Below are 72089 nucleotides of genomic sequence, written 5' to 3'. Positions count from 1 at the left end.
ATCTTCTCTTCATTATTCTCTCTGTGATGCTGGATTTCACCCCCTTCGCCAACACAACTCCTGATCTTAAGGGGCGCGTGATTTGGGGGCCGATCACCCATTTTTACTGATTTCATTGAATTCCCAGGCAGCAGCCAGCCGGCGTGCAAGAACCTGAGCGAGGATGGCTCCATACGAGCTTCGTTGGCACCACGAGACGTCCGAGCATCGCTCCCTCCCCAATATTTCTCCTCCCTGACTGCGCATGTCCAGGAGACCCCTATGTGTTGTCGCCTTTCGTGTGCTCTCCTGGCCACGTCACTCTGCGGGCTCTGGAGGCTCCCTCCTCGGCTTGGCAGCTGCTGCGGCGGGATCCCTTCCCTCCGTGGCAGGGCGAAAGAAAGACAGACACCCCCCTCCCCGTTATATTAGTCATTCAGCAGCGTCGTCTGAACATATACCGCTGCAAGATCCTGGTCCGGGGATGATCCAAGGGAGTCCTTGCTTACGAAAGGAGCCCGCCTGAATAGACCATTCACGCTTGTTAGTCTCATTATCTACACGTGTGAACAGGCCGCGGATGACCCCGCGGTTATATATATAGAAAAGGTGGGACCTGCAACAAAAGAGTCAAGATAAAGCAAAAATTAAACCTGCTTTAATTTTGCATGCTTCATTCTTTCTTCCCACCCCAGCGCACGACACTCAATATACCTTAGCTACTGAGCATGCTCAGTCCTCATGAAGCTGTTTATGGGTTTGTTTGCTTTTAAAGTTGTCCTCCTGCCGAATTCCGGATTTTCCCACATAACCTCCCACTTCTTTCTCAGTGGTCCCATTTTGGCCGCATAGTCGTTGTCACTCAGAGCATGAGATTGCTGTTAGAGGGAGCCATGTGTGTACACCACCCCCAACCTCTATTTACCATTTTTTATTGTATGAGATTTTGGGGCAGTGTACATCAAGAAACATGAACAAAAATAAGGAAACAGATAAAACTTTAAAAATATGCTATAGGGAGTGCCCCCGTGGCAACCTTCAAGTGCCCCATAATGCTCCACCAAAGGTCCTTGTTGAGGGGGCTGAGATGTGGCAGAGGGGGCTAAGGGGGAAGGGTGCCTCCCCTCAAATGGGGCAGAGGAAACTTATGTGAATGGGGGTTCTGCTCATAGAAGGAGCTTCCACTCAGCTTTTTTGTGTGTGTGACCCGTCCCCTCAGGCCTCCTATCTGCTCAACAGCTGACCCCATTCAGCGGGGCTCCCCAACCCTTGGTGGAACAATGCTAGGTGCTAGGAAGGCTGTTGTGGGAACCAGAGGGTGAGGAAGTCAGCTTGCACCAGCTCTGTTAGGCGTGCTGAATTCTGAATCCAACCCACTGCATTTTAAATTCATTTTTTCTGTTATATCAGAAAAGCTATATCATATCACTCTGTCTGATGATTTATTCATCATTTTTCCATTGTTTGATACTACAGGAAACCTATATTCTTTTACTGAATTTTTAAGTGTTTTATTAATTTAATGGCCCATAAACCACAAAGCAAAGGCAAAAACAAATGCAGTTGAAATAAAGATGTCAAATGCTGTGATACCATCCATCCAGAAGAGGGCACTCTTCTCTGTGATTGGGGGACAGGGAAATGCTGTGCAGCAGGACAGCTAAAACTGATTGCACTTGCTGTAAATTAGAGCACACAAACAGCTAATATTTTATGTTTGTTCTAGACTTCATAGTCAAAGGTCAAACGGGGGCGAAGAATGACCATACTGCTGCAACCACTGGGCCAATCACGTGGCTGATTTACATTTCGTTACCTAAAGCAGGTGAGCAACCCATGAAATTAATCCATGAAACCAGACAGTGCAGACGACGGTCTAAAAGCACCAGCTGCAATTCCACTGTTGAAAACCGAACAGGTCTAGCTTTGTAAGCTGCTGGGATGGGAGAGTGCCCTGGCAACCAGATGCAAGTTGATCTGAGTTGGAGCTGGATACAAGGGAAATAAATCAATAAGCTCACAAGCTGCTAAAATCGACAGGGAATTTTGCTGCCGACATCACTGAGATGTGGAAGTTGCCACATGTGTGTAACACACAGAACATGCAAAGACAGGCTTGAACATGCATACCGTTTTCCAGAAGTAGCTCAAAGGAAATTAAGGGAGGGAAGGGTTCTCAGGGCCTCAAACCTGCTTTTGTGTCATTGAGACAGGAGACTTGGAAAGCAGGAGAACTGCAGATTACACATTAGCTCTTGGGTGAAATTGACAGTCAAGGCAAGGGCGCTGGGAATGCAGCTTCCTGTAGTGTGGCAGGGAGGGGAGTAGGCTGTTATTCTGCCTTTGGTTGTAAAGATGTCTAAGTAGGCTGTAGGTTGCACTTCCATCTACATCTCCCGGTAGGGGGAATTGAAAGAAATCCTCATTGGCCAACATTGTTACATTTGTCAGAGGTAGATTCAGGAGGCTCCCCTCTCTCCCATTCCAAGTAATCCCTGTTTCCTGCCCTGTGCTGAAAACAAAACGGATAAAACTAGGCCAGGGTTGTTTTTTTGCCTAATTCAGGTCACATTCTAATAAGTTTAATAAATAATCATAATAATTCCCAAAGGTATGAGGAAGAAAAAAAACCCAATTAAGGCAGTTTGTAATGCCATACTTAAGAGCAGACCAGAACCTTTTATCCGTTTCCTCTGTTGATTTCTAACGCATTTGCTAATCATCTAATTTGTTGATAATGTTAATTAGCAAGCATAGGACTGAGCTCTTCCTACAAATAGCATTTCTCCGGTACAGTTTTTGATGTGTTTCAGGTTTAATGTCCCTTCCTCATTGAATCCTTTCCTGAGAACTGCTGCATAATGACTAATGCCTGATCCTGTGCATGTCTACTCAGAAGCAAGTTCTACATTGCTCAATGGAAACTGAATCAAGTCAATGCAGAGATACTTTTGTTCAGCGGAACAGCTAATTCAGAGCTGAGTGCATGACCTAACTTGTATGGGACTGTATGAGAGGTGCTTGGGAATACTGCTGGATTCAGTATTACTCAGGTGATGGGGAGAAACCCCATTCGGATGGTGTGCTAGTTCAGGGATGTCCAACTCCCAAGGGACTGCAATCTACTCCCACTATAAAAACACTGGCAGTGATCTGCCCATTGGATTAACCAAAGTTGTTCAGCTTTTATTAGGGAGTCAGACCCAAAGTTGATCAGTAGATCGCGATCGACCGTTTGGACATCCCTGTGCTAGTTGAACTAGAGAAGGGAATCTGACCATTGTTATGCATGCTTTGGTTATATTCGGGGAGAGATTTTATACGGGTGGTGAGGTGCTGGGACTTTACATCGACAGGAGGAAACCCTGTGATAAGCAGAGTGGCCTGATCTCCTACTCTGGAGTAACATACTCACCATGCTGCCTCTCAAATAAAGGGGTAGGTGTAGGCCTCTGATGATTTCAAGTCTTGTGGGGACTGCCTGCTCCCCAGGCTATCTGACAGTTTTGAATAAAGGAAAAAATCATTAGCACTCACTCCCATATTTGTGTCCATCATATTGCAGTTTAAGAGCTCAGTTCAAAGCTCATTTCAGCATCTGACCCATGAGGTGGTTTTAGGCAGCCTACTGTCTCTCAGTTTCGGTTCTTCATTTCCTAATATAGGAATAGCAACACTGCCTCTTTTTATCTTGCTTATTTAAGGCATGTGACGCCAGCTCACAAGGGTTCCCAGGAGAACAACAGTTTTCACCTAACACACACAAAAAAAGAAAAAGAAACAGACTCAGCCCCAGGCAAACCTCTCAGGGGAGCAAATGTTAGAGATGGGACACCACAACCAAAAAGGTCCTGTCTCAGGTAACCACCTGCCTCATCTCTGGTAGTGGATGGAGCCAGAGAAGGGCCTCTGGAGGTGAGCATAATACCTAGGCAGATTCAAGTGGGAAACTTTGGCCCTTAAGATACCCTAATCACAGGCTTTAAAGGACATCAAATGTTAAAACCAATCAATAAGGATTTGTGCTCAAAACCAGACTGGGAGCCAAAGTGGTTGTTTCAAAACTGATGATATATGATCCATACTCCCAGTCCCAGTCAGAAATGCAGCCACAACGTTTTGAACCACCTAAGGTTTCCAGGCAGTCTTCAAAGGCAGCTGTGTGTACAGAACATTGCAATAGTCCCAGCAGGACCAGAGCATGGATAACTGTGACCAAGCTATTTCTATCTAGTCAGAAGTAGCCGCAGCTGGTGCACCAGCCTAAACTGTTGAGAGATGCTTCATAGCCTGAGAACCACTTGGGCCTCCCAATACAAGGTTGGATCTAATAATAATACCCCCAGACTGTGAACTTGATCCTTCAGAGGGAGTCGTAATCCCATCCAGAACAGGTTGAATGCCACCATCCACCTTCCAGGTCAGGTGATCTACCATTGACAGTAGTTCTGTCTTGTCTGGATTGAACTTCTGTTTATTGGCCCTTATCCAATCTATTACTGATTCCAGGCACTGGTCCAGTACTTACAGAGTTTCACCTGAATTTGATGAAAGGGAGACGGGTTGGGTGTTATCAGCATACTGATAACACGGCACTGCATATCCTCAGATGACCTCACTCAACAGAGTCGTGTAGATTGAGGGACACATTTCCTCCTAGGCAGCAGCCTTCCAGGGGTCCATGCAAGTGGTCGGTGGGCCCAGAAGGAAAAGCAGGCAGGGCAACAAAGGTTCATTTTACCTTCGTACCACAGACTTGTTTCTACACACCCACTTGCACACCCTTCTCTATTCTCCAGTTAAAGGACACACAAGACGATAAGAAGAGTGCCGGATCAGGCCAGAGGTCCATCTAGTCACAGTGGCCAATCACATGTCTGTGGGAGGCCTAGAAGCAGGACATGAGAGCATCAACACTCTGCCCATCTGTGTTTCTAAGCAACCGGTATTCAGAGACATACTGCCTCCAACACTGGAGAGAGAACATCGCCAGGCAGAAACACTCATGGGGGTTGAAGAAGGGGTGTGGCTGTGGAGGGGATATGGCCTGAGGAGAGTCCGGAGGGTCAGATAAAGAGGCCTGGAGGGCCACATTTGATTCCCTTTCCAGGATGACATTCTGGCACACCACAGCAAAAATGCCATGGGCCAAGGCAATAGTCCCCCAGCACCACCTTCTGGAAATGGCTATCCCAATGGGAATGGACCACTGAACACTATGGCCTCAAACTCCATCTCAGACAGGTGGTCCGTAAGGAGATGATGGCTGATGAGAATGGAAGCTGCTGAGTGATCCAGAAGAATTAACAGCTTCTTTGTTTCCTGCATTGAAAGAAAGACCCTTTTTCCTGCTGAAATTCAGCCGGGGAGCAGAGCAACCATCTTCATAACTATGTAGTGATTAGTGCCAGCCAGTATGGGTTTGTCAAGAATAAATCTTGCCAGATTAATCTTCTCTACCTGATCTTTGAAGATCCTCATTAGAGGCCCTGCTCTGAGAGTGCTTCCACCAAATGGAGCAAGGCAGAGGAGGCCTTTTTGGTGGTGTCACACCAGTTATGGAACAGCCTTCCTGGAGAGACTGGTCTGGTGCTATCTTACAGTCTTTTTAGCATCGGGTGAAAACCCTGTAATTCACCCCAGGCCTTTTAAACAGCTAGCTCATAAGTTAAATATCATGGGGGCAAATAGTTAGGTGCTTTGCTGAGATCATGATAAAATGATAAATTACTGATCCATAACTTGAAGAAAGGTCATTTCCCCCTGCGGTGTTTCATCAGAGAAGGGTGAAGGGATCTTCACTGCCCCCTACATGACCTTTTTTGGTTTCCCTGTTCCTGCAACATCCTCCCAACTCCTATTCATTAAGCTGTTAATCTGCATATGTGTGCTCATCTGTGAATGCACAATGGCTGTTAGGGTATGTTCACATTACCGCTTACTTTGCATCCAGTTTTCTAGCCGGATTGACACTGGTTTGATTTAAAAAGTATCAAACAGCAGTATCTATCGAGAATTGTAGCTAACACGTGAATTGTAGCTAACACGTGAATATAACCTTGTACTGTAGTTAAATATTTGAGGTGACTGAAAGAGTCAAAATGGCTTTAGAACTTTTTCTGTGGGTTTTGGACATGTGGTTTATATATTTATATATGTGTTTGCTGCATTTCCACAGTCCACTAAGAGAGCAATCTGTTTTTTGAAAATATTATTTATCGATCTACTGTACATGTATGCCTGCCCAAAAACTTAAACAATTCGGGTGACATACAAAAATTAAAAGAATAAAAAACAATATGGAAAAATATCACACAAAACAATAAAAGCAGCATAACCATTGTTATTTCTGGCAAGTATACAATAAAACATGAATCACAGAACTGAGAAGTGTGTATTATAAACTACATAAACACTTCTCTTGTGCTTCTTCAGTTTGACACACTACTTTTCTATCTACTCCTATTCTCTTTCTGTGTCTGGTTTCTGACTGTGGTTTTGTTGATTTCCTTTGCCTTATGAGTCTGCATCTCAGGAAGCTGCAGTCAATTGTGAATTCCTTGCAGTATGTTTAAGGCATGTACCGGTATTTTGACACACAAAAGGACTGTTATTGGCTTCGTGTAGCACTGGCGCATAACACCACAAGGCATTAGCAGCCAGTAAACATATCCACCCAGCATCATTTGAAAGCTCTTTCTCACCTTGCTGGTCTTAGCATGAGAAGAGGCCGGTTTTTTGGCTGGGTGGATGCTAACTCAGCAGGCAAGACATGTTAGCTGCATGCACAACTGACCAATCGCCTTCTGTGAAAAGTGTATGACCTCTGATACCACAGGGGGCTTCAGACAGCCAGAGTTTTGCAGGAGGGATTCAAGTGCATGCTGGAACTTTAGGTTTGTGCAGTCAAAGTGGATAAAAGCACTTTGTTGCCCTAGCACAGCAAATCCACTTTAAAACAACCACCGACACCCTGATGTTTTTTGTTTGCAATTTGGAAAGTGACAAGGAAATGCAGTGAAAAGAGTGGGATGAACCAATGATTAATGTGAAGGAGTAAAAACACCCCTGTAAGCAAACCAGGATGAATGCTCATTGTCGTTTAACTGCCTTGAAAACGAGTCAGAATGAGTGCTCAATAAATACCGGACATAGTGTGATCATTGCATAAGTTTTGTGGAAGCAAATCAGGATGAGTGCTGAATAAATAAGTTGTCTAGAGGAGTCTGACCCTGTACGTTGTCTTAGCCTTAATGCTGCACTGCAGGATTGGCCTCTGAAGAGCTGGGTACAGTCCAATGTCTCCCCACCCTTTCAAAATTAGATTTGTAAGTGGCCGTTTGTGGCACCTGTTCCTTTATCTCAAATGTGGCATTGGAACTTACTATTAATATGGCAAAGGAAAGAAATGAGGCTGAATGCCTTGTCTGTACAAGGGACAACACGCCCTGTTCCGCTGGGCTGTAAATGTTTCCACTCGAGATTATCGTAAATAGTTCAGTCTTTAAAAAGAAGAGGAAGAGTGATGCTTCTGCAGTACATTTGTTTCCAGACTGCTGCATCACCACCAGAAATAAGCATTGTGGTTTCTTGCTGCATCTCAGTCACCCTGACACAGGAAATGCTGCTCTCTGCTTCTGTCACATTTTCCACAAGTCTGAGGGGGGGGGAAATCAAGATTCAATGTGATCAGCTCAAGGAGAAAGAAAACAAAAGGAAAACATCACTCACAGGACACAGACTGACATACCAAAAGGAAAGGGGGGGAAGGAGAGTCCTTCCTATTGGTCTGCTCCCTAAATCACTGCTGGTCAGCGACCTGCCTTTTGTATCTTCTTGGGTCTGATTACTCAATCAGATCACATTTTCTCATTGGCCATGTAGACTTCTCTCCACCCTTGGGGGAGGTCATGGCACATACACTGTTGTCATCAGGAACTGGTGGTAATAGTTGTTTTTCAGTGGCATCCCTGAATGCCAGTCACATTTTGATGTACTCAGGAGCAGATGGTCTGAAGCACTACAGTGCAGACTGGCCGAGCTGCCAAGATCTCTGCTGCTTTTCTGCAAATTACGTAACGAGCCAATTGCAATCAAACTGGGACAAGACGTAAGATTTGTGCTGCCAGCTCTGATCTGTGGCCTTGGAGACACTCAACATTTGACAGTTGTGCCTTGGGCTGGTAGATGTCTGTGATTTATTTATTATTTGTTCCCTCTGATTTGTAGCCAACGCTATTCAAAGAGCTCGGGTTGAGAAGCAATGCAACCAACTAACCAAAAGATAGCCAGCTCCTGTCTACACAATGTAAAGGTGTGTCTGTATACAGGTTAGATCAGGGATAGACAGCATGGTGCCCCCAGATGTTGTTGGATTATAACTCCCATCAGCCCTTACCATTGGCTACGCTGGCTGGGGCTGATGGATGCCATAGCTTTGTGTTCTAGCCCTCCTCACCACCTCATAAACTACAGAAACAACATTAAAAAGAACAACAACTGCGCTGCATCTGTTATCTCGGGGGTACGACAGTGGATCTGGCTGGGGGGGAGGGGCGGCAAATCATTTTCTCTCTTACCTCTCACAGGCCAGGTTTGACATGCAGGTTGAGTCTCACCTGACATCACATGACCTTTTTTGCCTACAGAGGTCTTTGGCAGACCCTCTCAAAGTACTAACTTGAGCAGAGCTTTGAAAGGGACTTCTGACAATCAGCTGATTGGTGGTGCCTGCAAGCCCCATTTTGGCTGAGCCAGGTTTTACCTGTCCATATGGGCAGGTGGGCATGGCTTGGCCCAAAGTTGCCTCATGGGCCAAATGAGGCCTGGCAGGCCTGATTAAGCCTGTGGGCCAGAAGTTCCCAACCCCTGCTGATATGATTTTGATGAAGTTCCTATTAATAGGTAGGGCAATTACATTTTGCTTAGCTATGAATAGACACACTCTAACACACACCACAGAGAAGGGTTAGCCAAACCTCCCAACACTCTGTCTTGCCCTTTACCAGCAGGACTGAAGACATTAAATTGGCAGTTTTTTTCTGCCATGAAAAGTGTCTTGTTTCCAGCTTAAAAGCAACCGCCACCAAAAAACTGTAGTAACTCCATCCCATCAATGTTTGCCTGGCAGGTACAGATCAATGAGAAGCAGCTGCTCTGGATCTACACGTACTATCTGGCAAATGGCTGGTGAGCCCCCATGACCCTCCAAATGTTCATGGACTCCCAACTCCCAGCCAGATCCAGATCTCCACTGTTTGAAATATGGCAACCCTAGTCCACTCATGCAACAGGGCTCTCCTCCCCTCACATGCCCCTAAGTCTGCCCCGGAGGGTCGGGGGGAAACCTGCAACAGGTTTCAGATGTGCTAGTCAGTGTTTGTTCATTTGGAGGAAGAAAGGTTTGGTTTTGTACAACAGGAAGTGCTGTGCTGATTAAGGAAGGAAGGAAGCTAGGCTCCTACTGGCCATACTAGGTTGGGCCAATCCAGAAGCTTCTGAGTGCTGTCAGTTGCACAGGCCAAAGAGCTACACCATGGCGGAAGGGCTCTGAGGTCGAACACTCTATAGGCAAACAGAGAAAGCTCGCAAGAATTGATCTTCAGGCTTAGGTTCAAGACTTGGGTCCTTTGTGCCTTCAGACTTACAATAAGTCTCAGAGCTGCCATTTTATTGCCTTTTTCAACATTAATGGAACACTTATTTTTCTTAATGACATGCCCTGGTAAGCCGAGCTGCCACTTTATTTTCTGTTTCCTTCCTCTCCTTAATGTGGGCATTGAGATATTTCCTCCACGTTTTGGAGCCTCTGTCAAGTACTCTGAGATCTTGGCATAAACAAATTAATTAAGCCTTACGACACCCTGACATGGTAGGTCAGCGCGGCTGAATCTAATTACTTGGCATTCTTTTTCATCCAAATGTCTTTCAACTTGTCAAAGGCATTTGATCTCCTCGAGTTCAATAGCACATCTAAGGTTTGAAAACTAACCTTTTGAAAAATATTGGCTTTAAAAATATATCCGACTTGCATTATTTAAACCATCAACTACACAGATTTGTTTTTAAAGGAATTGTTTTGCTCTGAGAATATTAAAGAGGTTTCACAGATTTAACACGTGTGATATATAGGAGAGGCCTTAGCTCTCCCTTTACCTTGGCACCTCCTGTAGGAGCAGGGTCACAAGAAAGGCTGATTTTGCTGGGCATCTAAATGCTCCACTTTGGATAAAGCTAAAGCTAAAGGACCCCTGAGAGTTAAGTCCAGCCGCAAACGACTCTGGGGTTGCGGCGCTCATCTTGCTTTACTGGCCGAGGGAGCCAACGTTTGTCTGCAGACAGTTTTTCTGGGTCATGTGGCCAGCATGACTAAGCCGCTTCTGGTGAAACCAGAGCAGCACACGGAAACGCCGTTTACCTTCCCACTGGAGCAGTACCTATTTACCTACTTGCACTTTGACGTGCTTTCAAATTGCTAGCTTGGCAGGAGCTGGGACCGAGCAACGGGAGCTCACCCTGTTGCGGGGATTTGAACCGCCAACATTCCAATTGGCAAGCCCTAGGCTCAGTGGTTTAGACCACAGCGCCACCCGCGTTCCCCCCCCCCCCACCTTGGATACTTGGGGTTAAACCCACAATAGAAAGGCCCAATGGATTGTTAGCTGCTGCCACCTATGGAAGAGCAGGACTCTTACTGCTGCTAGCCTAACTAAAAGACCTATGGCAAGAATGTGGGATGAGATACTGGTCACATCCAAAGCATGCTCTTTACATCTTATACCACTTTAACAGTCATAGCTTCCTCCAAAGAATTCTGGGAACAATGGTTTGTTAAAGGTGCTGTGAGTTGCTAGGAAAAATCTTAACAAACTGCAGTTCCCAGAATCATTGGGGGGGGGGGGAGCCATGACTGTTAAAGTGGTATAAGAAGGCTTTAAGTGTATGGTGTGGGTGTGCTTTCTGTAGGTGATTCAAAATGCCCTTGGGTCAAATGACACTGTTGTACTTTTAACCAAACAATTTAACTGCCTGAGAAACTGACACAGTGGCCTAAGCTTCATCAGACTTGTGTGAAACAAAGGTCAATGCTGAGTGCTTATTCAGGAACCAAAGAAGAGGAAGGGTGGCAAGAAGGAAACTTGGGTCTTGGGATCTAACAAAAGGTCAAAATTTTGGAAATTTCCTCTAATTCCTAAACTTCTCAACAATCTGTGACATCAGCACAATGAACTACACAATGTTTCACAGACGGTTATTCTATGTGCTCAAAAGTGGGACATTGGCCATAGTCCACAGCCAATGGTTGATTGGTTTGATTAAATAAAATAAATAGATAAGAATTCCAAAAAAAATTTAAGAGTGACAGGTCTCTACAAATAACAAATCTGGAAATAGTCAAAAGATCAAGTCCTCTGTCTGTTTTTCCTTTAACTTCCACCTGCATACAACTGAAAGAGGCCAGAGAAACGATCAACACCTACCCCACCCAGCATCTGAGGTGTTCCTCTGTGGTTTGAGATCGTGAATGGAGATGTATTGACATTTCTAGACAGAGGTACAAACAAAAATAAGAAGTCATAGCAAAGTTTTTCTCTTCCACATTGCTGTGCAGCCTAGGGCCATTACTAGGATTTATACACCTGCCCAGGCCTGCTTCTTTACAGAACACAAACTCCAGCCTTATGTTCCCAGGATGAGCAGATGAAGAAAGCTGGTTGGGGGGATGTTTGCCAGACCACCCATTGGCCACAAGGGCCTGGCAGGCTGTAGGTTCATGCATGCTAAATGGTGCGGGAAGGACAAAAACAGGACCTTGTGATGCCCTGTGAAGATTGCTCTGTGCATGAATGCTGGTTTGTGCTTATTGCTATGCCTTAATCCTTGCCTAGTTCTTGACATCCTCTCTTTCTCTGTGCAGTGACTATAAAACATAGAAATTAAACAACACGAAGATCTGAAATGTCTGCAAATCTAGCTGGCAGAATTGAAACTGCAAGGGGAACCTTTACTTCCTGGTTTTGTTTTGTTTTTGGTTTGTTTGTTTAAAATTAGACTTTGCACTCAAGGTTTGATTAGTGCAGTTTTGGAAAATATTTATTTACACTGAGCTTCAAGGTGGTATTCAACACATCTTAGAAATATAAGCATGAAACACGGCTATTACAATGAAAAGAAAATGCAGGTAATAACCCAAGGCAATGTTAAATCACTCCCCCTCCAAAAGTACTCCCCCTCTATTAATGTACATTTTTGTACTATGGGATGTATAGTTAACTGTTTCAGTTTCTTGGTACGAGCTGGTATCAGTTTCAACAAAATCAGGCAAGATGCCATGAATTGTATTTGTTTGAAGATATTGTGATATTGTGCAGCTCATCAATGTTGTTATGTACTAAGGGATTATGTGATAGTTGTGAAACCTCTAACAGGGATTGGCCAAACTGCTTTGATGCCTACAAAGCCCTGGACAGGCAGTGGAAGCAGGGAGGCTATGACAGCTGAAATGAGGTGCTGGGCTGTACTAGGAGAAAGGAAACAAGGAGATGTGGCCCAGAGGAACAATGGCAAGAAGAAAGAACCAAAAGAGATGCCAGTGATGGGTTGGTTAGGTTGCTGCAATTGTGGCCTTCGCAGCTCTAGTTCGGATTAAAATGTGCAGAAGCAGGCATCAGAAGCGAGCAAGGAATCCCGTATAGGAAGATCTGAAATATAATAAACAATGATAAACAAAGCCATGGGCCTTGAATGCAGGTCTTTGTAGTAAACTCAGAGAATAAGGGTTTGGTACTCAGACTTTTTATGTAGTAGTTCTGTTGATTTGTCAGAGCAGATCACTCTGAAGAAAAGAAAAACATTATTTTTCCATGAGCTGAATTGCTACAGTGGTTCAAGCTTTCGGTGCTCCCTTAGTCTTGAGACGTTGGGAACTTCTGCATGAACAATATTGTCTGATTAATTCATTGAGTGAACAGTGATAAAGGCAGGATCTGTCTCTATCTGCAGAGGAAATTAATCAACTTCTCCACCACCTTATAGATTCAGCCTACACATGTTACCCTACAAGGAAGGGTGGAATAAAAACGCTTACCCTTCAGGCAAAAGAAGACAAACTCAGCGCGTGGAAAGAGTTTATCTTTATTGCTGAAGCATTAATCTAGAGGCCCCAGTGGATATCTCCGAAAAGCTGGGACCCCAAATACAAAATCAAGACACTTTTATGACAATTACATGTGTGATCACCTTGTGCACAATCCTTTTCAGTAATATGATTGGATAACTGAAAGCATGGACAGCTTGTGGACTGCTAAAGCTAATTTCATTGTTCAGAACAGCCTGCCCCTAATTACTATGGCAACAGGTACCTTTAAGCAAAGTTCATACAAAACGTTGCTTTTCTTCTATCGGTTACATGAAGCCTATTCTGGGTCAGGAAAATTTATTGCTCTCCTGGCTTTGATGCCAGCTCTCAGTCTTCTGCAGAAGGCCAGTGAATTCTTGGTATCCTTTACTAACCTGATAAAGTGAAGCAAGAGGTCTCTGGTGGGTGCTATGCTAGCAAAAAAAGAAAATGCAGCTTCTATTCTTAGGTGGGGGCAGGGGCGTCGCTGGGGAGGGGCGGTAGGGGCGGTACGCCCCCAGCGACAGGGGAGGGTGGGGGTGACAAGCGGCGGCCCCTCCCGCCACTCCCACGCGCCGCCGCTCCCTCCGTCACCCCGGGAGCAGCAGCGCTTCACGGACGGGATGCTCGCTCGGCCGAGCGAGCACCCCATCCGTGCAGCGCTGCTCCTCCCGGGGTGACTGGTGTTGCATGGGGAGTGGCAGCAGGGGCCGCCGCTTGTCACCCCCACGCATTGCCGCTCGCTCTGTTGCCGTGGGAGCAGCAGCGCACAGTGTGTGCAGTGCTGCTGCTTCCGGGGCGATGGAACGAACGGCGACACGTGGGGTGACAAGCGGCGTCCCCTCCCACCACTCCTACCCGCCGCCGCTCCCTCCGTTACCCGGGAGCAGCAGCGCACGGCCCGCCTCCATCCAGTGGCGAAAAAAGCCGCTGAAAGAGGGGGCTTTCCCCCTTTCAGCGGCTTTTTTCGCTGCTCCGCTCCCTACCCGCTGTGCTCAGGGAGCGGAGCCCGGGGGGAAAGGACAGGGGCAGGCCAGCGAGGGGAATGACACCCCCCTCGCTGGCCCAACCCCTCTCCTTTCCCCGGGACGGCTCCGCTCACGGAGCGCAGGGGGAGAGGGACGGGCCAACTGGCCCGGGCGGAGGCGTCGTTCCGTGCACATGCGTCATGACGTCATGCGCACGGAGCGACGCCCCGCCCCCATGGGTGCTGCTTAGCTTGCCACCCCCGGCAGCCCAGCGGCTAGCTACGCCCCTGGGTGGGGGTGCAGGGAGAAGAGAAGAATAGTTTAAACCAGAAAGCAACTTCAAACTAACGAGCTGTCAGGAGTTCAAAGCCAAGACAGCACTGAATTCCTTGCAAAATAAGTAGGCAGGAGAGAGATAGCTATTTCCAATACGTTTCCAATACAGGACAAGGGCACAGATACATTGTGGTTGTGACTGAGATAATGTGTTTATGCAGACTCAACACTTAGCAGGCTGAGGTCAGTTGTCTATTAGAAATGTGTTCTGTGACAGAAGGTGTGAGCGTAGGTGTGTTTGCGATGGGTTCTGACATACTTCCTAGGCCACGACATCCACCTGGTTCCCAGGTTATGACACCCATGTATCACAGATTCAGCCATTGCAGTTCAGTATTTTAAGTCACTGTAATGATTGTATGGCTCCGCTGTAAGACTGGCTCCATTTATTATTATTTTTTAATGTAAAGAAAATTATAAGCAAGGAAGCTCCTTGTTCCAGCACAACAAACATCCAATAGGGCCTTATGTTGGATGTAGAGGTGACAAGCCTAAAGAGATGATTTATAGCCTTTTGCAAAGTTGATTCCTGTGTCTGTGTGCTTCTGTTTTGATCTCATGGCGGAAGGCATCTCTGCTGCCTTCTTTCTGTCAAAGTTTGGGGTTAAATTTTCTCAACATTTTCTTCAGTTGTAATATTTACAAAAACTAAGATTCTACTTCCATCAGTGTTTATATCACAGGTATTAGAGTCGTGCAGAGGAATATTTAATACAGTCTACTCCGGCACTTGAGATAAAGCAGTTAATCAATTGATCCCATCTGAAATTGGACTGGGCTTTGATTATGGATATGGGGGGGGGGGAAGAAATCTGCTATAATCTGGGAGTCTTATTCAACCCTCCCTGCTGCCTACCGCTAGTCAAGAATTGGAACCTTAGGAAGGACTGATGCACTCATTTCGGCCCTCAAAAGGACCATGAGTGCCAGCTGGACTGAGAAGATGTGGAACTCCTTTCCCCGGACATTTTAAGAATGAGACTGAAACACCTGCCATATTCTGTTAGGGAATCCTTTTGCTGCAGGAGGTTGAACTAGATGCCATCTCCCCGCACAACCTGCCCTTTTTCCTTTTTCTATTTGCAGAATTCCTGTAATAGCAGAAATTCATATTTGAAGCTTTTCCTGGTACAAAGTGACATCATGGGGAGATTTCACCTGCTGAATTTCTGCTCCTGCATAGTTGCCTAAGGCAGAAGAGTCCCATGAAGTCCTGTGGTGCTCCAGTTTGGGACAGACGTCCTCAACACCACATCAGCAGCCCACCCTCCTCAACCCTGAGGCCTTGATGCTGAAGTGGAACCTGGATGGACTCAGTTAGGTTAGACTAGCACCCTCGTATTCGCCCATCCAGGTCTTGCTTATATGCAAAGTCAGCCACCACAACCTTGACTCCATTGTGGATGGAGAACACATCCTTTCCCACAGAACAGGGTCCAGGTGGCAAAAAGGCTGGCTGCTCCAAGGCTGTCCAGCAACCACACCCCTCTCAGTGCTTTAAAAGCTGCTTTGGCTATGAATTATACTGGGTTCCAGGGGTTCTGCAGGGGCAGGGAAACCAAGGAGGCACCAAAGGACAGGAGTGGGTTGCTTTCTCTTCTGCCGTCATTTGTGTCCATTATCTTTGTTACATATGTGACTTCACTGTGTTTCAAGCCACTAATGTGAACCGTGGCTGTCAACTTTTCCCCTTTTAAAAGGGAAATTCCCTTATTCTGAATAGGATTCCTCGCAAGAAAAGGGAAAAGTTGACAGCTATGATGTGAACATACCCCTTCACTACTACTTTTTTTTGGGGGGGGGGAATCTCATTCTCCCCAGTTTTCTATTACTTTTTGAGGGAACAGAGAAGAAAGCTGAGTGTATTAAAAACAACCCTAGTAAAAGGAACAGTAGCTGAAGCAGCTCTAGTGTGTATTGCAGAGGCCTGTCAGTGCTTCTGCTTGCCAGGTAGCCATGGAAACAAACTCTCCAATACTTCTGCTTAGAAATAATTGGCAATTTCTACCTTTGCAGCTCAAAAGAATCTCTCCTGAAATCAATTCACACCTGTCTACAGTTGTCACTTTTTGCTCCCAGGAGGACTCCTGTGCATTTAACAGACAGCAATTCAGCAGGTATTGCATTTCCCAGTATTGGGTTCCATGAGGGAGGAAAGCTTCACCTGTTGAGCACCTTCCAGAAAAAAATGGCACCTCTAGGCTAGTGAAAATTATACCTGGGGATGGGTTGCACAGAAAAACATTTTTCAAGGTGAAAATATAGAATGCTCAACTTCTATTTTCTGTATTGATATATATCACTAACATGTGAATATACCCAGTTACAGGTAGGTAGGCGTGTTGGTCTGCCATAGGTAAAAAAAAAAATCCATCGCAACTCACCATGCAAGGGAACTGTTTCCAAAGCTCCTTTGCAACGATCAGCCGGCGCAACACACACACACACATACACACACATGCAGTGGCCGGCTGCCAGTCGGCAGAGCTCAATTGTTATTTAGATTTTGGGAGGGGGAGAAAGACCGGTAGTTGAGCTTTTTAGGAGAGCTTTTTTTTTCCTTTTAGGCTGCCGATAACCATTTAATTATTATTATTTTTTGCTTCTAGGGGGGGCAGGTGCCCCCTCCTGTCCCCCCTTGGGTACGCCCATGCCTTAGAGACCAACTAAGTTTGTTCTTGGTATGAGCTTTCGTGTGCATGCACACGGAAGCTCATACCAAGAACAAACTTAGTTGGTCTCTAAGGTGCTACTGGAAGGATTTTTTTTATTTTTTATTTTGATATGAATATACCGTTAGTCTGAAGCTGAAATCATTGGTGTTCAGGGCTGCCAGTGAAGGCCTTCATGGGGGCTGGGCTTGTGAGCCCCACCCTCCACTGACTTAATTGGGGTGTAGGAGAAGTATGAACAAGCCAACAAATGAAAATGTTAGAATTCAACAATGCCTGTTCATTGTTTGTAGTCACATTCCAAAGATATCCTCTCATTTAACAATGCATACTAATAACTTGGGGGTGACCCCCAACTGCTGAAAGGCCTAATTCTGTGCATATCTATAAATCCACCAATGTACATTCTCTAGGTGGACTTGGCAACCCAGGCTAGGCCAAGTTTTGCTTACTGATAAATATATACATCACTCGTTGGTTTTGCATTCCTATAATGGAGAATCTTGTAGTATTCCAGATTATACAGTGGTACCTCGCAAGGCGAATGCCTCGCGAAACGAAAAACCCGCTAGACGAAAGGGTTTTGCGATCGCAGTGGTGACTCGCAAGACGACTTTTTCTATGGCCGTTTTCCGCAAGACGAAAAAGTTTTGCGATTCCCCCCCCCAGCACAGCCGTTTCAATGCAAGCCGCGCTTTGCAAGACAACATTCTCGCAAGACGAAGAGACTCGCAGAACGAATTAATTTCGTCTTGCGAGGCACCACTGTATAACATTATTTACACCACCAAGCTTTTATTTTCTGATTTACACTCCTTGGAAGATTGTAACTAATGAATGGCAATTAAAAACACAGTTTATTATTGCCCTTTGCAGTTTGGGAGCATCTGGCAGAAGCCTATCAGGTCTGGTCTTACAAATCTACCTCCAGTTTCCTTTCTCTCTGAGAGAGAGTCCTTTTCATGTGTGTTTCCCGCCCCCCCCCTTTCCTCTTTCTGCTTAGTTACTGTTTTCCCTGCCTTCATTTCCCTCAGTACCTGGAGCTTTTACTCTGAACAGCTGGTTCTTCTGTAACCATGACAACTCCGTGATGACATCAGCAAAAGGTCCCACCACTACTCTGTGGAGTCAGATCTCATTAATGCCCGTGATCCCTTTTAAACTGCAGTTTAATACTCCCTTCACAGGCCAAGGAAATGATCCACTGGTGTCCCTCGGGTGGGGGGGGGTTGTGTGTGTGTGTGTGTGTGTGTGTGTGTGTGTATGCACAAAGGCTGACAGTGTTTTCACACACTGTTTGGAAGCATGTGCTGTAAACAAGGGAGCGAAAGTGGGAGGCGTTAACTAAGCTCAATGCACATTTTATACAATATGTAGGAGTTGCATTTGGATTACACATACCCAGTTTAAAAAAGGGGGGAGGGGAAGTTAAACGTCATAAAAGGATAGCTAAGAAGCCCTACTAGGTGACACTGATAGTTCTCCAAACTGGAGAAGGAGTAGTTATGGATGTGAATTTTGCAGTGATTTATTGGGGGTAGGGAAAGTGGTGAGCCTACAGCACTCCTCTCCCACTGACATCTTTTTATCAGCATTATATTTAAAAAATCTTCTAATTTGTGCTAGAATGCCCTTTTGCCTATATTTTATTTTTAAAAATATTAATGCACTAGCACTTAAATGAAATTGGTATTTTACCCCCTTTTAGCACAAAGTTAACCCCCCCTTTTAAGCTTTTAATTTGCACCAAAACACTTTTTAGGCTGATGCTCCAGCAGCTTCTCCAAATCTATGCAGGGGTAGCAGTGGGTGCACTTGTGGGACTCTTGGGGCTTCCTTCCACACCCCTACACTAAAGGCACTGGCATGACTGCAACATTTTGCTTTTCTTTATCAGTTGATTTCTTGGGGGCAAGAGAATGAGCTCACCTATTTCTAGAAAAGGTTTCCATGCAGGCATTTAAGGGACAGGAGTGGGTTGCTTTCTCTTCTGCCGTCATTTGTGTCCATTTCCCATTTGTCACAGCTCTCATCATCCTCTCACACTCAATCTTGCTAACAAGCCATTTCCAAGTTGCGACAATATAATTGGATTTTTAAAAATATATATATTAAAAAAACCTAGACAAATTAGATCGGTGGATAGAAGTATCAACCCATATTAGTCAAATTGGCCAAGGCACGGCTGCTGCTGTTCACAGTGTCTGTCTGTGCACACTAGGGAGCTCTGGGATGGGTGGAGAATTCCATTGTGACCTAGGCACTCGTGGACTCTTCCTTTGAAACACCCTGAGTGTGGCAATGTGATGGGGCTAAATATGAATGGTTGGATTGATCCAATAAGGCCAGGGCCAGATTTAGGTTTGATGAGGCCCTAAACTACTGAAGGTAATGGGACCCTTTATATGTCCAGCTGTCCTTTGTCAACAACAAATGGTAAAGCCCCATTCAACTGGGTGACATGAATTTCAGAGTAAAGAAGCATGGTTCCTCTCCAGACTGACTTGTGCAGCTGTGTGCTTTTTAAATGGTCCAAGACGATAAGGCCAGAAGGCTGGTTTCTGGATTTCTCTGTCAACCGTCCTTTTGCTTAGTTTCAGCAACCAACCCAAAACAAGCACCAACAAAGGGGAGATGTTAAAAAAAAAACTTCAAAGGCACAGATTTGCATATGCTACTTTATAGGTACAGATGAAAATATAGAAATAAGTACATAATTACAGAGGACTGTCCTCTGCAAAGGAAGGCATGTGGCCACCTGAGGAAGTGCACTGGCTCTGCAGATTCACATGCCCCCTTCCTCCCACCTCACCCTGCATGATATGTGCAAACCCCCACCTGCAATTTTCAGCCTCACAACCAAGGAGCGCATCCTTTAGTAATACTGATTTGCAGCTCTAGTATGATGATTAAGGCCCATATTTCTATTCAGTTGCAAAAACACATAAATGTCCTTGCAGCTTCAAGAACACTCTTCAATCCTCCTTTAGCTTCAATGCACACACACTGATGCAATTTATTTCTGCCTTATACATATTTATACACCCTCCCAGGCAGTTTCTTACTGCTGTGCTCAATAAAGCCACGCAGAGGCTCTTATTCAAAGCAGCCAGAGCAGCAGGGTCTCAGGAAGCACGGCTGCACTTCCCTCTGACGTCAGAGTCTGGAAATCCCATTTTAATCAGGTTTGTTGATTTTATGTGTCCCTTCTGAAGAACAGAATGAGAGTGAAATCTTGTCTAATTGCTTTGGGGAAGCGGATTCCTTTTAACTATACCATCGCTGCTGATTTTTGTTTGTACTTTCAGAGTTGGAGAGGAGCTGCAATTTTATATTGGAGGCAGACATAATAGGTTGCCCTTGTTTATAAAACAAACAAAAAATCAAAAACAAACAAACAAACAAACAAACAAACAAACCCAAAAGCCTATTTCTGAAGATTTATGACTCCAAGGGTTTGTGCAAACTAAGACTCACTTGCCTGTTTGCTTTCTTATTGTATCAGACTTGGCTCCACGTATCTTCCTACTAAATAATACTGTTCTAGCTGAACACAACTGTAGCTATATTGCCATGTGCACCCCAGTGATTGGAGTTTACAACAGTTTTCCTGACAGTAATAACTGTGATCAGGTAAGAGTGCTCCCTCTCCCCTCGCCCATGATGAAGGCTTTGGAAAAGAGCAGAGCACAGAACTGTGTGAATGATCAAGAATTGCATGGCTGAAAAAGAGACACATTCTTTAAATGAGAATTATGGCACACCGTTCTCTAAGTATTGCAACAACCCTTGTCTGTAAGTAATTCCACAGATATGATAAAGCGGGTGCTATTCCACAGGTGCAAAATTCTGACTTTTAAAAAGTCACACTTTATATTGCCCCGCCAATATCTGCCTCAGCTGCAACAAAACATGTCTCTCTATCATTCTCTATAGCCACAGCAGGCATTGTAACTCTCCACCCCATGAAGGCGCACTCTTCAATTGTCTCCCAAGACAGACGGATGCCAACAACAACAACAGACAGAGCACCTGTGTTGTTGTTGTTGCCATCCATCTGTCTCAAGAGTCAATGGTGTGTGCCTCTGGGGTGAAGTCAAACCATTGTGTGAGGAGGACCAAAGTGATCTAAGCCTGGGCAGTGTACATGTATGTATGTAGCCAAATTGTCTGGTTGGTTTAATAATTCTTATATAATGAATATATCCTACAACAGACAGCAAAAATGCTGATACATTTTTGTACCAGCCCCTACAGATCCTTCCTTTGCTATCACCATCAGAGCCGTCTCATCCATTGGGGCTGGTGGCGCGGCGCGCCAGGGCGCAATGGCCTGGAGGGCGCCTCCGTCCTCCAGCCCCGCTGGCAGCGCCTGCCGGCAGCGCCCTCTGACTCCCGGCAAGGGAGCTGGCCGGCCACGCCACGCCCTCTGGCTGCCCAGCAGAGCACAGGAGCACAGCTCTGCGCGCCCTTCCAGCGCTTCCGGGACGGGAGGCGAGGGCGGCCGGCTCGCGCTCCCGCGTGCAAACGAGCAGCTCGCGCTCCGCGCGCAGCCGGCCGCCCACCCGATGGAGCACAAGCTGCCCAGCCGCGCCGCCCGGCTGCGCCGCGCCATCCGGATGCGCGCGGGAGCGCGAGCCGGCCGCCCTCGCCTCCCGTCCCGGAAGCGCTGGAAGGGCGCGCAGAGCCCTGTGCCGCTCCAGCGCCACGCCCCTCATCCCCCGCTCGCCCACCCCCCTCCCAAGGGGCGGCAAGCGCGGGAGGGAGGCGGCGGAGAGGCGGCATGGCGGGGGCGCCGGAGGGATAGCCGCGCCAGGGCGGCAGATCCCCTTAAGACGGCTCTGATCACCATTCCATCTAAAGCCAGCTCTCTGCTTACTATGCTCTTTGGTTTCAGACTTCTACTGATCAGTGTCACATTCTGAAGGCAGAGGAGAGAGATTTCCAGGTCATTAAGGAAAACATCCCCAGTCATTAAGGAACAATAACATTCTTTTGTCTGACTACCCATTGGTTTGTCAGCTGAAACCATAGTGATAAGCCCATTCATGGCAACCAAGAAAGCAAAGCTCAAAGTGTTATGTATAACGCAACAGCAGTGCACATCTATCACTTAGCATTAGAGGAAGCATTTTTGAAGTTATTTGCATGAATCAAGAAATGTATGCACAGATGGAATGCCATCAGCACTTATTAAAACCCGTTGGTCCCTATCTGCAGTGTTCACCAACTCTTCTCTCGACACTTAAAAGCAGGACTATAAACTCAATGGTAGAGCAGCTGCTTTAGGTTCAGAAGGCTTTGGGTTTGATTCCCTGGCCGATCCAGGTAAAAGGTGATGGGAAAGACCTTTACCCAAGTCAAAGTCAGTTAGATAATCACACTGGGCTGGAGGGACCAGAAGTCTGAACTATTGCAAGGCACCATGCAGAGGCTAATCTTGAAAGCTTCTGAGGAAGAAAAGATTCCATGAGTTAATATTCCCAGCAACCAGGAATTCTTTGATGGGGGAATCGTGCTTTCAATGTGCGAAGAAGAAGAAGAAGAAGAAGAAGAAGAGGAGGAGGAGGAGGAGGAGTTTGGATTTGATATCCCGCTTTATCACTACCCGGAGTCTCAAAGCGGCTAACATTATCCTTTCCCTTCCTTCCCCACAACAAACACTCTGTGAGGTGAGTGAGGCTGAGAGACTTCAGAGAAGTGTGACTAGCCCAAGGTCACCCAGCAGCTGCAGGTGGAGGAGCGGGGGGACGCGAACCCGGTTCCCCAGATTACGAGTCTACCGCTCTTAACCACTACACCACACTGGCTCCACAAAGGTATAGTGTGTACAGGGCAGTGTCCCAAAGGGGTAGCAGTGGTATCCTTCTCAGCTGGTGGTGTTCCTTGGAATACTTTCTGCATATGTGGCACCACAGAACTTGTACAGTTGCCCACCCTAGGAAACTTAATGGGCTGTTTCCAAAGTAGTGCTGCTGAGTATGGCGTCCTGTCAGCTGAAAGATTTCCACTTGTGTTATGGGACACATAGCTATCTCTCTCTCCCCCCCCAAGTACCTCCTAAATATGTTTTAAGGTTTCCTTTAAAGGTTTCTGCTTGTGCAGTGTGGGGAGGTCAAAGCCCCACACTGCACAAGCAGAAAACCTTGCTCTGTCAGGACCTGCCATTGGATAATGCTGCCCTATGGAACATGGCTGCTTTTCCAAGATTTTCCCTGTGAATCAAAATGTACGGCAAGCAGTGGCCCTAAACCGAGCCAAGAGTTGCAAGCTTAATGTGTAGTAGCCATGGCAACATTACCTTTCTCCACAGTCCAGGTCCTCCTCATCAAAAAGTAGATGGCGTAAGTACCATGCTACCAAACAACTAAGATATCTTGCCCCAGTCTAGTGTCCTCCTGCCAATCTTACTTGGTTGTGTTTTGGTAAAAGCTGACTGTTTGACACAGGATGATCTTCCAGGTCACTGGCTGATCACTTTCTAATGCTTGTCCTGCTTAAGACTCATGGAGGTGAAGAGTTGCCAAAAGAACTAGGGCTGAGTAGGACTCCATAACAGGTAAGATGCAAAGAATTTGGAGGCTGCTGCTTTCTCCTCCCTCTAACACTTGTCCTTTCCACAGTACTTTTACATCAAAAGTCACTGAGCCAGGAAGATTATGTTTTCTATTTTGAGAAGCCCAGCATTTTTTTTATTCTGTTTGCACAGCCCTCCTAAAAGGGCAGTCCAGAGTTTAGTTTAAATTAAAGAACTGGCAAAACTTGACTTGCAGAGTCGGGAACCAGGAGGATTCAAAATTCCAGAGAGACTGGAGTAAATTTATTGACTACATTAATAATTATTGCAAAAGTTTAAAGACACTAGCAGGACTAAAATAATTCCTACGACGTGGACTTTATAGTTTAAGTTGTAAATGCAAGACACAGATTTGTAATAGAAAGCCTGTTGAAGGGGTGGGAGGAAGTCTTGAGCTTGGTAGAGCGTGGAAAGATTGGATTGGTGTTGTAAAGTGAAAGTATTGTTTAATGAGAAAATGAATAAAAATTATAATGAAAAATAAATCAATCAATCAAAGTTTAGAACTGACAGAGGGACTAAAAACAGACTAAGGGGGATTCGTCTGCTGGGGGCAGCCAAGCTTCCTTCAGCCAATCAGAAGCCACGCTTTGGTTTCCGAACGTTTTGGAAGTCGAATGGACTTCCAGAACGGATTCCGTTTGACTTCCAAGGTACAAGTGTAGTGCTAAGCAGATCACTCTGTCACCACAAGCATGTCTGCTTCCTTGATAAAATTATCTGCCCTCTCCTACCCCCATGTACTGTCCTGGTGGTTCTCCTGACCCCCCTAAGAGCCAGTTCCAGGGGGCATGCAGGGAGGAGAGGGAGGAGAGCTCTATTGCAAAAATAGTTCACAAACCAGAACTGTCACTTCCGGGCTTGCAGCATTCAGGAGCCAAAACGTCCGAGAACTACCATACTTTTCCGTGTATAAGAATAGGTTTTTTTTACTTAAAAATAATGTTAAAAGGGGGGTAGTCTTATACATGGGGGAAATCTCCCCCCATTTTCTTAATTTTGAGTCCCCCAAAATAGGCACGTCTTATACAGGGGGTGTGTTATACACAGAAAAATACGGTAAACTGTTCGAAAACCAAGGTACGACTATACTTCTATTCCCTCTAGGAGCTGAAATCTGAACCACTGTCATGGATTCCTAAGGCATTAATGAATATTGTACTAACATTTTTTTGTCCAAAACAGTGAGGAACGTTACAGCACCTTGAAGACAAATGTATGTATTCTGGAGCAAGCTTTCGTGGACTGCAGCATATGACAAAGTGGACTGTGGTCCATGAAAATACGTTCACAATACACTTTTGCTGTTTTTGATGGGACAACAGTTAGTTAGTTAGTTAGTTAGTTAGTTAGTTAGTTAGTTAGTTTATACATACCGTTTCCAAATCATCATTGTTCCAAAGGAGCTCAAAGCAATGTACAACAATCATAGTCCTACTCAGAGTAGATCCATTGTAATTAATAAACCTAACTTACCATAGTCATGTCTATTAACTTCAGTGTTTCCACTGTGAGTAGGACTGACATTAACGACCACCCATTAATATTAGCACAGAGCTAAAAAGAAGAATAAACTTCTCATTACAATACTGAATCCAACATTGATGCTGAGGATTAAGCGTCCTATTATCAAACTACAAAATCCTGGGTAAACAACAATGTCTTCAGTTGACATCTGAAGACCAACAATGAGGGCAATAGAACTGCTGGAGATTGTTCCAGAGTTGAGGCCCCATCACAGAGAAGACCTTCTACAGGTCCCCTCTGCAGGGAACTGTCAGAAGAGCTCCTGGTCAGGCATCAGCCCATTATAGGCACCAGCTGAAAGCCAAAAGCCTAAATTCCTTGCCAGAAAAGAAAATCAAGCCTGATGTTGGATTCAGGGGACATGGAATAGAGCAGGCATAGGCAAACTCTGGCCCTCCAGATGTTTGGGACTACAATTCCCATCATCCCTAGCTAACAGGACCAGTGGTCAGGGATGATGAGAGTTGTAGTCCCAAACATCTGGAGGGCCAGAGTTTGCCTATGCCTAGACTAGAGCTATGTTAAAAGCCAACAATTAAAAGAGTGGCAAGTCCACATGTTTTCTGCAGTCACCTACTAGGTAAATTCCACTTTTGCAGCAAAGGCTACTGGTAATTTCAACCCTTCCTGTGTCACTACAGGTACTCTTATTTTTAGATTGCCAGAGTCTTGTTTAAGACGGTCAATATGGGGCAACATCCAGTTTCAGCAAATAAAATAAAAAAACAGGACACCAGGTCACCATGGAAATAAATGACTCAGAAGTCAAAAGTCACAAATGAGAAGGACATCCAACTTGTTTTTCAAGGAGTATAGCATAGTTCAGTCACTGCTGCTGTGAGCTGGCTGTCGGCCCCTGATTTAGCAAGAAAAGATTTATCTCTCTTCCCCTTGCACCCTTTCATCATGCTGCTGCTTCCGACAGATGTTTTATGATTTAAATAGATTGAAAAAACCAAAATGATTGGTTCCCCCCCCCAAACACATCTTTCATGGATATATATGTTATATATGTGTTATCTAAAGTTATGTGGATCCCGCAGCAACAATGTTCAGATTAACCTTCTGATTTTGGAAATATTGTGGTATGACAATTAATGGGAAATGACCACAGTGTTCATCTGTGACCAGCTGGGAGACATTCTGGAAAGACTAGATGTACTTTTTCTTTGTGTGACGTGCAACAAAATCAGCTTTCATGGCACCAGATCTGTACCATGTACAAAAAGATCAGCTTGCATCACAACTGCTGTTATGCAAACAGACCCATTCCATAAACAATGAAACAGTCCCATGAATGACTTCTGAAGGCTCCAGTATAGACATGCTTACATGCATTGAAGAGATGTGGCAGGATCCAGAGAGCTCATTGCACAAGCTAAAGATACGGTACCTGAACTTGCATGAGGCATCATTCAAGTGGGTTGCTCGACCCTCCAGCGTGGCTTTGATGGAGTTGTACTTTATCATTTGGGGTGGCACATAGCTTAGTTTGAGGAGCAGCCCCCAATATTCCTTATCCATGTGTGTCTGTGTATTTAGCTATTATTGGTGTGGCAGGTTGCTTGTCAGTGTCAGTCTGCTACCCAAAGGAAGTTCTGGCTGGGCCAGAAGCAATGATGTGGCATCTCATAGTGGACACTAGATGACCACGCAAATCACTCTAGGGCTCTGGTCTGAGCAGCTGGCTTCTCCTTGCTGCATGGCTGCACTGACCCTGAGTAAGAGTTACATAAATTGTTATTATGCCCAAAACTCTGTGATTGCTGCAGGCCTACCACCTAGTTTCCATCTTGGTGTGTAGAACTTACAAAAAAAAAGATCACGTGCAGTATTATTCATCACATATGGTAATAATTTTTGTCCTGGTTCAAGGATTAAATACTCCATCACCATGATCCTTCTTTCTTGGTCAGAATATGTCCATAATCACGTCCATTTTGTCCCAGGGGAAGAAGGAAGCACTTTGTGGTTACCTAGCAACCAACTATCTGCCACATTGAGTGACATTTCCTTGATTCTACTAAGAACCAGGCTGTGTACACGATGTTGTTTACTCTGACTCCAGTGCGCTCCCGCCACAGATGTTTGGATCTGTGTTCACACAATGTTACTAATGATTGAGAGGCAGATCATCATTTCTTGTTAAACATGTAGTTTTATGTGCCTTACCTCAAGTCAGCTTCAATTCAACTTGAAAATGGTACCTACATTGATTCTGCAGGTTTCCTGCAGGTGGGTGGTTTTATATGCCTGGCATCAGTGTGGGTGTTTCCTGTGGAGGAGCCTGCCACTTCCCACCTGCTCAACACCTGCAGCTTATGTCAAAATGAGGAGAGGATGACACTAACAGTGATAATAATATTTCTACCCCTCCACTGGACTCCCTCCCTGCCCCCCAAACATCCAAATTGGCTCCCCTACCATTCCATGCTAGGGGCACCAGCAAGGAGAATCCTTTGGAATCACAGAACTGTAAAGTTGGAAGGGACCACGAGAGTCATCTAGACTAATCCCCTGCAATGCAGGAATCTTTTGCCTATTGTGGGGCTCGAACACACGACCCTGAGTCTCATGCACATCAAGGGAGAGGGAGCCAAATGGTTGCTGTGGCTGCTGGCAGCATGGCCCACTGACTTCCCCTGCCTCCCCTGTGTGTAAAACATGGCTTCCCATTAAAAATAGACATTCCAGTTCATTAGCATTCTAGGACTGCCTTGCAGTACAGGCAACAATGAATTTTCTTGCATAGCCAGCAACACAATCCTAGCAGTACCCTCAGGTAAGAAGAGTTAAGATTGCCACCTTAAATTGAAATCCCACCCCTCCCTGTCCTTGAGAGTAAGCCCTAGTAAGCACAGTGTGACTTAATTCTGAGTGGCCATGCACATGGTTGCACTGTCAGGTTGCCGTCTTATGCTTTCCCATTTACTTGGAAGTAAGATGACAGCTGCACAGAGCTGGGGAAGGGAAGCCAATCAAGCAATCTGCATCAGGTGGAGACATCCTCTCTCCCCCCATTAGTGTGGACAGAGAACATGGAAGCACATCAAAGACCAGTGATTGCATGAGGTTGGACTACATGATCCACGATGTCCCTTCCAACTCTACAATTCTATGATATGCACGATGATGTGCAAATTTGACTTGAAGCACATGGCACCGGAGAACAACCTCACTGCACTTTAAGCTAATACTGCACCCACAGACCAACTCTGAGAACACAACACAACAAGCCAACACTGCCCCACCGCCAGAGCTTATATAGGACCCCCAGTAGTCTCTGTGAAGAAGTTGTTTTGTGTCAGACATGATGAATGAAGAGTTCCCACCCTGCCCATAGCCTCTAGCGGAAAGCAGGCAGCTATCAACCCAATTCTACACCCTGAATAGGACTAGGCGGTTGTTTGATAACTACGGTAGTTGCCTGATCTTCCCTATGGGTGAGTGTCCTGAAGGCATGTCCACCTACAAGAGAACATGTTTTGGAGGATGGAGACAACTTGTAAGAGCCAAGCAGCAAAAAGCCTCTTGCACAAAGACAGAAGTTGATCGCTCAAGCTAAGCAGAGGCCTGACTGAAAAAGCATGGGAGCTCCCCACTGCTTCCTGATTAATATGCTAGGAGGCCTGTGTGACATTTCTATAAAATGTCTCTGTGCTCCTGGGATTTGATGATTCAGTGCAGGCTGCCTAGGATTTCTGCAAAGCATCAGCCTTCCACATTTGCTGCGGCGCCTTTTATCAGCCTGTCAAACAGCAGTATTTCCTCCGCTTTGACCAAGACAACAAAAAGGGAGAATGTACAATTCACAGTTAAGTTGTGTGTAGCAATAGATTCAAAGGGTGCTGACACGCAGGTAAATCTACCTTTTAAATCAAGCTGAAGTCCAACTGCCACAGCCAGTTAATCCTTTTCTCTTTGATCTGAAAAATAATAATAATCCAAGATTGACACAGGACTGTGAGAGTTACATGAAGCAGAGCAATTCCAGAACCCATATAGTACTTGGTTTTAGCCCAGCTTCTAGATTATGGGTGTATTTCCATGACAGCCTTAGGATGCAGCAAAGTCCCCCCCCCCGGTGTGTATCACAGCATTCCACCTCCTGCCCAGCTATTCACAACAGCACACCTTCATTTGTGTCAGATCCATTTTTGTTTGTGTACACACCAGGGGCTGTTCATAGGGTGGGGATGTTTTTACCCTATGCTAGGGTGGCACTGTGGGTTAAACCACAGAGCCTAGGGCTTGCTGAACAGAAGGTTGGTGGTTCGAATCCCTGTGACGGGGTGAGTTCCCGTTGTTCGGTCCCTGCTCCTGCCAACCTAGCAGTTTGAAAGCACGTCAAAGTGCAAGTAGATAAATAGGTACTGCTCCGGCAGGAAGGTAAACGGCATTTCCGTGCACTGCTCTGGTTCGCCAGAAGCGGCTTAGTCATGCTGGCCACATGACCCAGAAGCTGTACGCTGGCTCCCTCGGCCAATAAAGCAAGATGAGCGCCGCAACCCGAGAGTCATCCACGACTGGACCTAATGGTCAGGGGTCCCTTTACCATTACCTTTAAGGTGTTCACAACCTGGCTAGAGACAAGTGTATACAGCCTTAGAGGACACAGTGAAATGAAGCAGAAGAGTGTGATCATACTCACAGGGACAGAGAAGACCAGCTGGGGGACATTTAATTTAGTTGACTTGAGTGTTGTCTTGGTGACATGACCATAAAGAGTTTGTTGCAATTTACTTTGGTTTCAGGCACAAAACAGTAGCCACAACATGTCACTAAAGATGAGGAGAATCATAAATGCTTTAGCACTAAAAATGCGTTAACAGAGATGAGGCATCTCTGGAGCATTCTCATAAATTACCCTGAATTGGTTTGTCCTTTCTGCTTGCTTCCATGTAGATGCATATTTATGGCTTCTTGTGTTTAGATGTGGGAAGAGTGAAGTCAACATGATCTAGTATCCCCCCCCCCCGTGTTAATAAAATCTTCCCCCCGTTCTTTGCAGCATTTCAGTCACATTTTATTAATTCTGAAATGAACAATCTACAGTCAGCTGCTGGAAAGCTCATTAATACCAGGAAATCCTGGGCTTGGAACCATGAATCTCAAAGATGGTGACCCTTTGTCAATATCTGAACCTGGTCCCCAAGCTCTGGAAATCAGGAAAATCTTGTTTGGGGCCGATGCCTGCACAACACACACACCCCACAAGCCCTCCAACAAAGCTCTACCAAAAACAGTAGACTCATTATTGTCTCCACCACTCATTATTGTCTCCCAGTCTGTGGTAGGAGACCCTCAGACGTTTCTAGATGTCACTGCAGATTCAGCAAGGCAAGAGCTGAGGATCCACTTTCTGCCTGCAGAGCCTCAGGCATTCAGCTACAAGGTAGGAGTTGAGCAAGCAGCTCCAAAGTACTGGAGATAAGTACCCCAGCTTCCCAAAAATAAATCACACCACCATTGAGGTGGTGTATTTACAGTGAGTATTACCATAAAAGAATGCCAATAATAGGGCCGCCATACGTCCAGATTTCCCCAGACATTACTGGGATTTCAAATGTGGAATTGACGTCCGGAGGAATTTCCGAAAGGTGGCGCTTTGTCCTGGATCTTAGACAAGTCAATTGAAAAATCACAGGGTTTTTTGGCATTTTTCTAAAAAAAGATCTCAACAATTTGGGTGGTGTCCTGGTTTTTACTTTTTTAAATATGGCAAAACTAACCAATAAAATGTTTCATTAAAAGGCTGTAGGTGAAAAAAGAAACAGGGGAAGAAACTACTAATCAGAAAAAACCCCAATAGCATTAGCTAACCCAGTCTACAGTACGAACCTCACACTTTGGAACAAACTGCATGAGCATATGTGTGAAGTCCTGAACATAAAAATAACTTGGAATTTGCCTAGTAACAAGACCAGATCTTTCAGCCAATCAGAAACTTAATCAGCTGGAACCATGGATTCTCACAGATTCAGTGTTGTTAATAATGAAGCAGGCCGCCATGATGACCTTTGGCTGCCAGCCTCTGCAAGAGAGCCCAGTTGCAGGCAATCCATGATTTGTGAGGACTGAGTTCCTTAACAGAAAATAATTCAGACCCTCCAAGTGTCCCTATTTTCCAGGGACGTCCCTGATTTAGAGAAGCCGTTCCAATTTTTAATTTGATCCTAGAATGTTCCACTTTTCTTTAGGATGTCCCTATTTTCACTGAAGAAATGTTGGAGGGTATGTCGTTATCCGACCCCTGAGCCATCTGAAGGCAATCCTGTATAGGGAGGTATTTTTTAAAAAATAAATGTTTACTGCTTTATTATGTTTTTATATATGTTGGAACCTCCCTAGAGTAGCTGGGGTAACCATGTAAGATGTGTGGGATATAAATAGTAAAATTATCGTTATGGAATGGGACGTTCCTATTTCCATTGGAGACATGTTAGAGGGTATGATCATTTTTCTATTAATCCGAGGCCTACATAAACCAACTCTGGTCAAGGCCTAGCAATATAGGCAGGGCCAGCCCCCCATGAGGCAAAGTGAGGCAACCGCCTCAGGCAGCAAGGATCCACAGGGACAGCAGATCCTAATGCAGATCTTTATTCCTGATATAGATCTTCATACGCCCCTTCTTCCCTGGAAGCTGGTGTGGGGCACCATTTTGTGGTTTGCCTCAAAGGCCAAAATGTCTTGGGCTTCCTTGAATAAAGGCTTGTCTTGAGCCCTTCAGGCTAGTGAAGTGCTCAGGATTCAAGCCTACAGCTTCATCTCAGAGCAACTAGAAGATGCCAACAATAGTCACTGTATTAGGTCTTTAGATTGGACTAACTGCCAAGAGCCTGACCACCTGATCTCTAGAGCAGAACCTACTACCTGTTGCATTCAGAGTTTCAGCTCCTGCCTAGGACTCTGAGAGCCTCATTGTTGCTGCGGCCCCTGTGAGCTAGGTATATTCATTCCAGAGATGGTCCTCATATAGTGTCCATCTCTCCAATGGGCACATACCGGCCCTGGCAAGTGAAGATAAATGCAGCAAAGTGTTGCGTTCAGAATAAACTGTTTATTCTTTTATGTAATGCCTAAAAAAAAAATGGAAATCAATTTGGAATTCAATTAACGGAATATATATGCTAATTTGGAGCATAGAAAGGCAAAGCAAAGGAGTGGGGGGAAGCAGATCCTGTGGCTGGCTGGAATCTCCTTGATTTCAGGATCTGCACTCAAGGTACATTGGAAAGTTTTAGGGAATAAAGGGCAGGGAATATGCTGCTATCTGGGGGATTAGCAAAATAATCTCATTGTGAGAGAGTTACACAGGAAGTGAAAGGCTAAGAGATGGTGATGTCAAGAGATCAGGAGACCAAAATAGAAACTGCTTACTAGCTCAACAACATAGCAGTATAAATGCTGTACATAGAGCATGAAACAAACAGCCCATGTGACAGATCAACCTACAAATCACCATAGTGCATTCATCTTTTGAAGGTGTCATTGTATTGGCAACAAAAATGAGAACTGAAAGGCATGAAGGGTAAGATCTTATATTTAGAGTCAAACAATCACACGATATGACCTTTGCTTTCTTTCCTATTCATAGAATTGCTGCAACTGCAGGGTTGGTGGGGAACAAACTAGAACAATACTAATCTTTCAAATCTAACACTTCCTACAGACTAGTCAAATTAATCTGGGCTATATGAACATCTCATGTGCCTTAAAGCAGAACACATGAGAAAACAAGGTACACTGTAGCAAAGACCACCAGTTCATCGCCTATCATCAAAGGCATCAACACTTGTTCAGTATTCGGTGGAATTCATGCTCTCTCTTTTTTTGTTTTTAGGCATCTTTTTGGAAAGATATAGACTTTCCTTAGAGATGGCTTTGGCCACACTGTGTGGGATACTCAGGGGCGACATCTCCCTTGGTACCACATCCATTGTGCATTGTTCCTTGGACCATCAGAATGGAGTCTGTTAGGAGGTGAGACACCATGAAGGGTCAGTCATTTCTAATTCACACAACTAAAATGGTATGGGAAGGATGTTGTTGCAGTGCTTGATCCATGAATATTAGGCCAATGCCCATCTATTACTGAGCCAGGTTCCAGGTCCTTGTACTGATTTGCAAAGCCTGGAACAACTTAGGTCCAGGCTACCTTAGGGCCCTCCTAAATATCCCAGCTCAATCATTGAGATCATTTGCAGGAGTGTTATTGGTTGTCTCCCAAGTTGGTGAGGCTCATTTGACAGAGATAACTTGGCTACCATAATCATTGTTCTGGTACTCCATTTTGATCATGCCAATACACTGTACAGGTATTTGAAAGTGCTTCAGAAATTCCAACTAGTCCAAATTATGGTGTTCAGGAATGATATTGTTACACTATTTTGCATTCTGCTTGGTTCTTATGAAATTGTTGACTTTGCTTTAAAGGTTATTTAGTCAAGGATGATATAATGCACAGGAGGGTCAAATGTTCACAGGAAGGTTAAAAATGCACACAAGTTCTATTTTGTACCACAGTCAGAAATGCTCACTGGAGGAAGTTTTGCACTGAAAGGTCAAAGAGTCATCCTAGGAATATGGCAATTGAGGAGAAATATAAACTTATCCAGGACTCTACTGATTGGCTAATGAGTGGGAAGGGGAGTGAAAATATGATACATAAGTCAGGATGTAAAAGACAGTAGTTAGCTGGAAAAGTTGGAATTGATGAATCTAGCAGCTAGAAGAACTGGAACAGTTTTCTAGAAAGCTGGAAACAGACCTTAGGAGTGGGTGTGTAGTGGGTGTGGGTGCATGCCAGAGACAGAGGTGCCAACTTCCGAGGGAGAAGGGGCGGGACAATGTCATGCATGTGATATCAGGACATTGGGAGGAGCTGGGGCAGAGCCAAACAGGGTGGCAGCATGGCTTCAATGTTCGGCTCCTCCTTCTCCTGCTGTAGCTGTTGCTGTCACTGCCACTGGCCAGGAGCTGCTTCCCTGCTCCTTTCCCACCATGGCAGGAAGAGGAGGAGAAGGAGCCGGCCATTGAAGCTGTGCTGCGCTCGGCTCCATGTTTGGACTTCTTTGCCCCATTTGAACATTGTCCCCCCCCCAAAAAAAAATATTGGGGTACCCAAAAGCGCTCAGCCCCCAGGAGTTGGTGCCCCTGGCCAGGGAGATATCCATTTGGTGGCCATAAGAAGGAATGGTTGATTTGATTGGCTTGTATGCCTCCTTTCTCTCTCATGGTGCAGCTTAACACCATATAGTCACATGCAATCACAAATATATTGACTGGAACTGCATTTCTTTTACTGTTTTATACTGAATGTTTAAAATGAAGTTTGCCACTCAGAGAACCTCAGTTGTATTGTAGCATAGAAGTACTATGAATGAATAAAGAATAAAGAAGCACATTTCAATTACTCTGTCTTGTAAAGAGCCACTCACTCAAACGACAGATTTCCCTTGGCAAGCTCGGATATGTAACTAGTTTCAACATTTGGCACACAGAATTTGTCCAAGGCCTGTCCATTCCTAGAAATGCTGGGCTCCAAGCAAGTTCAATTCCTTTTCAGAAGAGAAGCTTGCTTGACTCAGTATATGTCCTCACACCATCACTGCTCCCGCCATTTATTAAATGTGTTGCCTTTTCAGATTAAGACTAGCTGTTTTGCCAGAAAGCATCATACACAAGCAACGCACACGGGCTGCCTTTGCTGTGATGGCAAAAATTGCCATAGCAACAGTGTGTTTGCCGCCTGCATTCCTAATAGGAGTGACGTTGTGCCTGCATTTGCCTATCAGGGAAATGAATGTGGAAATTTAATCTATAAATATTGCAGTTACTTAGCTTGCCTGCTTAACAGCTTTCTGTGGCTAACAGAGGGGAGGTTAATTTTTCGAAAATTGGCCGGCTTGTTTTGTGGGGCTGGTGGTGGCTTCTCAACTGTATCCAAAATGAATCTACAGGAAGAACTTTTCTCTTAAGCTGAGATCCTGCCTTTTCTTCCCTCAGCAGAAAGATTTACAGTCAAAGTACCTGAGGGTGATGAACGGCTGATGATACATGCCATCTCCCCAGTGCTGGATTACCCAGTAGACAGACTAAGCACCTACTTAGGACACCAGCAAAGCAGGTGCACAAATTCCTTTAATAAATAAATAGATGACATTTGATATGTTTTTTAGAAGCATTATTTGTGTGGGGTGGGTGGCCTTTAAAAAAAAACAACCCCAGAGAAACAAATTTTCTGACATGCCAGTCTTGCACAAAAGAATGGGTTATTAAAAAAATAATAATGCATATGTCATGGATAGACCCACCTGTAATCCATCAAGGAGCATCTCCCATATGGAAGTAGAAGGTGTGGTGATAGATGACACCCAGGAAAACATCACCACACACAGGGGGGAGGGGAAAGGCCCACACAATGCACTTCAGTACATCCACAGCTGGGTAACGTGATTTTATGTTGTATTCCCTTCTCTCCTTAACACACTATTGGGAAAATCAAAATTAAATAGAGGGGGGCAGAATGTGGGCTGCCACTTGGCTGTGGAATGGATAATGTGAAAAACAGGCATGTGCCAAGAAGTTGAGGGAAAGGGCTCATGACTGACACAAGGGACCAGCTAAGCAGCATTGTGCAAATCCAGCCTCTGCTGAGACCCATAGTAACAAGCTTTACTCTTAACTCGATTTTAGGGAGCAGGTTGTTCACATGCTCAAAATGCTGTGAGTGCACTTACACAGTGGGCTCACCTCACTCAAATTACATTCCTTCATTAACGTTCTGTGCTTCTTTGATAAGCTTAGGAGGAGCAATTTTCAGAATGTGAATAGGGAAGGTAAAAATCAGATGCAGCTCTACCACATATGATACCAAATCTGTCAAATAATGAATAAATGTAGTAGAAAATACCAACATCTTGCCCCAGACATTTGCAATAAATGATAAGTGTATTAGGAACAGGAGTAATTTTCTTCACAGAAGCACTCAACAGGCCTGTAACAAATTCAGTAACTCAGAATTGCTTGTATAATGTACTCATTCACTCACCCACAGTCATGCAAATGTTCTTGGAATGCAGATGTTAAGAGATGTTGTAATGTTCTGATAAAGCATAAGTAGAACCTTTTAAGTAGAGTGTGCCATGTATTATCTGGTCAAACCATTTACCATAAGGAAAGGACTCCCAACTTCTGACAACCTGTTTATTGAGCATTCATCTTGATTTTCTGGCACAAAACATGTGGTGGGGGCTGGTTTCGCCAACGCCTAAGTATGCCTCTGCATGCTGGCTGAGACCAGGTATGGAAGGATCTGTCAGCATCTCATTTTTCTAATCTTAAATTCAGTTCTCCATATTTGTGGGTTTTTTTTAAGTCCTCATGAAAATGTTTCAGTATTTTAGTGCGAAATTCTCCTAAAAACACACACCCACATCTGTACCTGCAGTTTTCACATTTTTGAAAGCAACTTAATATAAAGCATTTTTGTATTGTAATAAGAGTTAAAAGGGGTCCTTCTCCAGGAGGGAGCCTGGACTTCCGGCAGAGCACAATTGGAAGCCCTTACCAGCTAGTAAAATGACAGAGACCAGACCAGAATTCTAGTGAAAAGCAAGGTGGCTAGTTAAGCCTGATCTTTATTAAAAGCTGTTGTAACACGGTGCTCCCCACACACACAGGAGGGGGGACCCAAAACAAAGGTTCTGACATTTTAAATTTCCCACCCTGGAGTCCAAGACCACCCCCAGAAACATCTTACCTACATCACAGAAAAGGCGGTCTACAACAGAAATGTGAGTGCGTTTTTCATCTCCTGTCCGGCAAGTTATCTGATTGCATTATCTGGGTTTTGGCCACTCTTTTGTTATTATAACCACTTAACGTCACAGGCTCACACCCTGTTCATATCTTGAATGTGCCCTTAAGACAGGATCTGTGAGGAAAGAGACAATGGGGAGGTTTCCCATTTTGACCTTGCAGAGAAATATTTGAGATCAATTTGTTCAGGACCTAATCTGTGATTAAATAAATGAAAACAGATGGTTTGTTATTTAAGAGTAGTGTTCAAACCACAAAGAAATAGAGGGACGTCAACTAATACAGCAGGGATTCAAACTAGTTTACCAGAACAGAAAGAGACTGTAAGGAAAGACGAAAAGAAATACAAATGCAATTACTTTTCTGAGAACCTCTGATATAGAATATTTATATTACTGTTTGTATCCCCTCCCTTAAAAAAAAAAACTACTCAAGAGAAAAACTCATAGTGGGGGTACTCTGATATTTACCTCTGGAAAGAATTTTGCATGTTAGATTTGGAACTTGGCAACCTCTTAACTTTTGATGGTCCAGTACTTAACCCTTTTGTTGTTGTTTTTTAAGTAGCCCCTGGAGCAAAGGACACATAAGGGTGTCTTCCCTCATTGGTTCCAAGTTTTACATAAAGAAATTTGAATAAATTTCTCCCTGCAGGGCATAGCTTTGTCAACTCTTGGTTTAAACCTCCTTTTTCTTCTCTCTCTCTCTCTCTCTCTCTCTCTCTCTCCCTCTCCCTCTCTCCCTCTCCCTCTCTCTCTCTCTCTTTTAAGATGACATAGCCTCTATACATGTACAAAGTTCATGATTCAGCAAATCTATTATACCATTTTATACCAGGGAGCAAAAGTGAAGGAAGGTTGCACCACTGAGAGGAGGAAAGCAGTGGTTTAAAACAATGGCAGAAGTCTGACTAAAGGATGGAGGGAACTGGGAGGAAAACTGTGGTTTTAAACAATATCAGAGGTTTGAATAAAGTACTCAGCATCCTTTCTCTCACAGCTGAGAAATGGCAGCTGAAGAAATGAAAGAGAACAGCAAAAAGAGAAAGACAGTGAAGGAGGGGGAAAAACTGTTTCAAACACACCAGAAGTTTTAGCAAGCCTTTTTTTTTCAGTTGGAACTTGACAGTACTGAGTTCCGGCACCTCTTTAGCATTGCTGTCACTTAGAATTGTCCTTGAGATCATTATCTCAGCATTCCAATTCTGTTTGAAGATGGGCATCTATGACCATTTTCTATCTGATCTCTCACACTGCTTTTCAGTGTAAGAAAGAGAAAACTAACATCAGAAGCAGCCCTAAGGTGCATCACATCAAAGATGCTAGAGGACTGTTGTAAACTGATAAACTACTGGTACTCCACAAATCTGAAATCATTTGGTTTCAGATTCATGGGGTAGTTTATCAGCATGTTTTACAGCAGCTTTCTGAGAAGTGGGACAAGAGAGCAAACATTCTTATTTAAAATTCCTATTCAAAAAACCCTGATCTTTGCTTCCCTGCTCAGAAGTGTTCAAAGAAGCAGAGTGCCATTTATGCAAGCACGTATCTCTAGCGGTGCAGGAAATTATAGCAAACTGCATCTCCTAATTGTGGTTTGGAATTTTCTTTTGCTTGTTCTCAATAAATATCTAGGTCAGAAAGGAATGTGGCGACAATACAGTTATCTTATTAAGAGAATTTATGTTCCTCTCTATTGTTCTCCAATGCAATAAGAAATTCTGAATTTTGCTTGGAAATGTGTGTGTGTGTGTGTGTGTGGTGTATACAGCATCAACAAAAGGTTGAGAGGCAACAGGGAGCTTTAAATGGGTAATAAGATCCAAGAGGAGAAATCTCTTCAGCCAAAAACGTCATAGCAAACAGCCTGCCATCACACACACTGAGACACCAATTTAAAGCCACCACATCACAATATTTCAATCTGAGCATGTCGGAAATGATGCCTCCCTGGCACCTGCAGGGTTAATGCAAAATATTTCCCCCAGAAACATTTCTGCACAGTTAATTGGCTATGTCTTTTCCTTTCTTTTTTTAACTGTCCTCCATCAGATCACAAAGCTAGCATTTAGTTACCATGGTCACCTATTACCCTGGAAACCATTAGATATTTTCTATATTTTTAGAATTTCACAATTGGTTCCTTTCCCATAGGAGATGGATACAGTTAACAGCATTGCCCTCCCACCCTGTCCCAGGGAATCACATTGGGCAGTGGCATGGGGGGGGCACACACAATGACAGCACAGTTACAAGTGTAAGCAGCATTTGCAGGTAGGTTACAAGACAAACAAATCCTTGCAGGATGCCCTTCCCTGTAGAGACAGCATCCAAGAGGCTGATTGGATATTGCTGGAATGAAACATGTGGAATAATGGGAATGAAAAACTCTTTAAGTATGCTTAACTGGCGAGCCTTTCATTAAACAGCACTGGAAAGGCTTTTTGTAGCCAAAGGCGAAAACTAACTTCATTCTACGGTCCCTCCATGACTTTCAAACCCGTAATTTTACACATAAAGATACAGTCTTTACATAAAAGCTATTTCAGACTCTCAGCCTGCATCATTATACAAATCACTCTCATCTACTTCCAGGCTGTTGGGCACTTGAGCAAAGTTTTCTCAGGTGTGATACTTACTCCCTCTGGTGGACAAATAATAATAATCCCGAGTTTTCCTGCTTTATTTTTAGGTGAATGATAACAGTCAAATCACAACAGGCAGGTGATTAAGGTATAATAAACAGTATTTAAACCTTAATTCCTCAATGTCAGCATTAAGAATAATCATATATTCTAATTTAGGACTGTCCAATTTCCAGCCACTGGGGATTAATTGAATTTCAGAAGAGGCAGCATCTCTCTTATTTTGCTTCAGATTATTGCCCTATTGCTCAGGCTTTGCTCAGTGTGGTTTCAGCTCAGTTTTCAGACATCCATGATGGGAGAATACGTAACAAAGGACAGAACACTGTACAATTCTGGGCAGGATTCTCTTGTTTTAGAATGCTGCCTAAAATTGTAGAATGTTGTGTCCTTTGTCAATTTAATCAGAAACAAAACAAATCAAAACAAACCCCAAGACAACCATGTTGCCCCCCCCCCAAATGCCAATATCCACCGTTGGGTAATACTTTTATTAGGACCATCAAAATGTCACAAAATAGCACACAAGCCATGGGCGTAGCCAAGGGGGAGGGCGGAGGCACAGCTCCCCCCCATACCAAGTAAAACAATAGAAATACTCAGTGCTTTTTTCTTTAAAAAAATGTTTAGGGATACTCAAGAAAACCACCATTTTATAGTTCAAATGGGGGGGGGATACAGTAAATGGACAAAAGTACAAACATTCACAAAATGTTTAGGGGTATGCATCCCCCCAGGAAAAAAAGCACTGGAAATACTTAACTCACCAATCACATCAGTTCTCTCCCCCCCCCCCGAAAAAAGCAGTCCTGCTCCCCCCTAACAAAAATCCTGGCTATGCCCATGGACAGCTAAATACTGTGCGTTTTGCTGATATTATGAGACAGATATGGGTAAAAGGCAGGCCTTATGGTTTTTCCAAAATGGAGATTAGTCATTGGGTGAAACCTGATACCCGCAAGCACCTAGCAGGGACTAATTCCACCAGCCTGCAGTCTCCATCTTCAGACTTCAACAGCTAGCCCAATTTTGGGACTTTGGGGGGTGCCCCCTTATCTGCCTCCCAAACCTTTGCTTCATGTAACATCCAGCCTGACTGTTATAAGAATGTTAAGGTCATATATAAAAATAAATAAATGTTCATAACTGTATATATAAGCCACATGTCTGAAAGCCCACAGAAAAGGTCTTGAACAAATTGACCTCCAATATTTCTCTGCAAGTTCAAAGTGGGAAACCTCCCCAATGTCTCTTTCCTCACAAATCCTGTCTTAAGGGCATATTCAAGATATGAACAGGGTATGAGCCTGTGACCTGTGACCTAGAGTCGGGAATTAAGTAGTTATAATAACAAAAGAGTGGCCAAAACCCAGATAATGCAATCAGGTAACTTGCCAGATGGGATGTGGGTGATGCTGTGGGTTAAACCACAGAGCCTAGGGCTTGCTGATCAGAAGGTCGGAGGTTCGAATCCCCGCGACACCCCAGCTCCTGCCCACCTAGCAGTTCGAAAGCACGTAAAAATGCAAGTAGATAAATAGGTACCGCTTCCAGCGGGAAGGTAAATGGCGTTTCCGTGTGCTGCTCTGGTTCACCAGAAGCGGCTTAGTCATGTTGGCCACATGACCCGGAAGCTCCCTTGGCCAGTAATGCGAGATGAGCACCGCAACCCCAGAGTCGGACATGACTGAACCTAATGGTCAGGGGTCCCTTTACCTTCAACTTGCCAGACAGGAGATAAAGAACACACTCAGGATTTTGTTTTAGACCGCCCCTTCTGTGATGTATATATGATGTTTCGGGGGGTGGTCTGGAGTTTGAAGGTGGGCAATTTAAAAGTCTATATAAGGGCTAGCGTGCCTGTGCTCAAGGTCTCTCTCTTCCCCCCCCCCCCTGTTGCAACAGCTTTAATAAAGATCAGGCTTAGCCTACTAGCTGCCTTCCTTCTCAATATTCTCTGGTTGGCCTCTGTTACCGGTATTTTCTCCTACCGATAGAGAACTTAAAAAGAGGACTCTATATGGGCTCTTGGGTACCCCATAAGGGAAAAAGAGCAGTTTTTTTCCTTATAACTCTGACGAAACATTCTGGAGAACTTTAAGGATGCACACATTTTGCAACACTTCTTGTCAGTCCTAATAAAAGTCTTTGCAATGTGTGGAGCTTGGTCTTTTTAAAAACAAGTTTCTATACACCACCTAATTCTTATAGGCACTCAATAAATATTATTAGAGCTGCAATGTTTAGTCAGTTACTTGGTTATGTGATTAAAAAGAATTGGCAGACTACATTATGTCCCTGCTTAAATCAGCCAGCTGTTTAAAATAATTATTTAAATTCAAGTACTTGTAGAAATGGTTCTGGCCTGTTGAGTTCTCTGGGAAGGAGGGGTGTTCTCACTTCTATCCAATACTGTACTGAAGTGGAGGAAGGGGGGGCGGGACCTTGTCTAGTGAATAAGCTCTGGAATTGGCCTCCCCAGGAGTCCCACTTAATCTTCTTTACCTCTCAACTTCTCCAAGGGCTACAAAGAAAGCTTTTAAAATGGGTGCTTGATATTTAATTATTCTGTTTTGAGCGATGGAGGGTGCAATTCATAAATACACACTTACTCAGGAATAAGTCCCATCAAGCTCATTTGACCCTACCACAAAGTATACATGTATTTGATTGGGCTGTAATTCTGAAGGTTTTAGGTATTGCTGCCTTATTATTAATAATAATAATTAACAACAACAATAATTAATGTTTATTAAATTTGTTCATCGTTTTATCCTGTCCAAGGCAACTCAAAGTGACTTACAACCAAATTATGGACATTATGTATTTTTTTATATTTCATGTCATTACTTTTTATGCTGTTTTTGGTTGCAAGCTTTAAAAAAAGCTCATTTTTCTATGCAGTTGATCAATAGAGAGCCTCTTGTTCTGGTCCTGCAAAGTGAGTAACCTTGCCTTATATTATATAGCAACTTAACAATCTTCTGCGACGATGTCTGCTGCAATACATTTATGCAAAATCTAAAAACCAGTTCATGTTCTTTACAACTATTTTCTCATGTACATTTCTTCAGATTTAATACAGCAATTGACTAAAACTCATACTATCTTAAGTACTGTTATTATATTTCATTGGTGACAGAGTTAAACCTAAGGGTTAACAAAGGACTCCTTCAAAACACCAGCTCTCATGTTATAGAACTGGTTCTCCAAACCTTTAAAGCTAGTTCTAAAAGCTGTTATTTTCTTCTTTGCTAATAAAAGCTCTGCAATCTGTTGCCAGGAAACAATTGCTTATCTCACAGATGACACATTTTATATTAGTTGGGCAAGTTGGGACCAAGTGTCACAAAGGTGTAGCAAGTTTTCAAGTTCTCCAGCACTCTTCAACAGGCAAGGTGTTGCACAATGCAGGGAGCAGTGGAGGGGAACAGGAGTACAAAAATTAGACTGATGTTGTAGCTATGGGGTTAGTTTGTAGACTCAGTTCCAAGACAGGGATTGCAGACAGGTACCAGGTTACACACCTAGAATTCTGGAATAAATAAGCAATGGCTGCTTTCCCCGTGTGTGAGTAACTCTCAGGCTTGTAACCCTGATCAGTCCCAAGCCTTAAGCAAAGCACAAAGATTCCTGGGATAGGCAGAGGTTTTACCTTAAGCATCAGAGATGGACTGATCTGTATGGTTCATTTTCTATTCCCATATTCCTGTATTTGGTATTAGGGCAGTGTTATTCATCCTAAACTGTGAGTGCAGCTTTCCCCGGATTGAAGTGCAGAGTGTTTGAGGACAGGGACATTCACAGGGAAACCAAAATGCTTGTTTACAAAGTCATTGTACTACCAACCTTGCTGTACACTTGTGAAACATGGACCACTTATAAATGCCATCTCCAATTCCTTGAAAGATTCCATCAACAGTGTTTCTGAAAATTTCACACTTCACTTGGGAAGACAGGCGAACTAATGCCAGTGTACTGAAAGAAGCAAAGATCACCAGTGTCAAAGCAATGATTCTTCAACATCAACTTTGTTGGACTGGTCATGTTGTGCGGATGCCTGATTATCGTCTTCCAAAGCAACTACTCTATTCCGAACTTAAAAATAGAAAGCGTAATGTTGGTGGTTAAAAGGAGAGGTCTAAAGACCCTCTCAAGGCAAATCTTAAAAAATGTACCATAGTATAAACACTGACAACTGGGAAACACTGGCCTGCGATTGCTCCAATTGGAGAACAGCCTTTACCAAAGGTGTCATGGGCTTTGAAGACACTCGAACTCAGGACAAAAGGGAGAAATGTGCTAAGAGGAAGGCACGCTTGGCAAACCTTCATGATAATCAACTCCCGCCCAGAAACCTATGTCCCCGCTGTGGAAGGACGTGTGGATCCAGAATTGGCCTCCACAGTCACTTAGGGACTCACTGTTAAAACCGTGTTTATGGAAGACAATCTTACTTGGCTATGAGTGATCACCAAAGAAGATGATACATTCCATTTGGCACACATTACCGGTATGTTTTGCCTTCACAAAGCTTTTATATTTCCTCTCATCCAGGCTCTTGTTTTTACAAGGCCCTTTTTCATTTGAGTTAATCACCAGATCACTGAATGCAAAACATTGTTTTGCAGCATAATACCCAACTCCCTTGAGTTGATATGCTGACTTTTCTTCCTCCTCTCTCCAAAAATCTCCATGGCAGTTATCAAATAGTGGTTCAGGAGTTTGTATGCCCCCTGAAGAGGTTTTAGGAGTGCTACAGCACTAAGAATGAGCAAGTCACAGATTCAACTCAAGGGGTTGGTTTTGGCCTTTAAGGCCCTTCACAGCTTGGAACTAGAGTATCCGAAGGACCACCTCTCCCCACACCAGTGCAGACCCTTGGAGGGCCCTCTGGAGTATGGTGTCGTGGGTCCAGGAGAGATGGCCTTGTCAGTGGTGGTTGTGGAATATCCTCATCTAAGGGGCACCAAAGGTGCTTACTTTGGTATCAAGCAATAACCTTTTAATTTCCCCAGGATTTTAACACTTAGATTTAAGCTCCATTTCCCCTCTGTGCCTTCTGTTTTCATGCTTTATTAAGTTTATATTGTGGCTGATTTATGTTCTGAACATTTGAAGTTTTGTTCCATTAGTACATTCCACCTAGCACTTTAACTATATTGAAGTTCATGTAGTACTATGTTAACAATTTGCCTGACCTTGTGAGTTTTCACTAGCATTTTTATTTATAGACCTTATGAGTCATTTTTGCATGCTAAGGCAATGGCTTAGAAGTGACGTACAATAGAATAACAATCAAGTTCAATAGTCAAAGTATTTGAACAGCTAGAACATCTTGTCAGGACATTTCTTGACTGTTTTCATTCCAGGCACTAGCCTAGCATGGAAAAGCACTTTGACTGGGTCCCAACTCAGGGTTGCTATACAAGAGAAAATGATGGCAGTCATACACTACGGTGCTGCAGATCTTTTGCCTGTAGCAGCTGCAGAAACAGCAACATTCAGATGCTAGACTGAGAGGTGATGCTGAAGACTTGTAAACAGGGGTGTGTGTATTTGTAAAAAGCAATATGAAACATATGAAACACCTTTTGGGATATACTGTGTGCATGAGTGCTTTCTATGTGCACTATATGTGTGCAAGTGCACGTGCATAAGAAAGTTAAAGCACTTAGGCCACACCCACCACTGGCATGGAGCTTTTTGAAGCTTGGTCAATCCTCAATGTGGCCCTCAGCCAAAGACAGGTTAGCCAACACTGGACTATGGGAAGAACAAACTTGGGACATATTGCCTCTTGCCTTTCTGTTGAATCAACAGACATATAAAAATAGTCAATGGCAATGCTCACAAGTTATAAAATTCATACTATATGTAAAGCTTTGTTTTTTTTATTAGTACATGATTTATAGAATTTGAAAAGTGTCATGAAAAGAGAACTCTTGCTTGGAATCTTTATGAAAGCCCTATGAACAATTTTGTTCACAGAAAACAGAAAATAGTGGCAGGGAAAGATTGTCTCCTCACATATCCCTATTTTCAGTGTAAAAGAGCAAAAACATTCATAAATCAATGTTGATTACTCATTTTGAACTTGTCTTTGGCATTTTTCCAGTGTGGAAGTAGCTTCCTGAAAGAAAGAGCCCAAATTCTGAAATCACAACACAACACAATACAATAATTGGTGGAAGGAAGCAAGTTACGAACAGCCCTTCCAAGAACAGGGAAAGATTAGTGTTTACTGTACTTAAAAAATTAAAGAGACAAGAGGCCAATATATATTTGTCTACATTCCATATTATTTCTGATTCCAGTTTGTCATTGCAAATAAAACAGTAGCAGCTTTGATACTGGACTTTGCTACAAACACTTGTTCAAATATCTGTAATTCTCAAAGGTCTAACATCAAAGTTCATTCTTCCGGGCCAGAGAATTTCCAGGAATGGTCAATTTCACAGTCTCAGGTGGCTGCTGTAAACTTTTTCTCCTCTGGAATCATACTGCATTTGGTCCCACTGGTCCCAAAACTTGGGACTCAGGCTGCAACCTCTCTGCAGCTACGATACTCTTTTGAGGAAGGAGGAAATTCAACCACCATTGTCCTGAAGTGACAAATATTATAATGAAGAGAATTCAAGGCCTGCTTGGGGTGAAAAAACAGGAAGAGACACAGAATATAGTCATGATCTACCTAGTGAGAAATGGTGCAAAAGCTGTGCTGGAGGCCAATTGATTGATTGAAGTACATTCCGTGGCCTTCAAACAAACCTTTAATGCAATTGGTGTTACTCTCCCCAACCTTTCATGTGATATAATTTCAGTTAGTACATAAAGTGTAAAAACACTCAAATAACCATGCAAACTGTTCCCAAAATATATGTTAGATACCTCTTCTTACTAGATCACAACTTTATAAAGGGCTCAAGTAGGAATAACAACAATTTGTTCTGGTAGAGTAAAATTATACAAGGTCATCTAGCAGGAGCCTTTGCCAGTCACCAAGAGCCTGAAAAAACCAGATAAAATACTGCTAAGGGTTCACAAAGTAATACTGATGAATGCATGTACACAGAGGCTCTGGGATACTTACATTGATACGTGACAAGACACCCAGACTCCAATAGTCTGATACAGGTGCCTGAAGTGTAAGCACAGATTCCAGAGCATTTGCACAATGGCTGCAATATGGTATGGCTCAACCAGGTAACAAGATTGCCACTTAAAAGAGAACAGGGATAAGAGGGTGGTTTCCCACAGAGCAGGGCTGAGTTTTTTTCTGTAATACAACATCTTCATATCCAGCGATGAAAGAGAACTGTGTTCTCTCCATAAGAGATCAATGATTTTTCTGCAAGGCAGCAGGAAACGTCTTTTTTTTTGGGGGGGGGGTAGTCGTACATAGCTTCCTTCTTAAGAGGTACATAGCTTCCTTCTTAAGAGGTGCCCATGACTGTGAACATCCTCTATTCATGAGGTGGTGGTGGGGAGATGCATGTTTCTGAATAAATTCCAGTGAGGCAGAACATGGACTCCTAGGGAAGCAAGAGATCATGGGGCAATCTTTCCAGAGCTAGTAAAATAATTTGTGCTGGACAGAGCAGTACCATGAGGAGCTCACTACAAGATGAAAGATGCAGGTAACAATCCAAGTCTGAAAACAGCAGCTGCCAGTAAGGTGAGTACAAAGAATGGTGCAGCATCCAGGATGAATTGTTTCCTGAACATCTATCTGATCTCAACAGGCAGTCTTAGCACAGTCAGTATACATAAGTAATACCTTGGTAGACAGAATATGGTAGAGGAGCTTTTCATTTCCCATTAAAATGCAAAACATGATAAGGTTGAGGGTGAGCAGCTGGGCTCATCTCTCTCAATAAGACAAGGAAATGGCTTCACTCAGATTGCCTACCGATATGTTTCTATTAGTTCATGTAGCTGACTCATCCTTGGAATCTCACCAGATCCTGACAATAGCTGGCTATTATCCCATCTCCTTGGAAATCCCCTTTCCTTTTCTCTGTTTAGTCACATAAATCCTGTGGGAGGACCTCCTCTAGTCATTTGCTTAACAGCACCCTGTCCTGTCCTGCCTTGTTCATAAGTCAAGATACTCTTCATCCTTCTACCAGTGTATAGATAGCTGCTGTGTACGGATTATTCTTTCTCTGGAGCAATGCAAGCAGTCTCCCCCCCCCCTTTAATGCTACTAACACTGGCAGCTTGACAACAGCACAAAACAACATGTGGGGAGGAAGGTAGCCCTGCTGAGAAGGGAAAAGTTGTTTATTCAATTTGGAGTCTAACTCCTGACAGAGGCAGCTTCCTACAGTCCCCTACAAGCCCAAGCAGGAGTAAAACTGACTAGACCTGATCTTCTGCTCTAGCCCATTTCACTCCTAAGGAGACATTTATTTTTTATAAGAACAATATATATATTTTTCTCAGCACAAGCTATTTTGCTGCCTGAGGTGGAACAGCAGATACCCTCCAACCCAAACAAAGTGTGTATTACGCAAGGCTGACCAAGTTATTTTTTTCACCAGAGACACAAAATCCTACACACACCTCTACTTGGCAGTCAAAATACAATTAATAAATTATAAGTAAAAAGTAGCTGCAAAACAAAATCGAAAATTCTTTCTAGTAGCACCTTAGAGACCAACTGAGTTTGTTCCTGGTATGAGCTTTCGTGTGCATGCACACTTCTTCAGATACACTGAAACAGAAGCTGCAAATTCAGGACACCCAAAATCTGCTGATGAAGTATCCCCACTTAGCCTAATGGTAGAACAGGCTCTGAAAGTGTCATTTCCTTATAATGAACATTGTTTCTACAGAGGTAACATTAAAATGTGCATATTTAGTGTTTCTTCTGCTAAGAGGTTGCTTCAACTTCCCCTAGACCACTTGAAATGCTACTAAGTCTGCAAAACTCATTTGACCAGAGATCAGAAGAAGAGGGTATGTCATATAGGCAATGGTCACTCCAAAATGTTGCCTCCTGTTCTCTGAAAAGCTATTGCCTACCCTCAGCCAGTATACTCACTGAAGATTTGACACAGTGGCCAAAGAGGTACTGAACTATGATGGAAAGGATCTGACTGACTGGGCAGCAGGATTAAGACCTTTAAATAAGTTTGCTTTACCCAATCTTGTTGTCCACTTCTTGCTGACTGACTGCTGTTCCTCTAGGAGGCCGAAGGGAATACACTGGTATAGCGTCCTACCCTTGTCACATCTACTGCTGCCTGTTCAACAAACAAGGGAAATGGCTGGCATTCAACATAATGAGTCTCCCGTTTCTTGGCTCTGCTTCAGAGCTGCCATGCAAATTCAAACCAGTCACTGTGAATGTCTGCAAAAGAATGACAGCAGCACTGTCCCTTTTACACAGCAGAAATCAGAGAATGCAAGTAGTAAGGCTAGCTCAGATTAAAAGAATCCTGATGAAAGGAGGCAGAGGAAACACAGACTGCTGCTACTGCTGCTGCTGCTGCTGCTGCTGCTGCTGCTGCTGGAGAACTGGATCTACGTAACAACAATGGCAGAGGAGTGACTTGTCAGTAAGCAAGCTGCTCCCAATGGAAAGGCTCTGTGAAACTTCAAGGCTTGTATTTGCTTACATTTGAGAGAGAAGGGTTCAACCAATAGGAGTTGGCACTTCAACAGACGTTGGTTGAAGAGAAGGCCATCGGATAACACCAGCTGTTGTCCTGGTGCAAGGATAATATCCCAGAGGTTCTAAATGTGATGTCTAACATGACAACACAAGAAAAGGAAAACAAAAGGCAAACCCCACTCCACCCCAAGTTCCTGGAGTAGTAAGAAACATTTCATCGCCACACAATGTTGAAAGACGCTCTTGCCTGGAATGGGGAAGAGCCCAGATTTCATGATAAAAGACTTTCCAGATATATTCGTCCTCTGAAGAGCAGCATCATTAGAGCCTTCTGCTAGCTACATGGGTTCTCTTGCTATTCTTCTTCTAATCTTACAACCCCAAAACACAACAGCAGAGCCAGACTGTGGGAAGGATGCAGAAATAGGAGCACATTTTTACCACACTCTAAATCCAAGGTTCTCTGTACTACAATTAAGTTTTTATTTATTTCCTAAAATTTATACAATGCTTGATTGTAGAAAAAAACCCACAAAACTGACTAAGTGGCAATTCCATTTTGCACCTGACTAAAAACAAGTTTTGAATTCTTCCATCGTGGACCTCCTAACAAGAGATAAAGAGAGGTTAAAGAAAAGAAAAGAATTCAGATTACCATGTTATTTAAATGGTGATCTGTCCTATGATAGTCTCAATATCAGATTCTTTCATCACAGAGCCATTAATAGCACAACCCTATAATGTTTACATAGAGGTAAGTCTTATTATGTTTAGCGGTCCCAAGCAAGTGTACATAGGATCATGGCCTTATTGTGATAAAGTCTTTTAAGAATAATAGCAGCCAACAGAGAAGAAAATCTCCATTCAAGGAGCTCTATCATCCGCCCCGCCCCCCATGAATTGTTAAACAGGCTACCCAAGGGCCAGCTACACATGATGTTAATCACATGGTTTAACATCCTGCATATCTCCAGCTCTCAAGACTGCAAATAGCATACATTGGGCCCCTCAGTCAGGATCAGGTGCACGGGAGGAGGTTTAACCCTTTCCTTCCACACTGCAGTTCCAATACCTGCCCTCACCAGAAAAAAAAAAATAGCTATTTGGCATATGAGGGGAGTTCTCACTGCTGCCAATAAAAGCTTCCCTCCCATGCCAAGCAACAGCTGAGTCGGGGGTATTTTTGTTGGGACTGTAGCATAGGAGTTGAAAAAGGTGCAGGAAAGGGCAACTAAAATGATCAAAGGGCTGGAGAAACTGCCATATGAGAAAATATTACAGCATTTGGAGCTTTCGTTTCAAAAAAAAAAAAAAAAGGAGAAAAAGTGGGGAGACATTACAGAGGTGTATAAAATAATGCATGGTGTAGAAAAAGGGAGTGGGGAAAAAGCAGTCATGTGAAGTATCTTGAGTCACTCTGTTTCCTCCCATATATAACAGAACAGTAAATAAATGGATCAAGATCTTAGAAACTATCCTATGAAGAACAACCGAGAAGGTAACATGTGGAATATTATGTCCCATGACAGATGTGTGCAACATGGGCCACCATATCAAATGCAGCCCAGCAGCCATACAGGTATATGAGGGCCTGCCAGCTATCTAACCTCTGACTCAATTTTTGCAGCCTTAAGTATGCATCAAAAATAAGTTTGTTGGGCCTCTGGCAGGTTCCCATATATATCTTAGACTATTGTTTTTTTAATATTTTGTTGGAAACCGCCCAGAGTAGCTGGGGAAACCCAGCCAGATGGGCGGGGTATAAATAACAAATTATTATTATTATGATCATCAAGCTGAATATGAAGCCCAGCTGCAGGATAATGATGTTCTTAAACATAAAACTGATAGGAAATTTAAAATAATAAAGGGACACAAATATGAAAAGACCACATGGTGTTACACAAAAGCAAACCAACAAAAACCAGACGCCTAACAATTTAGATATTTTGTTGCCTGCTGAAAACGTTTCTTTTATGACAATTGTTTTCAGAGGATTAATCTGATTCAGGGTAGGTCAATTGTTCTGTATTTTAGATTGTTTGAATGCTTACACATTGCACACCATCATGATATTTTCTTATGAGCCAGTGGTTTAGAAATACTCTTATAAATATAATAAAAGTAAAACACCCAATTGGACTACAATTAAAACTGACCCAACAGGATGTGGTGAGAAGATGGGGACTGACAAGCAGACCAGGCTAATCTGAAAATGTAGAAACTGCCTCAGGACTTAAGCATCTCTGGGAATGGGCTCAAGTTACTCACCATCATCCCATCTTTATACAGTGGTACCTTGGGTTACATACGCTTCAGGTTACGTACGCTTCAGGTTACATACTCTGCTAACCCAGAAATAACGCTTCAGGTTAAGAACTTTGCTTCAGGATGAGAACAGAAATCAGGCAGCAGCGGCACAGCAGCAGCGGGAGGTCCCATTAGCTAAAGTGGTGCTTCAGGTTAAGAACAGTTTCAGGTTAAGAACAGACCTCCAGAATTAATTAAGTACATAACCAGAGGTACCACTGTACTTCACTGGAAGCATTGCTGAAAAACTGTGCACACTTCTAGGAGAAGTGCTAACCCTCATCCCAGTTTATCAACTTCCATGCAAAAGTACTGCCTCATACAAAGGATGCTGGGAAGAGTTTGATGCATGTGCTGTAAAAAACACAAGGTAGTATCTACAAGCAACAACCACAGTGTGCTGCTGAAACACAAGTTGATAAAAGTACAGGTAGTGCTGCTTTCTCTGTGAAACAGGAAGGCTTTCCCCTTCACATACTAAAGCAATACAAATGTCTCATTTACAGACAGCTCAGCATTCAAACACACTTTCCCCAGTCATACATATTCCAAGCATAAGGAAGTGCAGCCATTTCACATCTAAACCCATACTTGATTCAAACAAAACTACTGAAGATTAATTGCATGGTACTAGGAGAGAGGGATCAGCTGTGTAAAAAGTGCAGTATGTTTCTACATTCTCACACTCAGCAAACCAAAGTACCTTCCAAGTAGTAAAAACCTATTCTGAGATTTAGGGTCTGCATCCTTGACAAATTACAAAATGTAATTTGTAATTATAGCTTGCCAGTTTTTCTGGCATTAAACAGCTGCTGCCAAAAAGAATGGCAAAAATGTTGTGATTCCTTTTCTTTGTACTTGCAGAGGCTGAACTGTCAGGTGTCCAGGAGAGAAGTACAGCACGAGAGTGCAGGTATGTAACTGATTTGGAAGAGGATAAAGGGAGTCTTTTCAACCATGTAATCTTATTGATAAGCCTTCTCTGCTCTGAAACTATACAAATTAAAAAAAAATGTGCCTAAAGGTGCAATCCTAAAGTACACTGATTAAGAAGCAGTCTCACAGAACTCAATGGAGGTTAGCTTCTTAGAAAACTTATTTAGGAAGCAGTACATGTCAGCCTGTAGTGAAAAAATCAGGATTTAAACTGCATAGTGAAGCAGCTGCGTGGCCATGTTGCATACCCAACATCAGTCTGATTTGCCATTAACCTACAGTAGATGAGGGTTAGATCTCATATATTTGCTCCACTGTTTAAAAGACTAGTGGCTTTGGCACATGTTCAGAAGTTGGAGAATGTATTAAAGCGCTAGGTTAGAGAACAGCAGGGTTTATCTATATACTATGTGTCTCAGTATCCCTGCACTATAGTCCTAGATCAGGACAGTTATATCTGTATATGTTAAACTGTCTGGAACAGAAATGTTTGTCATTATTTATTTATCCATTTGATTGGAGCATGATACAAAACTAAATTCAGTTTTTCACAGAATGCTAGATGGTTAGAGCGTGGTGCTAAAAATGCCAAGGTTGTAGGTTTGATCTCTGTAGGGGACAGCTGCATATTCCTGCACTGCAAGGAGTATGGCTAGATGATCCTCAGGGTCCCTTCCAATGCTACAATTCTATGATTGCCTCAAAAACTGCATAATATTGTCCCTAAAAAGTAACCAGAGTTAACAGGGAATGATGGAAGTCAGTGGTGGCAGAAATGAGTAGTTCCTGAGAGCCAAGTAACGTTATCCCTTATCCACCCATAGAATCATTTAGGAATGTCCCATCACTTACTTACCTCATTACAAAATGCCAGAAAAGCTCCAAAAAAGGGTTGCTACTTTTTGCCTATTTATCAGGCTACACTGATCGAGCTCCAACCTTATATTCCCAGTGCAAATAAAGCATAATTAAGAACACAGCAGAAACTTAAGGTACCATCCATATTTCCTCCAGCTTCTTCCATACACATGCCTTTTCCAAACAATTCTTACAGAAAACAGACTGACCTGTAAAATATAAAGGCAACTCTGAAGCAGGGGGCCAAAGTGTTTGGTTCTTTGACAGTGGCTATTCAGGATTTCAACTCTTTGGAGAGACTGATTTGTGCCGAGGCATCCTCACACCCCCTGCGCCAACTGTGGTCCTCTTAGCTTCGTCCCCTTCCTCCCAGCCTTATTCTACTTGAAAAAAACCATGCAAATAGTTCTACCATCGCAACATCTACCATGAGCAGAGTTAAAACGCTTCCAACCAAGCAAAAGAGGCTGCTTAGAAATAGGCACCAGATAGTGGTAAAGAAGCCAGCCGCTTGCATTCTCACCTTCCACCCCTCTCCCAAACATCTGGAGACTCCCTGCAAAAAACACTACTTTACCCAATCTCACAGGCAAGCAGTTGCCCATGTAGCAAAGCACCAAGCAAACATACACTTCTGTCTCTTGCTTCTGCCCAAATGAGTTTAGATAACACTTTTCCTCAGTACCAGTCACTTTGCTCCAGGCACTTTCTAACAATTCCCCACAGCAGCTACAGCATGACAACCAGTGAAATGCTGAAATATTATTGGGGAGCTCCCCACCTCCAATTAGAATTTCAGTGGCACCCGTCTTGATTTTTTTTATCTTCTACCCTCTCTGTCAAAGATGGCTCTAACCCTAATTGAAGAGCTGTTCCAGCAAAGAGTTTCCCTATTAGGGTTACACACAGAGAGGGAATCCCAAAACAACAGGCTATGTACAGACAGATTAGCATTCTCTCCATCACATAGATGAAGTGTAAATAATTCCTGAGGATGGCCATCCTCCAATCTGTGTGCCAAATTTCAGTCACCCTCTTGCCTTGGAATGAGCTCTACAAAGCAGTAGCTGTTATGTACATGATCTCAGCTCCTTTTCCTTGGAGAGTGCTTATCAAAGTGTCTGAAGAGCCCTAGGACAGACAGGCTGGGATGTCCTTAGGCTGACTCGCCAGCAGCACTGGAACCTGTAACTTTCTTCTTGGGACGGGCTTTGACAGTCTTTTGTGGGGGCTGGAAAGCAAGAGAAGAGAGAAATAACATGAAACTAGTTGCAGGACAAGGAGTTTAAAAAAAGAAAGAGCTTTGCTGAAATTTTTGCTGAGACCTCAGATCATTCACTGAGCTCCTGCTTCCAGAACAAAAGGAACTGATTGCTATCCAATTTTAAGCTCTCTTACTTCTGTAATTCTATTAATGAAATCAATTCAATTAATAACCTCAGAATGAGAAAGCCTTCTGATACAGTAGCACTAACAGAAAATGACAAATAAAATAATATAAACCTATAAAGCAGTCAGCAGAGGGCACTCAAATAAAATAGGTTATTCTCCTACACAGCCATTTCCTGGCTCTTTATCAGCTCCTTCAAAACTATTTCCAGAAACAGAACCTGAACAATCAAACTGAATAACCAGTATCATTTCAGCTACTCTTCAAGGCATATCCAGATGTGTAGGAAAACTTTGGTTCAGATACAACCAAAAACTTCATGAAGGAAGCCAGCCACAGCCAATTCCTGTCACCCAATGATATATCACCAACTATAATCTAGCTGGGGACCAGGACAGCTAAAGCACTCTACACTAACTGACCTGATGTGCTGCATGTGGCCAGCAAGACCACAAACAAATTTCAGTTAATGTCAAATATGTGAAACTTTTTAGCTCTTTAACAAGGGGTGCTTCCAGATAAAGGTTTATTGTGAAACTGGTGCTGTCCATGAATACAAGTATTTTTGCACAGTCCACAGGAGACTGTCATCATCAAAATGCCAGCCTATGCTTTTTGACATTTAATCCAAATTCCCTTAATATGAAATATATATGGAAGCTCATTAGGGCATTTTTGGTTGGGACTTTCCCCCCAAAAAATAATAATTTAATTTAGATTTTAAGATTTAAATAACAAAAACAAAATGAAAATTGATATCCCCATATAGTTGTGCATATACCCAGAGCAGAAAAGATTACTGAAGGACAAGGGAGCAATTATTGAAGGGAGAGGTCAGAAAACCATAGCATTGAAACATTTCTTCAAGGTGTGGTGTGGACCTGATACAGTGGAATTCCTATGAAAAATCTAAGATGAAAAACTGGATGTGTGGACATGGGCGCAAACTGTGCACACAGAAAATCTTATTTAAGCCACTTGTTTGCAACATAAAGGTAAAGGTAAAGGGACCCCTGACCATTAAGTCCAGTCGCGGACGACTCTGGGGTTGCGGCACTCATCTTGCTTTATTGGCCAAGGGAGCTGGTGTACAGCTTCCGGGTCATGTGGCCAGCATGACTAAGCCACTTCTAAGGAACCAGAGCAGTGCATGGAAATGCCGTTTATCTTCCTGCCGGAGCGATACCTATTTATCTACTTGCACTTTTACGTGCTTTCAAACTGCTAGGTTGGCAGGAGCAGGGACCGAGCAACAGCAGCTCACCCCATCGCGGGGATTCAAACTGCGGACCTTCTGATCAGCAAGCCGTAGGCCAGGGGTCAGCAACATTTTTCAGCAATGAGCCAGTCCACCATCCCTCAGACCATGTGGTGGGCCGGACTACATTTGTGTCGCCCATGGGCCAGATTGAGAATGCCCATGGGCAACATCCGGCCCACGGGCCTTAGGTTGCCTACCCCTGCCCTAGGCTCTGTGGTTTAACCCACAGCGCCACCCACACCCCTTGTTTCCAACATAAAACCATACTAAATAATGCATTTTGGCACTGGAAAAATCAAGAAGTGGAGCCCAAACAAAAACAGCTGATGGGATGTCTGCAGGCTGTGTTCCTAATGTCAGCAGCAGATCATGCAAAAACTCATAAAACTGGATGCATCCTGAGTGCCAAATAAGATGTGGCAGTGGCACATTCATGTTTATTCATTCATGTGCCTATGCATTCACAAATGAAGCAGGGGAGTCCAATTTTAACATCAAAAGGGGGTACATAAGAGAAGGAAGTTGGATCTCCCCCTCCCCCCGCCTTTCCTTCCCATGTTCCAACACCCCAAGCCCTTTCTCAAAGCTCAGCCAACTTCCAGTACTGCAAGAGGGGAGTGCGGACAATAGAGCATGGGAAGGTAAGCAAATGAATGAAGAAGTATTCAGCTGGTCATGCACATTCTCATTTAAAAGTGAGACACTATCCACTCTCTGCTTGGCATAGCAATGGTACAAATGAACAAACAAGTTGTTACTGCCATCACATCTACTTTCAGCCCTTAGTAATGCATTAAATTCTTACTAAAGATGCATTTAAATTATTCACAGAATAGGAATGTGAAACATCAGGAGGAATTCAATATCACACTCTTCTGATTGTTCTGTTACTGCAAACATTTCAGCCCACCAGACAGAATGATCCCTCTTTCCCGTGAGCAGTTCTGTGTGTTCCTCTGATCCCCTCCGAGCCAATTTTGGGGGATGCAGGGGAGAAAGCCCTTTTGTACAAGCTTAAGTTCTTGTGCAGGCTTCTGTTGATTGGAACCATTAGTTGAATCCTGTCCAACACTTCAAAATGTAGTAAAAGATATCTGGCAGGCAGGCAAAGCACACTTGCAAGGGAGGGGCAGCTATTAAAAGGGATTATGTGCCAGGCTGAAGCACACAAGTTGTATATGAGGCAGGATCCAGCTGCAAGCTTTCCAAACAATTACATCCAGCTCACCTCAGTCTTTGTCACTTTTTTAGGAGCTTTAAGGCTCTGGGTCCGTTTGGGAACTTTGTCTCCTGTATCATCATCTGATGGGTCTGTTCTGGCATCAGACTGGGCCCCATTATGTCTTTGAGACAGAGTCATCTCTTCTGATGAGGAATAACAGGATGCACCTGAGGAGAAAACAAAAAACAGAGCTGCCCTTATTTTTTAATATGGAGGAGGAGCAGAAAATGAAAATGCCATCTCTGATGCCAAGGTTCTTGAAGGAAAGGAGAAAAGAAATAATACTAATACTAAGGTGACTAATAATTTATTACACAGACACACACACACACACTTGTGTCCCACCCATCTGACTGGGTTGAACCAGCCACTGTGGGCAGCTTCCAACAGAATATAACAGAACACAGTGAAACATCAGACATTAAAAACTTCCCGAAACAGGGGAGCCTTCAGATGTCTACAGGCTCTTTGAATCACTTTATTGGGATTCACCTCCCTCCCCACACACTTTTTAACAAAAGTAACAGGAGTTTGGTCCCTCCCCCAATCCAGACCAAGATTAGTGTGAAGAGTAGGAGGGGAGATTAACCCCCCCTTTTGGTGGTGTGCAGTGTAAAGTGAAGAAGGGGTGCCCAGGTGCAGAGGAGATCAAAACCTTCCTCTGCACACATCCTCTCCCCTCCCCCAGTCTTTTAGCTAGGATCACTGGTTGAATGAAAATTACACAGAGGTATAGAAGATAAAGATAAAAGAAGTAGTTTTGTGTATGTGAACACAGAAACCCCGTTTTATGCTTCCACGCCTCGCTTTATATATTACTGGAAAATACCCACATTTTAAAAAACGGGTCTGCTGCTGTCATGAGTAGTGTGGCCCAAACTATAATATCCTGCTGCTGGGGAAATGTGAATTCTTTCTTTAAGCAGCATGTTCATTGCAATTGTGAGGACTTCATGAAATATAGGTGTGCATGCACTCCAAGTTCAAAACATAAGCATAGCTAACTACCACTGAAGTTAGATGCTTCAATATTTGCCCCAAGCCCACAACTCTTAGACATCTGCCCTCATTAAATAATATGAAAGGATTGCTGTTAACCTGAATCATCAACAGTTTCGAGATGACCAGTAGCAGAAGTACGCATGCGTGGCTCAGGGCTCCGTAAATGCACAGTGTCATCATCCCGGATCAAAGTCAAGTCCTGCATGCTGAAACTCCGTAGTTTTTCAGACAAAACTCCTTGGCCCTTTAAGACACAATTTCTAGTTGTAACTATTCACATGAGTTGAACCATTCAGAACACATCACAGAGGACATACTGGCGTATAAGACTACTTTTTAATCCAGGAAAATCTTCTCAAAAGTCGGGGGTCGTCTTATACGCCAGGTGGAGGAATCTGCGGTCGAGTATATCTCAAACTCTATATTTTAACTGGAAAAGTTGGGGGTCGTCTTACATGCCCAGTTGTCTTATATGCCGGAAAAAACGGTACTAGAATGGCTTCCAATGGAAAAGAACACACGACGGCAGTTAGATGAGAGGGACACAGCTTGGGTCAGGTAATAATAATAATAATAATAATAATAATATTTTTTAAAAAAATTATTTATATCCTGCCCTCCCTGGCCAAAACCAGGCTCAGAGTGGCTAACATCAAATGTATAACACATTAACATAAGATCAGGCAATCAATTAAAATACATCTTAAAATCAGATCAGGATCAGAATAAAATCCAATCAGATGGCAACCCGCAGATGAGTTTGTCTCATGTCTAACTTGAAAGAACAACTTAAAAGACGGCATGGAGGCAGGGAAGTGGGATAGAGTTATGACACCAAAAGTCCAACAGAAGGGAACAGGGTTGATATGGCACATAGGTATATAAGGAGTTACCTTTGCAGCTGCAGTAACTGCTGCATTGGCTGCCAAATTTAATCCTCGCTTGCCAACTCGCATCATAGTTTCATAACTCTTGTCACGGGCCTGGCTGATATACTCATCGATTTCCTAGGATTTAATTGGTGGGGAAAGCCACATTAAAAAATTATTTGCATAACTATAGCCCTCAAGAATGATACATACTCGCACAAAAGCTTTTAAGAGGAAGTTTTTTTGGGAAGGGCTGAAGCTCAGTAGTAGAGCATCTGCTTTGAATACCAAATTGCTTAGGGTTTAATTCTCAGGACCTCCAGGAAGGGCTGGGAATGTTGCCTGTCAGAAACCCTAGCGAGGGCTACCAGTCAGTGTACACAATACTTGGCTAGATGGCAAGGTCCAAGTCCATAGGGTTTGAACAACAAACCCTATGGGGTTTGTTGAGAACAGAAGTTCTCAAAGTAATCATAATGTTTTACTTTTGTCAAATCTTCTCTAATGACTGAATAAATCTTTCCAGTGGTTATAAACTATTCATCGATAGCTTGCATGGTGGATTGAGAAAAAGAATCACCTATGGATCATCAATGCCTATACACACAACAGAACAAATGCAGCTGCACTAATTAACAATACACTAGATTACAGAGTACAAAAATAGTTCAGCAGGACAAGGTAACAGAAAAACCAACACCTCTCATTTTGAGAATCATGGACTTAGAAGTACCCATCACATCTTAACACAGGCAACCCAGGTAGGAGGGAAAGAAAAACATGCTTAAACAATTATTCACATGGAAGAAGATATATTTAAGTAAGACTAAGATCAAGCAGTAACTTGTCTTTATGGAACAGAAGAGAGGAATTTCACAAACTAGTTCTGGCAGCAATGAAGCATAATTCTAAAGGCCATTTTTAAGGTATCATGACATAACAGTAAATGTTGACTTCAATGTCAACATCAATGTCAACATGTTGACTTCCAGTAAATGTTAAATAGGACGTTTCTGGATTTTTTTCCTGGAAAGTTTTTGGAAAAAATTTCCTATGCAATTTAGTGTAATTAGAAATAGAAAACTTTGTTTGCATTGGAAAATTTTCTGTATGTCCTAGAAAATTATCTAATTTAGCATGTTTCTTTTACATGCATTTAGTAAACAAAGCTAAAAACTTGGAAACTTCTAAGTCTGTCTAATGCTATGTTGACATTCATTCACTAATATTAGTGACCTTATGAAATGGAAAATTTTCCTCCACCGCCATTCCAAAAAACACACAGGAAAAAATCCTACACCACTGGTTCAATGACTTGCATACATCAGAGGCTGGGCTAAACTCATCTGGATTATGAGTCTGGTGAAGATTTTGTGACTGATTGATTTGCATTTTGGTCTGTTGAAATGGAGAGAATTTTTTGTCTATCCAACCTGGAGAGAATGTAGCCCTGACAGACTCTAAATGCATAGGCTAGTTATTGTTTAAGGTGACTGCTATCAAATCACTCTATCTACAGAAACAATTGAATTGTATGGACTTTGGAACTCACTGTTCACCTGTAAGCATAAACATAGCTAGCAGGTCAATAAGCAAAAATAGCTGCACTTGTCATGCCTAGTCTGATCATGAAATAGCCAAATTTTATGAAAGATTAACCAATAAACTATAAAAGAAATTTCAGGACTATTATTCTAAGTTTTAACAATAGTGGGGGGGATCTCTTCCAACACTGGGTGGAATCAAGACCCTCACCAGTTTGTTAGAAGTATTGAGAGTGTGACCTCTCCTATTCATCAGAATACAGATACTGTATTGGCCCGAATATAAGCTGCACCTGCAAATAAGCCGCAGCTTTAAAATTGAAGAAGTGGGGGGAGACAATACCCAGGCCGCTTCCTTGGGGGGGGGGGGTAGCTGCACTGCTTTGCCGGCAGTGTAAAGTCGTGAAAATAAGCCACACTTTAACTTTTCACTGTCAGAATTGGGGGGGGGGGGGAATGCGGCTTATACAGTATACCATTAACATTTGGCCAATACAGTATACCATTAACATTTGGCTCATACTCCTTTTTTTTTTTTTGAGCACAAGAGCATCCAGTGAGAGCTTGAATGATTAGCCACTCAAAAGAAGAGACACAGGTTCTTCACAGCAAAAATAAATAAATAAATAAATAAATAAATAAATAAATAAATAAATATCTGTGTCCTGCTATTGTGAAATCTGATCTCCAGGAGAAAAATGGGAAGCATGTACCCTTGGTTCTTAAATGGGAAATGAATATCATAGCTATCATTGTTTGTGTTTCATTGTGCCAAATTCAGTGTTGTGCCAATTCCAGTCTTCCTCAACATTAGCTACATCAAGGAGAAACAAATAACACATATACCAAAACTTTGCCAAAGAAAGAAAGCTACTTCCTGGGGTCAATTTTCTTAAATCTCTTCTACTAGAAGACCTCCCACACTTCAGACACACATGACAAAAATATCCACTCGTGGTATTCCATACTGAGCAATTGAATCCTTTCTTGATTTTGCATTCTGTATCACAGTTATGGTGACCTAGCAAGCCAAGTGCAAAAGTCATTGTTGACTCCAGCAAGTGGATGATCAAGGGAAAAGAGAAACAAAGGTTGCAGCCTTTGGAACTTTTTAGTTTTGAGAAAAGGCAAGAAAGAGGTGACACGATAGAAATTTAAAGTTTTGCACACCATGGAGAAAGTGGCTAGAGAAAAGTTTCCCCCCTCTTTCATAACACTAGAACTCATATCCAGTGAAGCTGAATGTTGGAAGATACAGGACAGATAAAAGAAAGTACTAATTTACACAGTGCCTAGTGAAACCATGGAACTCTCTTCCACTGCAGGCAGTGATGGCCACCAAGTTGAGTGGTTTTTAAATTTATGGAGGATAAAGTTAACAATGTCTACTAGCCATGATGGCTATGCTCTGCCTCCACAGTTAGAGGCAGTAATGCTTCTAAAATCAAGTTGCTGGAAACTCCAAGAGGCAAGAGTGCTCTTTCCTTCAGCCGCTGTTTGCGAGTTTCCCACAGACATCTTGTTGGTCACTATGAGAACAGGATGCTAGACTAGATGGCACATTGGCCTGATCCAGCAGGCTCTTCTAATGTCCTTATGGGTGCAAAGTAGTGTTATTCAGTGGAAAATTCACCATATCCACATTTTCCAATGTCTGCTACTGACTGTCCTAGTCAGTCCCATGCTTGGAACTGATTTAACATTTAGTTAAAAATATAAAACTTTGAAATTCTGCTATGCTCATGCTCTGGATCTCTTTAGAAATATAGAAGTCTGAATTTCAAGAAGGAATGTGAAGCAGCATGAAAAAGCAGCACCAGTCTGAGAAGTCAGTCAGTGCTAGAGGAAGCTTAAGTAAATGTATGCATAAAGACATTGTGATTAAATACAATGCTTTGTGCCCCCTCCCCAAAAACGCAGAGGTATACAGTGCTTGTCAAGAAATGCAGACTGGGAGAATGTTTGTGTTAGTATACCTTTGCCTTACATGGATCCATGGGATCCCTATCAAATACACTGAGAATTAGCTTAATCCTTTCACAATTACCAGACCTGTTTATTTTGTGAATAACAGTCATCATTTAAACATACATGTGCTATCATAACTGACACAAGGCACATATACCAATATTGTTACAAAAAGTATGGTAAGTAGCAGTCCTCAGATAGAGACAGACAGCCTTTGACCTGTTAATTTCTAGGGAGTGCCTAGCTCTCTTTTGCAACACTGAGGCATTAGCAGAGAAAGGATTAAATATAGTTCATGTGATTTAAAGCTGCTTATGGAACTTGTTTCCTTGTGCAGTACATTCGTTTTTAGCATTATTACCATGTATCCACAATTTTTCTGCCTAAAATCCTAACCCCTTCTTGCACCAACATCATGAAGCCAAAATAAAATCCAGAAATCCAGGAAAACATTACATACTAGATAGCACAGCAGAATGGATCCTACATAGCAAGTGCTCTGAGTCTCCCAGAGTGTTGCCCAACACTAACATACAGTGGTTTAAAGGAAGGAAATTCAATATTCCAGTGAATGCTACTCCCAGAAGGCTTAAAATTGCTCCAAAAAATTATCTCCTAAGGTAAAAATGCACAAGGCACTTACAAATGGATGGAGACTGTCACCCCTTATCTGCAGGCTCAAACTAAATGAATGACTGTGTTTATACTTTGCCCTGTGCTAGAACTGCATGAGATGAAGGGGAGTAATTACGTATCTACCACTATTCACAGTGTAGACTACAAAGAGTAAAGGTCCCAAAAATTAATAAAGGATCAATTAATACAGCAGCAAATGCTGAAAACATTGGCCAGAATCCAAATTGCCTCATGCATGAATGGACTGCAGCTCTGCACACAGAAAATGTTTGTCGTTTCTCTTCTGGTTATAGCCCCCTACTCTGCAACAAATGTTGTTCCAAAGAGTCCCTCAAGCTCTCCATGCATGGCCCTTTGGCTCACAGTTAGGAGCCATGAACTCTACTCTAAAGCTACAATATTCAGGTTAGAGCTAACAAATTCTCATCAGGCTACAAAACTAGGAATTCACTATTGCTCTGTAAAAGCTGCAGTTGCCACACATCTGTTATGAACAGGCATAAGCATGATTAATATCAAGCACAGGCAGAGCTAATATCAATATCTTTTCTGCAATCTATCACTAAATTTCCAGGATTTATATGTAGGGCAATCTGAAGGAAGTACCTTCTCCTTATTGGAGAGCGTTGGGTGAACAAACTTCCTGTAGAGCACGCTGGAGCCCTTGGTGTAAGGAGAGAGCAGCCAGATCACAAATGCGATTTTCAGCTCGAAATAAAAGGGAAACCTGAGAGAAATGGAAAAGCTAGAATCAAGCTCAGGTTAGAGATGAACAAAGACTGACAGTCCAGAGAGCAGCAAAGATGAGATAAGCAGAAGGAAGAAGAGAGAAGCTACAGATGGAACAGAATCAACATGACAAGGCCAGCTACTGAACAGGCCACACATACCCTTTACGGGATGTATCTTCTTGAAGTCTCTTTTTAAGTTTTCTCCATAGCCTTGAAAAGTCCATATCCAAAGTTATCCTCAACCCTGCAAACAGTTATGTCCCAGCAGTTGCACTACTCAAGTATTTGTGAAGAGGGTCATTGGGAAGAGAGTAACATTGGGATGTTCCATCAGGACTGGCCTTCTGCCTGGGAATGACTGATGTTCCCAACCCAGCAATTACCCCCTTCATTTTAGACTTCTGGACAAAGTGGCAGCTAGGAGTTTTGAACACAGATACTGCTGGATTAGGACATCACATCTGTCCTCAGTACTAGTCAGGACAAGTAAGTCAGCACAATACAGCTCAATCTTTGCCTAACAGGGATTTACATTGTTGAGAACAAATCTTTGGAAATTTGTTAACAAAGCACAAGACATGCAACAGTGTCAGAAAGGTAAAGGTAAAGGTAACCCTGACCATTAGGTCCAGTCGCGGACGACTCTGGGGTTGCAGCGGTCATCTCGCTCTATAGGCCAAGAGAGCCGCCGTTTGTCCACAGACAGCTTCCAGGTCATGTGGCCAGCATGACTAAGTGCTTCTGGCGAACCAGAGCAGCGCACAGAAATGCTGTTTACCTTCCCACTGGAGCGGTACCTATTTATCTACTTGCACTTTGATGTGCTTTTGAACTGCTAGGTGGGCAGGAGCTGGGACCGAACAACAGTAGCTCACCCCGTTGCGGGGATTCGAACCACCGACCTTCTGATCGGCAAGCCCTAGGCTCAGTGGTTTAGACCACAGCGCCACCCACGTCCTAACAGTGTCAGAATCTAACATTTAATCAGAACTAGAATCACAATACTGTATTCAAAGATACCATACTGTATTATTCTACAACTATCCCTGTAGTTTCCATTAGGTTTCAGCTTCTTTCTCTCGCACCCCACAAATCAAATTCGTAAAACTAGAATACCATTCTTCATTAATTTTTTGCTCTCTAGAAGACCCTATATCTTTTTTTCTAGGTTGGGAGGACAAACAACTACACATTTTTGCCAACAACACAACTATCAGTCATTGTGTATATGGTTTACTATAGAACATTCAAATAATAAACCTGAACAACACCATGTTCGTTTTTCTCAAGAACAGGACAACTACAGGGAAGCTGAATACCTTACCAAATTTCCTCACAGCAGCCAATTCTAGATGGATAACTGAGAAAGGAATGGAAGTATCCAATAGCCCCCCTGCTTACTTCCTAAGTGTAGCAGGATACTTACCAAGAGAGAATGATGTCTGTGAGTGTCTCTGCTGTGGTGAAGAAAGCAAACACAATCCAATACATCATCCATTTGACCTGCAAGACAGCCAACACCATTACATATCATTTGAATGCTGCAACCTACTTAAAACAAATTCCTGACGGATGCCAAATCTTGTCATTTTGAAGCAGTTCATTGAGTATAATTATTACTCATGTCCAAATGTCAGCAATTCTCAATTTCAAACAGTTGGCCTCTCTGTTCAACACTGTCTAGTAGCAGAGACATCAAGGCAAGTTCCAAAAACAGAAATTCTGCTTTAAGGTTCGCCCGCCAATAATTTTCAGACACCTATAGCTTTTCACCACACTTAAGTCTTATCATTACTTGGCCACGTGTACAGTCTTTTTGTCAATTCAAATGACCTGGAACTTTTGCACTGATCTTTTGTGAACAATTTCTGCAGATCTGAGATATCCATAGCTCAATGGTCCTGTTCACGGTGTAATGCACATTTCTCCTCTAACATCTGCACTGACACCATCAAGGAACCTGGGCAGCTGTAACAGATTCTGAACAACCATCCCTCTTTACCAGATTGCACTAACATCACAAAGGAAATAAAACCTTGCACAACCTATTCACAACTGGAGCTTGAGAATAGAGATCTTGTTTGCACGTCATGGTGATGGCTTATCATGCAGAATTGTATAACTCCTACTTCATCTTGACTCATGCAAGCAGGAAACAAGCAACAACTAGCTTTCTGATATGTCTGAACCATACATTGTGCTTTAACTCCAACAAGCCACAGTTTGTAAATAAGGTTTGTTCATGGCTTACTGATCATGGTTTGATAGAATAGAACAAACCATGATTAAATACTCATCTAAATATAATGGTTTGTTTCCTCCAAACATGTGCCAGGAGGAGCAAAACAGTCCTGCTTGGCATGTTCATGGTAAATTATTAACTATAGTTTACCACAATGTGTGACCGGGGTCAGTCTTTCATGTCTGATTTTCCTATCCCTTGTTTGCCTGCTTTGGTTGAGCTGTGCACAAGTCTGATCTTCACTAGGAAGTCTTAACCATTTCCAGGATGAGAGACAACACAGGAAAATGAGAGATACATTTTATGAGTAAATAATGTTGCTACCCACAAATCTACAGTTCTCAGCAAAAAAAGTTGGGGATGACCAGAACAACCTAATTACTGTATAAGATGAACTACCAATATCAAAACAGATTACCAGAATAATAGTATAAACAATGCAGTGTATCCCCACACCAAAAAAGAGTTGACCTTTATCACAGCATGTCAATTTTGCTACAGTAAAGTTTAATACTAGTATAAATATTTTGGCAGCCAAGGTTATGCCCTCATCTTTGTCTGAACAATTTAACAAGCCTGTTCCACGCTAGAAAGAGAAGCTAGCTCCCCCTGCTGTTCCTTAACTACAAGGCATTATGTAAAAAAATATTGCCACTGAAATTGGTATTGGCTTTCAACGTATGGCTAGAATCTCCTGAAAAGCAGCTTGTTCCTAAACAGTAACTTTGAACTTGCAATTCCTTCCAAATACCTGGGTGACTCACACTGCTATACTACAATGAAATCTGAAAGTGTCCATTTTTAGCCACTTCACTCTGTATTATGGTTATGAACAACATTTCTTTTTAGATTTCATACCGTCTACCCTTTATTGATTAGGGTTGCCCATGCCATATTCCCCAAAGTGAAAATCCAGATGGAGTTGTTAAACCTTTTTTAGGAATATTTTAAAAAATAAAAACAGACCTACTTTACCATACGTCCATGTTTTTCCAGAGATTTTGCTGCTTCAGCAAAAATATGCCTGGATGCCATTTTTCTGAGTGATTTCCAGACGTGTCTGGGAAAGCCCAGACATTTGGCATCCCTATTACTAATCTTTTGAAAAATATTTTTTGATGCTCTTGTTTTATTCTTACTAAAGCTTGAGGATATCCAAACAGCTTTTCCCCATTGACATGGACATGTATTTTCAGCTAATACCAACTAACGCAAGACACACTAAATCCAAGTATAGCTGCTATTTTAAAGTACTTTCCTTCGAATTGTGTTCCTCAGCATTCCTCATATTATCAGGGGTTCCTCAACAAAATGATCAGTAACGGCAAACGAAGTAAAAAACAGCTTGCTTGCTGTTAAAAAATTTGCCCTTCAATGCACAGCTACTTGGAAGTGATGGGGTATTTTAGGGTACACACAGCTCATGCAGGACAATGGCCAAGACTCTTTGCTCTCCGTGTAGCCCCTCAGTAACTGACCATGCAACCTTGAACAGGGGTGAGCAAGGGAGACTGGGATTTAGTAGCGGTTTGGGAAGGGCTGCCAACTTATAATAATAGTTACAACAAAAATTATTTATTGGGGACCTAGGCTGTTCGAATCCCTGAACTTGTATTTGCAGGTCATCACTGTGCATGAATCATGGAATGCAGCAGAGAGCCAAATTTTCTCCCTAGTGGGTCTGGGAAACTTAAGGCAATGAAACAACATGGGCAACAACTGGAATGACAATAGCAGGAGACTCATGACAAATGTGATCACACAGGCTAGAGCTCACTTTCATCACCCTGGTGGTGATGCAGGAAATAAGTCAGACTTTTCTACCACCATTGAATCTACTCAGTTGTCCAATGAAACTCTTCTAGTGATCAGTGTTTGGCCTTAAAGGTGGGAAAGGACCACTCAAGTAATTCACTGTGATCCGTTCACTGAACACTCCACAGAAAAAAAACTACTCACATCCATTCCAAATTGGGTATCATAGTTAGGGCAGAGCCAGATGTACCTTTCACACCTCCAGTTATTTTGGATACATCTGCAATCCATGGATGTGGGAAGAATTCTTGGAGTGAGGCCTACCACATGTATATTCAACTTTTGCCCTCCCTGACTAATAAAAGCCCCACGGGGATTTTGGGTCCCAGAGCCTGGGCTGGCCTTGCTGCCGTGTCCCAGGCCCTCTTGCTGAATGACCACTTGGCTGGTGCTCACTTGGCACACTCCCTGGAGGCAGGCAGGCAAGGGGCTGTAAGAAGTAGAGAAAGGTTACAAAGCCTATATGTTATGCTCACTATGGGATTCTGTAATATCTGCTACATTAAAACAATCAATAGTGAGATCTCTGCTGAAGAATCTCACCATGGATCTTTGAAACAGAAGACTTATGTTAAACCTCCCTTTTTTTGCCAAAGCGGTGGAGCAAACATACCTAAGTTGCTGGATCCGACAGTCTCCATTCTAGTCTAGTACCCCATTTTTAACAATGTTCTGCCAGGTGCTACTGGAAAGCCAACAAGCAGCGCATGAAGGCAATAGTCCTTCTATGTCATTTGATTCCAAGCAACTGATATTCAGACACATGAATGTTCCATTTAGTTATCATGGCTAACAGCCAAGGGCACCGACTTACCCCCACATTGCAGAGGTGCATCACGTGAGGCATCTTGTTACACGGCATGTGATGTGTCCCACCTGCAGTGATGCCGTCACTTGTGTGTCGGGTGCGGAATGGGGAATGTGGTTGGCCTCCTACTCCCTGCATGACATCGGTCAGGGAGGAGGAGGCCGCCAGGCTCCCCACTCAGCCTCCTCGTCCCCGCATGACATCAGCAGGTTTTCACAACATGGGGGGAGGAGGCGGCAGAGCAGGCCACTGGATTTGGGGGGAGCCCAGCCCCCTCCTTGAAAAATTGGGGGGGTGAAGACCCCTCAGCCCCCACCACGGCACGCCTGCTAATAGCCACTGATTGATTCTCCTTCAGGAATTTCTCTAATGCTTTAAAAAAGCCATCTAACTCAAATATTCAGCAAAACTGGGACCCAAACCAAAGAGGGTTTCCCCCCCTTAAACTGCTTCAGAAACATTCCTAGCATGTATTTTCAAATGCAATCAATATGTTAATTTCCCCACAACTAAACTTTTGTGATAAAGTCATATAAGTTAAAAAAGACATTTTCTTCATTTCAGAATTGAATCACAGAGCAACAAAATAAGTGGTAAGTAAGTAAATGAAGCAGCATTGCCCCTTGGACTAGATTCACTCCCTCTTGAATTCCTTTCAACTATATATATCTTGCCTATTTAACAACTATACATAGGTATAGCATTTTGCTTGAGCTGCACTGTATCCTGAATTCATTATGCTAGTATTTTCACAAGTAATGGGTAAGGATGGTCTTTGGTCCCACATTTTAATAGGATGGGCCTACGTTTTAAAAACAAATAATCCATTCTGGATTTAAAATGCCTCTTTTCTGCTTTCAATTTTACAACAACTTTCAGAATAAGCACATTCCATACTAAGATGATTTTTTAGTATTACTCGTGAAAATGCCACAGTATTCTAGATAGCAATGTTAGGGAAACTGCAGCAAATAGAAAGTGGCAACAAAAAGAAACACTTGCATTTTCACAAATGACACTAAAATGACACTTTTCACACTTTGTGCAAATATGCAAGTAACAGAAACATAGTTTGAATGTGCAAAAATCTGCAACCATCTGGTTTAAATTGACTAAAAACCATGCAGAAAGTGGATTTTGCCATTTATGAAGCACATGCTACAGACTAGGCAAGTGGGCTGCACTAGCTATAACCTTTATTGCAGAAAAAAGAAAAGAGGTAATGCAAGTTAGTTGGAGCTGTGGTGGAGTGACATCATGGATTTGTAGGTGCTAAAAAAAGTATTTTAAGTCAATTGTGAAGACACCTCGGGAATTTTCACATTTGAAGTTTCTGTCACCTGGTGCTTAAATGGGTCTATAATGTAATTTTAAAACCTAAACTGAGCAGAATGGGTATTTCAGCTCTATTCCACCATTATTTACTCAAATAAGGCAGAAAATGCTCAGATGAACTATTCAGTGTTGTGTAACATGGGTGACATGGATTGTAGCATCGTTTTGCAGTACAATTCCAATTTCCTGCTTGAACAAGCTATATCTTCACACCATCGGGAGACAAGCTACAGTAAGGGTTGATGTTAAACCAAGCGTATGGTTAATTGCCTCACACTTACATATTCCTTCACATTTTTCGTCTTCACAGCTTTGTAAGAGGAGTATGCTGGGTACAAGGTGCCGAAAACCAGCCTGGAACAAAGAGGTTGTTGTTGTTATTATTTTAAAAGAAAAGAGAAAGGAAGAAGAAAAACCAAAACCTCATGAGCTTATTCATTCAGCTTAGAGTCGGTTCCAGGCCGGAGAAGCCCCGGTCCCTGCTAGTCCGCTCATCCACCCTCTTCCCCTCCTTCCGCTGCCAGCGCAGAGCAGGCCTAGAGCAGCGGCTGCAAGGCTGGCAAAGCGTCAGAGGCGCTGGGAGCCCTACCTGCAGCCCTCAGGTGGTGGCGCCCAGGGGCCGTTAAACGGGCAGCAGCTTAATAAGCCAGGGGCGGGGGGGGAGGGGAGGAAGGAGCCCAGCGGTGTCCAGGCGACGCCCCTGGGCTCACTCTTGTCACCTGTCAGGGTCAGGGCTAAGCTGGGCGGGGTGGCAGCAGGGGCCCGGGGGGGGGCGTCTGCCTCAGGAGCCCCCGAGAGGCGGAGGAGCCGAGGAGCCGAGGAGAGGGCTGGGCGCAGCGGGCACCACCCGGCGGGGTGGGATTCGGGAAAGCCGCCTGTCCAGACTACCCCCGTCCCCATCTTCTTCCCGTTGCCTAGCAACGGGCGAGGAGGGCCTCCCCGTCGTCGTCGTCCCCATCCTCCCTCCGCCGCCGCCGCCGCGCGCTTACACCACCAGCCGGGAGATGATCCAGGACACCATGGCGAGGCCGAGGCTCCTCCAGGGGCCGGCGGGGACTGGCGAGCTGGCTTTCGGCAGCGGCACCAGCGAGGAAAGAAGAGAGCGCTGTTAAAGGGCAGGTTCCTGCAGCAAGCGCGGCCCCGCCCCGGCTCCTTTTAAAGGGGAGGAGCCAGCGGCGCCTGTCGGAGGGAAAAAGAGCAGCGGGCGCATGGCGGTGGGCTCGTCGTCAGTGCGGAGGATGCTGCTGCTGCTGCTGCTGCTGGGCCTTCGCGCAGGCGGGCGCGTCATCCGTGGCAGAGCAGCAGGTCCGGCGCTTCCGCCAGGCCTCGCGTCAAGCGACACGCTCCCCGCCCTAGAGGGCAGAGCGAGCCCCGCAATAGCGCTCGTCTCTGGACCAGCGCTTTAGAGGGCTCGCAGCGCAGTCCTGGCCACGCCTCCTCAGAAGTAAGTCCTGTTGAGTTCAGTGCGACTTACTCTCGGGGAAACGGGGTTCAGATGTGCAAGCCGGCCTGCTCAGTTTGCGACGCCGCAACTCAACCCTGAAATAGGCCCAGCCAGCCAGTTGCGTCTTTCAGATATTCGTGCGCAAGGAGAGCCTCCGAGTTTATTATATTGGTCGAAACCGTTAAAGGGCAAGGGCGGGAAATAACCGAAGGGCCCCCTCGCCATATAAGTTGACAATGGATATTGGTGTGGGCGGGGGGGATCTCTTGCAGGTACTGTTAGATTTGACAGCTTTGCCGCGTTATCAGTTCGGAATCCCCAAAATCTTTGTGGTTTTGTTCAGGACCGCACTGAGGATGCGGAGGAAACGCCAGTTTGGGCCTCTGCCAACAGCTCTCATCGGTTTCTCAGGCAGCAGCTACTCCAGGATTATCAGGTGGCCCTCTCCCC

General features: G+C 43.5%; 1 protein-coding gene across 4 annotated transcripts; it reads right to left on the bottom strand.

Moving 5' to 3' along the window:
* Positions 1-45524: 45524 nt before the first annotated feature.
* On the bottom strand, positions 45525-71366 carry REEP2 (receptor accessory protein 2). 4 transcript variants are annotated; one of them, XR_004425989.1, is made up of 9 exons: positions 71185-71366; positions 70477-70549; positions 65422-65498; positions 63871-63991; positions 59141-59254; positions 58344-58491; positions 57252-57412; positions 54451-54603; positions 45525-46289 (listed from the first exon to the last, which is right to left on the bottom strand). XR_004425989.1 is itself a non-coding variant. In XM_033140525.1 (8 exons), the coding sequence occupies exons 1-8, from the start codon at positions 71214-71216 to the stop codon at positions 54529-54531; spliced, it is 801 nt and encodes a 266-aa protein (XP_032996416.1). In that variant the 5' UTR covers positions 71217-71366; the 3' UTR covers positions 53190-54528. The 4 variants fall into 4 exon arrangements, 2 of the variants coding, with proteins under 2 accessions (XP_032996416.1, XP_032996417.1); XR_004425988.1 differs by lacking the exon at positions 45525-46289 and adding an exon at positions 53193-53581; XM_033140525.1 differs by lacking the exon at positions 45525-46289 and having other exon boundaries at positions 53190-54603.
* Between the last annotated feature and the right edge of the window lie 723 nt (positions 71367-72089).

Source organism: Lacerta agilis, chromosome 2 (genome assembly GCF_009819535.1).
Source record: "Lacerta agilis isolate rLacAgi1 chromosome 2, rLacAgi1.pri, whole genome shotgun sequence".
In the NCBI taxonomy this organism is placed as follows: Eukaryota; Metazoa; Chordata; class Lepidosauria; order Squamata; family Lacertidae; genus Lacerta; species Lacerta agilis.
The sequence above is the reverse complement of the archived record's forward strand: the minus strand, read 5'-3'. Positions and strand labels throughout refer to the sequence as shown.

Excerpts from the sequence above, each read along its gene's own strand:
- REEP2 (XM_033140525.1), bottom strand. The coding sequence starts at position 71,216 with ATGGTGTCCTGGATCATCTCCCGGCTGGTGGT. Across the intron at positions 65,499-70,476 it reads CGAAAAATGTGAAGGAATAT|GTCAAATGGATGATGTATTG; the intron begins GTAAGTGTGAGG and ends GCTGTCTTGCAG. Across the intron at positions 59,255-63,870 it reads CGCTCTCCAATAAGGAGAAG|GAAATCGATGAGTATATCAG; the intron begins GTACTTCCTTCA and ends ATTAAATCCTAG.